The sequence below is a fragment of the Sorex fumeus genome, unplaced genomic scaffold (assembly GCF_029834395.1).
Source record: "Sorex fumeus unplaced genomic scaffold, SorFum_2.1 ptg000130l, whole genome shotgun sequence".
In the NCBI taxonomy this organism is placed as follows: Eukaryota; Metazoa; Chordata; class Mammalia; order Eulipotyphla; family Soricidae; genus Sorex; species Sorex fumeus.
The window spans coordinates 1,411,707-1,481,310 of NW_026606187.1; the positions used below are offsets into that span (position 1 = coordinate 1,411,707).

The 69,604-nt window shown below is 54.0% G+C and overlaps 2 protein-coding genes across 2 annotated transcripts; one reads left to right on the top strand and one right to left on the bottom strand.

Annotated features, from left to right (window-relative positions):
• The first annotated feature begins 12,415 nt into the window (after nucleotides 1–12,415).
• NSMCE1 (NSE1 homolog, SMC5-SMC6 complex component) lies at nucleotides 12,416–37,256 on the top strand. Its single transcript, XM_056138944.1, has 8 exons — nucleotides 12,416–12,551; nucleotides 19,807–19,954; nucleotides 32,235–32,356; nucleotides 33,168–33,245; nucleotides 34,171–34,317; nucleotides 36,549–36,665; nucleotides 36,853–36,973; nucleotides 37,131–37,256. The coding sequence occupies exons 2-8, from the start codon at nucleotides 19,819–19,821 to the stop codon at nucleotides 37,208–37,210; spliced, it is 801 nt and encodes a 266-aa protein (XP_055994919.1). The 5' UTR covers nucleotides 12,416–12,551; nucleotides 19,807–19,818; the 3' UTR covers nucleotides 37,211–37,256.
• A 2,351-nt stretch (nucleotides 37,257–39,607) lies between these two features.
• KDM8 (lysine demethylase 8) lies at nucleotides 39,608–45,444 on the bottom strand. The gene is made up of 7 exons (XM_056138943.1): nucleotides 44,953–45,444; nucleotides 43,919–44,085; nucleotides 43,450–43,582; nucleotides 42,330–42,374; nucleotides 40,755–40,904; nucleotides 40,284–40,376; nucleotides 39,608–40,191 (listed from the first exon to the last, which is right to left on the bottom strand). The coding sequence occupies exons 1-7, from the start codon at nucleotides 45,442–45,444 to the stop codon at nucleotides 40,027–40,029; spliced, it is 1,245 nt and encodes a 414-aa protein (XP_055994918.1). The 3' UTR covers nucleotides 39,608–40,026.
• Between the last annotated feature and the right edge of the window lie 24,160 nt (nucleotides 45,445–69,604).

The following is a 69,604-nucleotide window of genomic DNA, read 5'->3' on the forward strand; positions in this document are numbered from 1 at the left end:
AGGTAACCTCCACATGGGTCCCCAAGGACAATTGGAGTTGCCTCCCCACATCCAGCTAATAGTGACCCCCAAATAAAAAAGTAAATTTTTGGAAAGTTACACATGGTCTGAATAGTTTTATTATCACTTAATCACTTCACTTAACTTCCCGTTAGTCGTCGATTTGCTCGAGCGGGCGCCAGTAACGTCTCCATTTGTCCCTGTCGCGTGCTAGTGTAGCCCAATGGCATCTCTTCGCTCCGGGAACATGGAGGGCCTCAAACCGATCGTTCATGATCTTGACAAAGAAGTCTGACCATCTGGTAGGTGGGCGGCCACGCGGTCTCTTGACATCCCGTGGAATCCAATCAGTAACAGCTCTAGTCCAACGGTCGTCTTTAAATCTCATTACGTGACCAGCCCATCTGATTTTCGACACCTTGGCATATGAGACAGCGTCCCTGATCCTTGATCGTCGACGGATGTCAGAACTCCGGATTCGTTCTCTCATTTGAGTGAAACGTGATATTCCAAGCATAGCTCTTTCTATTCTTCTTTGGGAGACCTGAATGGCGTTCTCATCTTGTTTGCTTAGGGCCCAGGTCTCTGAGGCATATGTTAATGCAGGAAGAACAGTGGAATCAAAGAGATGTGCCCGGAGGTTCTTCTTAGTTAAGAGTTTTATTATATTTATTGATTTATTTATTTTGCGTCACACTGGGCAATGCACAGGGGCTACTTCTGGCTCTGCACTCAGGAATTATTTCTGGCAGTCTTCAGGGACCATACGGGATGCCAGGGATCAAACCCACGTCGGCCGCGTGCAAGGCAAATGCCCTGCCCGCTGTGCTATCGCTCTAGCCCCTAGTTTTATTATTTTAAGATAAGAACATTATAGTTAAACCTAAAGGCATCTTGGCTCTCTATCTCTACCCGCCCATACTTCTTCCTCAAGTTTGAATTTTGCCAGGCTATTTTCAATCCTGACAATATGAAATCACCTACTTTAAAATATAAACAAACAGCACCTCCTGCGGCATCCTTGGACCTGTTCACTGAACAGCTGGCCCTACTGGCCAAGAATCTGGGAATGGCCCCTGTGCCCCCTAAGTACCACTTGGCAGCCCCCTACAAAGGAAACACTTTTAGGGGGGAGTGGATCTGGGATTACTCCTGTCTCTGTGCTCCGGGGCCATACCTGGTGATGTCCCAGGAGGAGAGCCTGGGTCTGTAGCACGCAAGGCAAGCACCTGAACCCTTAATCTCTCTGCCCAAGCAAACGCTCATATACTAGATTGTTCTACCGTTGCCTTTTCCCCCCACCAGTTTTCCATCAGTTATAACTCTGCTACAGCATCTTGGTGTGTTTGCTTGTTCTCTGACTTGGATTCATCCATGCAGACGTTTGTGAATGAGTTAGCTCTTTCGATGGTCTGTGATTATCCTTTGGACTAAAATGTTTTTTATTTCTTCTTTTCCAAGTCACAGATGGACGTTTCCATCTGGGAGGTTTCCACATCTTTTCTATTGCCAGTATTGTTGTAGTAAGCATCCTCAAAGTCACAAAGTTTTTTCTCCAATTCAGTATTTCCTAGAAGTGGAATTGCTTCGCCTTTTCTGTTTTGCTGACACCAAATCGCTCTCCAATGTGGCTATGTTCTAACCCTTTTGTGTGCATCTGTGTTCTCCTATTCCAGCAACACTTTGTCATTTTTTTTTTACAGGGTCCAGGAGGATGGAATGGTTTTGTTGTTTTTATTTCCAATTAGTAATATTGGTGAGCATCTTTCCACATGCTTCTTAGCCATGAGGATTTCTTTCTCTGGAAGTCTTTGAATACATTGAGGGGTTTGATCACTGTATGCATAATAATAAAATAAATAGACCTGACACTTTCTTTAATTCTGCTGCTCGCATTTTGGTGTCAAGATAAGAATAAACTCACAGAATGTTGTTGTGACCCTTTTCTATCTTATTTACATACTCTGTTTGTAAAATATACAGTTTCTTTGCATGCTCAGTGTGTGTGTGTGTGTGTGTGTGTGTGTGTGTGTGTGTGTGTGCGTTTCATCGACTGCAGTAAAATGACCTCAACACAGGCATTTGAGGAGTTGGAACAGATCTATAACCCTTTCAATTTGATTATTGGGCTACTCTCTTTTTAAACCAAATTTAGTAATCTGCAATTTTGTTTGAGCAAATTGATGAACAACGGGAGGACAGTGCTACAGTGCTATGGTGTAATTTTGTCAAAAACTACCTCTTTTATCTAAGTTTGAAAACCCAGGTCTGCTTAATCCTTACAACATTTTCCTTATGTCTCCTCAGCAGTTTAGGATATTGTGTCTTGTTGTTTGTTTTTGTTTGGGGACCACTCCTGGCTGTGCTCAGGGCTTCCTCCTGGCTCTGTTCTCCGAGATCACTTCTAGCAGTGTTTGGGGGACCATAGATAGTGCTGGGGACCGAGCCCTGTTCAATCTGTGTGCAAGACAAGCATCGTATCCTTTGTAGTTGCTATTCAGCCGGTGTCACTTTCTTGATGAGACTTATAAGAAGTTTATTTCTTTTTACAGAACACTCGTTATTTTGGTTTTCACCATTAACTTCTGTTTCTTATGTTTTTCATTTTGCTCATTTCTGCTTTTCACTTTAGTATTATTTCCTTCCTTCTGTTTTTTTTTGACTTGTTTTTACATGAATGTACTTGTTTTTTTAATGAATGCACTTACCACTATAAATTCATTGTTTTTTTTAAATGAATGTGCTTACCTCTATAAATTTATCTCTAGTGTTGTTTTTGTTGAATCCCACAAGTTTTATAATATTGAACTTTTAATGTGCCCTTTAAAAAATGGTTTTATCTTTTTTACTGTAAATCTTTTTTTTTTTTTTTGGTCAAACCAAGCGATGCTTAGATCAGTCATGGCTATGTACTCAAGAATTACTCTTGGCAGGTAAAGGACTTGTACAAGGAAAACAACAAAATGCCACTTCAAGAAATAAAAGAGAACACAAGGAAATGGAAACACATCCTCTGCTCATGGACTGGGAGAATTAACGTTGTCAAAATAGCAATAATCCCCCAAAGCAGTATACAGATTCAATGCAATCCCTATAAGCGTACCCATGACATTCTTCAAAGAAATTGATCAAAGGGGCTGGAGCAATAGCACAGCAGGTAGGGCGTTTGCCTTGCATGCTGCCAACCCAGGTTAGATTCCCAGCATCCCATATGGTCCCTGAGCACTGCCAGGAATAAATCCTGAGTTCATGAGCTAGGAGTAACCCCTGTGCATCACTGAGTGTGACCCAAAAAGAAAAAAAATAAATTGATCAAACACTCCTGAAATTCAGATGGAACAACAAACCCCCACAAATAGCTAAAGCAATTCTTGAGGGAAAAAAGATGGGAGCATCACCTTCCCCAACCTCAAGCTGACCGACAAAGCTGTAATAATTAAAATAGCATGGTATTGGAACAAAGACAGATCCACAGACCAGCGAAATAGAGTTGGACATCCTTACACACACCCTCAAATATATGATCATCTGATCTTTGATAAGGGAGCAAGAAATGTGAAGTGGAACAAGGAAAGCCTCTTTAGCAATGGTGCTGACAAAATTGGACAGCTACATGAAAAAAAAATGGGCTTAAACCTCTCCCTAACACTATGCACAAAAGTCAGATCAAAATGGATTAAAGACCTCAACATTAAACCAGAATCCATAAGTTACATTGAAGAAAAGGTCGTCAAAACCCTCTACAACATTGAAGCTAAAGGTATCTTCAAGGATGAAATACCACTGACCAAGCAAGTGGAAACAGAGATTAGCAAATGGGACTATCTTAAACTAAGAAGCTTCTGCACCTCAAAAGAAACAGTGACCAGAATATAAAGACAGGCTACAGAATGGAAAAGGATATTCACTCAAATACCCTTCTGATAAGGTGTTAATATCAAGGAGATATAAGGCACTGGTTGGACTCTAGAAGAAACATCCAGTCCCATCAGAAAAAGGGGTGATGAATGAACAGAAACTTTCTCTAGGAAGAAATCCAAATGGCCAAAAGGCACATGAAAAATGCTCTTCATCACTAATCATCTGGGAGATGCAGATGCAAAACAACAACGAGATATCATCTCATACCACAGAGACTGACACAGATCCAAAGGAACAAAAGCAACCAGTGTTGGCGTGGATGTGGGGAGAAGGGGACTCTCCTTCACTGCTGGTGGGAATGCCGACTGATTCAGCCTTTTTGGAAAACAACATGGATGTTTCTCAAAAAACTAGAAATCGAACTTCTATTTGATCCAGCAATACCACTTCTGGGAATATATCCCAGAGATGCAAAGAAGTACAGTAGAAATGATGTCTGCACTTGTATGTTTATTGTAGCACTATTTACAATAGCCAGAATCTGGGAAAAACCCAAGTGCCTGAAAACCGATGACTGGTTAAAGAAACTTTCGTACATCTACACAATGGAATACTATGCGGCTGTTAGAAAAAAATGAAATCATGGAATTTGCATATAAGTGGATGGACATGGAGAGTATCATGCTAAGTGAAATGAATCAGAGAGGGAGAGACACAGAATGACTGCACTCATTTGTGGAATATAAAGTAACATAATAGGAGACTAACACCTAGGGTCAGTAGAGATCAGGGTCAGGAGGATCACTCCATGGCTTGGAAGCTGGTCTCACATGCTGGGGGAAAAGGCATCTGGGACAGAGAAGGGACCACTAAGTAAATGATAGTTGGAGGACTCGCTCAGGATGGTAGATGTGTGCTGAAAGTATACTATGGACCAAACATGACGGCCGCTTAGCACCTGTATTGCGAACCATAACACCCAAAAGGAGAGAGAGGGAATGTGCCTGCCACAGAGGCAGGGGGTGGGAAGGGGTGGGGAAAGATACTGGGAACATTGGTGGTAGAGAATGGGCACTGGTGGAGAGATGGGTACTTGAACATTTTATGACTGAAATGAAATCACAAAAGTTTCTAAGTCTGTAACTGTATCTCACGGTGGGATTCATTAAAATAGAATAAAAAAAATTACAAAGAGGATTTGCAAGAGGATGAATTTGATTTGCATAGAGGTGAATTTAGTGTGTAAAAGAGTGAATTTAGAGTGCAAAACCTATAGAACTAGGAACTGAAGAGGTTAAGGGACGGAGCGGGAAGGGTCCATGGGTAGAGAGATTTTAAAACCATAGTGGAATAATTGGGATAGTAACCCTGCAACTATAAAGCATCAGTGACTTCCAAATTACTGTAAACTATAATACTTCAATAAAAATACTCCTGGTGATGCTCAGGGAACCATATGGGATTCCAGGTATCGAACCTGGGTCAGTCGCCTGCAAGACAAATGCTCTACCCACTGTGCTATTCCTCCCACCCCACTGTTTTATCATTTTTATATTGGTTTTCTCCTTCGTCAAGACCCCGAACGATCGGTTTGAGGCTCTTCATGTTCCTAGAACGAACAGATGCCATTGGGCTACGCTAGCATGCAACAGGGATGAATGGAGACATTACTGGCACCCGCTCGAGCAAATTGATGAGTAACGGGACATCAAGTGATCAAGTGATATTGGTTTTACTTTTGCTCTGTACTTTTCAGTTTCCAAATACAAGTTCTTTACAAACAATGCATAAACTATTTCAACACGTTGAAGGACAAGATTCACATAATCCCCCCACTTAAAAAATCTCAGATGTTTGCTAATGCTTTTTCACCTTACTTTTCACAAGTAATAGATGTGAACGATAAGAACCCAGCCTGACTTCCTGGCCACCCTCCTCCGACACAGCCGACTTACTAAGTTAAGGTGTGTCTGTGTTCTATGATTTCATTTGGGCTCTTTTGTTATTGTGGTGGTTCTTGAATGTGGTTTGACGATTCTTTGGAATTGATCCGGGCTTCCTTTGTGGCCAGTACATTATCAATTCGGATGTGTTTCAAGTATGTTCAAGAAGAACAGACAAGTGAAGGATGTTTTTGGAGCTACAAACCGAATTGCATCTCTTCCTCTCTGGAAACCTCAGTGGTCTTCAGGCAAAGGCCAAGACTAGGCCCCAGGCTCCCTCCCCCTCCTCCCCTTGCCCCCCTCCCCCACCCCAGGCCCCATCCTCCTTCATGTGCACAAGTGTGTATGTGTGTTGCTCTTGCGGCTTAAGGGCCCATCTTTGGAGGAAAAGCTGAGCTTGTCCTGGTGCTGGCCCACTGAAGGTGCTAAGGGGTGGTCCCCGAGGCCCCCAGAGAAAGGTGGTCTTCTGAGGCCAGCGTCAGGGTAAGGCAGGACAGTCCTCAGGGGTGGTGGAACCACACCCTGACTCAGTTCCTGCTCCAACTGAACCCCACCCACTGCCGTCTGAGCTGTGACCCCCGTATGATGTCTTGGTGCCTCTCTTTCAACCCGGGCAACGGCGTCACTGCAGGGATCTCATCTTAGTGTGCTCTTTTTAGTCCAGCGTCCATTAAGCTTGACGCCAGTGCCCATCAAGTTCCACCTTAAGGTGGATCTGCACTGAGCCTCTATTCGGAGGCCTCTGGCAGTGTGTGTGTGTGTGTGTGTGTGTGTGTGTGTGTGTGTGTGTGTGGAGAGGGATTGTAGGGGGATGGTAACCGACAGTGTACACAGTCATGCTTTGTAAAAAAAAACAAAAACAAAAACAAAAACAAAACAAAACTATGAGTTTCCAAAAGAAAGGCGTAGGACTCAAGCGTTCAGTGGCCGAGAACCGCCTCTCCAGGCTGGATGACGGTGGCGACAGACAAATGGATGAAGGACCTGGGGAACAGAGAAACAGGGCCTGGGTCCCAGGCTGGTCCATAGGCAGTTTATTTCTCTCCTCCCCAGCGTAGTTCTGATCTCTCCTTACAGTACAGTCATAGTCATAGTTTGGGTCTAGTCCCAGTCATCATAGTTCCATCATCCTAGTCTCCTCGTAGACCTCAAAGTCCTCTACCTCGTTACATATTCTTCCTCGCCTTGTTGTAGTCTCATAATCCTCTATTTCCAATCATTGTTGTCATCTAGTCCTCCTTCTCATCCTCACAGTCCCAAAGTCCCAAAGACCCTTCTTTCCCCTTACAGCATAGTTATATAGCAATCATGAGGGGTGGGCAGTCTCTGCCCCCGCGCCTGGGTGTTCCTTCCCGGAGTCCCTTGGAGGGGAGCGGGTTGAGCTTTCCTCCCCGCCCCGGCCAGGGCTACGGCAGCCGAAGACCTCCAGGACCAGCCACCACCATGCTGAGACCACTCTCCGCACACATGAAGGTACTGGCAGAGGGACAAAACCACGCGGGTTCCGGGGCCGAGACCTCCAAGCCTACTCGAATTGGAGTCGAGCATCTTCCACCCAGATCCTCCAAATTCCAGTAGGCGGGGGTCACACCCACCACCTGGCCCCCTGGCGCCGTGTAATCCCATCAGCGGCCAAGACTCAGAGACTATAAAATCCAGATCCCGGAACCGCGCGGCCGCATTTGCGGCCGCGCGCCATCTTAACAGAACTTTTTTTTTTTATGACATCTTATTATCTCATTCCTACTTTGGACAAACTTGCAGGCTATCGAATGTAGCCTGCCCACAGGGCAGAGTCTGGCAAACTCCCCGTGGCGTACCAAATATGCCAAATACCAGTAACAATGATGGGTCTCATTCTCCTAAAGAGCTGTGAATATAATCTCAGGGCTAGGATGAAAGAGACGTTACTGGGGCCTGCTCGAGGCAATCGACGATTAACAGGATGATGAAATGAAATGAAATGAAATGAGGGGTGGGGTACACCTAGGTGGGGTTGAACATCTTCATAACAACAAACAGGGGTAAAGCCACTCCTTCAGGGGAAGTTCTAGGAGATTAACTCAAGGACAAAATCTCATCTGAGGGTTCAGCACTCTGGATTACTAAGAGATTCACTCAAGGGAGGGAATTCCATCCAGGTTGTATTGCTTCCTCCTTTCCTCAGCTAGTAATCCATTTAACCAATCATAGTAAATTGACTTCTTACAATATTTCTAGTCATTTTGTATGAACACAGTAAGAGCATATTATAAGGTTAAAGGTTGGCTCTTCCTGGGGACATCTTGCTATATATTCCAGACCACAGTCCTCAGGCCAGGATAGTCCTTCCTAACCCCAGGAAAGACTAACAGGGTCCTTATTCTGTTACTTCTTTTTGGGTCCTGACAGAGTTTGTCCATGACCATGCTCTTAACTTATTGTACTTCTTATGGCGCTTAGCTTGTCTCCTTTCAATGCAGGGATGCCTTACAGCTTGCCCTGGGTCCATCCAGTCCCTCTGTCAGGACCCTCCTTTTGGGGGTGCTAGGAAGTAAGGGCAACTGAGGCTTAAGTCAAGTAAATACAGATGCCCAGGAGTAAATGTTATTTTGAAGTCAAAACTCCCAGGTTACAAAGCATAGCATCAACTGTCTTCCTGTGTCTATACAAAAGGGACATTGCTAAATAAGCCATGCAAGTGACACAAAGGAAAGAGAAAAGCAATATAGGATTATTAGTGCTTGATGGAATTGGGTGTGCCTCAGTGTCACTGTTGTGGGGTTAGCTCGATGAACCTTAAACTCCCAGTGGGAGGAGCAAGGATAACCCAATGTTATCCAACATCAAACCCTGCTTTTTCTGCTAGAGGATGGAACCTCACTTTTGCCTTTCTTTTGTCATCTATCCCAAACCTCGATGGCCTGCCAACTCCTTAGCATCTCCCTTTAATCACCAGAATGAATTTGCAACTTTATGGGGTCACACCCCAGTGATGCTCAGGGGTTACTCCTGGCTATGCACTCAGGAATTACTCCTGATGGTGCTTGGGAGACCACATGGGATGCCGGGGATCAAACTCACTTCAGCTGTGTGCAAGACAAGCGTTCTACAAGGTAGACTCTCTCTCTGATCCCTGAATTTGCAACTTTATTAAGAAAAATAAAAATAGAGGGGTCAGTCTTAATCGAGCCATTCCTCCCCAGGCCCCTCCCCCCCCATTTCAAAAATGTCTCTCTTCCACTCCAGGGTAAGAGCCAACCTGTCTTCATATATCCTGGATTCATCCCTCCTGTCTCATTTTTATTCTATGACTTATTCTGTCTGCCCTAAGTCTTTTTTTTTTTTTTAATCCCTTTTTTCAGATGCCTCCTTCGTTTCTTCCTTTCTGGGATTCCCAGGCTTTCTAACCTCTCAAAGACCAGTTCACCTTCCACATCTCCCTACTGGCTCTGACCAGCCATCACATTCGAAGCCCTGTCTCACCTCTCGGGTCCTAACACTCTGGCGATTGTGATCACTTTCAGCTTCTCGGCATCCTCTCCCTCTTGTTTGCTTGGAGGGGACCCAGCCTAAAACCCTTTACTACCTCCTCTTCTTGCCCCATTTGACTGTAAAATATCACAGTTGCCAGAGATTTCTATTTCTGTCCCCTGTTTTTGTTTTTGTGAAAAAACCAAGACTCAGCAGTGATTTGCACAAGATCTGGCAACCACACCAGACCCTGTGCCAGGCTGTTTCATTCTGGGCATTCCCGGAGGTGGGCGGGTGAGGGCCCACGCAACCGGCCCAAGGGACCCAGCCCCCGGAGCTGAAAACCTCCAGAAAAGCGCATGTCTTGCAAAGGCACACTGTCTTCACCAAGCCCTAAATAAGTCCTACCCTGGTGGACTGGTGCAATTATGACTTATTTCTCAAAAGCTGTCAGAGATCAGAATTTATGTAAAATGCCTAAAATGATGTTGAAGTCTGACCATGGGAACTGTGCAGGGCAAAAACAAACAAACAAGCAAGCAAACAAACAAACAAACAAAAAGACATGGGTGGTTCTTCTCAGAGTTTCTACTTATTTAAGCCTCAAGTTACTTTGTTAGCATAGTACGTTGTTAGCAATAGTAGTTAATGCTTATTGACCAATTGTTACATGCCAAACATTTCTTCTTTGTACTCGGGAGGCTAGTAACATTCTTGGCAAAATGTGTGATCTGATTCCAGCTTTATCGATGGATGAAGCTAGTAACTTATTCTTGGCAAAATTTCCAATGTGATCCCAGCTTTATTGATGAGCAAACAGAGAGGGAGTTGTTTCTTCGTCCTGGGTCGCAGACTGTTTAAGAACTAAGATTAACAATGCAGTTCAGATCTGGAGTGCAAACTTTTAACTGCCAGGCGACTGAACCACCAGCATCTTCCCCACCCCATCAGACAAAATCTGTGTCCAGCAGAGGAGGAAGCTGAAGTCCAGAGAGGTTGGAAAACTGTCTAGTTAAGCCTGCCTCATGAGCAAAGGGGAGAAGGCAGCTGGAATAGAGAAGGGATCACCAAGAAAATGATGGCTGGAGCAATCAGTCGGGATGGGAGATGTGTGCAGAAAGTAGAAAAAGGATCAAACATGATAACCTCTCAGTGTCTGTATTGCAAACCATAATGCCCAAAAGTAGAGAGAGATTATGGGGATTATTGTTTGCCATGGAGGCAGGGGGAGGGTAGGAAAGGGGGATTATACTGGGGATATTGGTGGTGGGAAATGTGCACTGGTGGAGGGATGGGTGTTTGACCATTGTGTGACTGTAACCCAGACATGAAAGCTTGTAACTATCTCATGGTAATTCAATAAAATTAAAAAAAAAAAAAGGTAAAGGCCCTCCCGTGGATCGTCGATTTGCTCGAGCGGGCCCAGTAACGTCTCCATTGGAGACTTTGTTGTTACTGTGTCTGGCATATCGAATACTCTCGGTAGCTTGCCGGGCTCTCCGAGGGGGGCGGAGGAATCAAACTCGGGTCGGCCATGTTGGCCGCGTGTAAGGCGAACGCCCTACCCTCTGTGCTATCGCTCCAGAAAAGAAAACTGTCCAGATTGCAGGAGAAGAATCTGGATCTACCATTGCAGAGCGGATAGTACTTTTGCTGCGGTTCCAGGATTGCTACCTGGAGCCCCATGCTAGGGGAACAAACCTGGGTAAAATGAGTGCCCTGGAGACTCAACTCTGCCCCTTCTCTGGTATAATAACACCTAACACCACTCATGAGGTGGCACGGTGGCTCACACTGAACCGTGTTTCCTGGGTGCTTTCTCTTGCAAAACCAAAGAACACACAGTTTTGTAAGGGCTATTATGATGACCATTGGCCGGAAGAAAAAACCAAGACTCAGCAGTGATTTGCACAAGATCTGGCAACCACACCAGACCCTGTGCCAGGCTGTTTCATTCTGGGCATTCCCGGAGGTGGGCGGGTGAGGGCCCACGCAACCGGCCCAAGGGACCCAGCCCCCGGAGCTGAAAACCTCCAGAATTCAACCACTGCCACACTCAGAGCCGCTCTCCACACACTCAGGTCGAACCTCACCCACAAGAAAACTATCCCTGGACATTTCATACCTCACACCATTCATACTCCAAGAGTAACGCACCACATTTGATGGGGTTTAAAGTTGAATGCAACCAATCTTAGAGGGAAATATATTTTTACAGATATATACATATACATATACATATGTATACATATGCACACAAGGCTCAACCCTTAACAACATATTAGTGATCTCTTGTGGGCTTCTTAATGTCCCCTAGGTAAAATACATCAATCTTCACACACTCTCCTCTGAGGAAAGTTTTCTGGATCATTTTCAGAGGTTTATTCATAACAAACAATACAAAATAAGTAATTTCGGTTCTGATTTGGGGCAGGGGTTGGGTTCGGGATGGCAGCATCCAAAGATGGTGGTGGGATTGGTGTTTGAATATCAAATGTAATCAAATATTATGAACTACTTTATAAAAATATAAAAAATATACATATCTGGCGGAAAGCCCGGCAAGTACCGAGAGTATTCGATATGCCAGACACAGTAACAACAAAGTCTCCAATGGAGACGTTACTGGGCCCGCTCGAGCAAATCGACGATCAACGGGAGGGCCTTTACCTTTACCTTTACCTATCTGGCAACCAGTAAGTGGTAGAGCCAAGATTCTTCTTGTTTTGTTTTGTTTGTTTGTTTTGGGGTCCACACCCCGATGTTCAGGGCTCACTCCTAATGCGCTCAAGGGCCCAGACTGGGGTCCTGGGGCTCGGTCCTGGGGCTCGAACCCGGGTCAACCGCGTGCCAAGCCAGTGCCCGGCCTGCTCCAGCCCGGAGCAAGAGCATTCTTGAACTTGAGGCCACGAAGGCCTACACAGGCGGGGGAAACCCAGGTCCACCTCCCCGCTCGCGCGCGGACGCCCACGCGAGAGCCGGGCGGAGGCGCCCACGCTTCCCAGCCTTGAGGGCGGCTGACTCGTGACGTCACGGAGGATGCCGCGGCGCCATGGCAACGGCGCGGCCGCGGGCACAGGAAGTGCGCCACCCCGTGGGCGGGACGAGCGCGCGGGGAGCGCCAATGAGAAGGCCGCGCGCGCGCTGTCCCCGCCCCGGGGGCGGGGCCGCACCCGCCTTTCTGCCCGCGCCGCCGGCCCAAGCGGGGCTGCGCCGGGGGGTCCGCGGTGGGCTAGCGCGGGGCTCCGAGGCCGACGGGGGGAGGACGACCCGCAAGGCGAGGGCGCGCAGCAGGTGGGGCCAGCACGGCGTGAGCCCGTGCCCGGGGCGGAGCGCGGGGCTTCCTGCTGGGGACGCGGAGCGGGCGCGGGGCCCCGAGACCCGCCGGCGGCCCCCGCGGGCCCGTCCGCACGGCCCACCCGCGGCGTGGACGCTGCCCTCGGGCTCGTCGGCGTCCGGCCCCCCCCACGCCGTCCTCGTGAAACTTCAGCCCTTCCGGCCCCGCGGAGGCGCGTGGGTCCCGCCAGCTGCCGCCTCCCGGCCTGGCTCTCGGCGCAGGGCTCCCCGTGGGGGTGTGCAGACCCCGAAACCCACCCCGGCCCAGGCTCCAGGGCGTCCCCCCCGTTTCCAGAGGCAGTGTGGTGCCCCAAGGCGCAGATGTTCTACTGTCCCCGACCCCCCGACCCCCACCCCCACCCCCGGGCAGCTTCCTTGTAACTCAAGTTGTTCCAACTTCCACCACGGTCCACGTGCAAACGGACACCAGTCGGGGCTAAGCGCCCACCTAGGTCAGATCCGGCATTCAAGCTTGAGATTGGGCTGGCAGATTTTAATTTTTCATTTCATTTTATTTTTATTTTTGTCAACAATGATGGGCCTCATTCTCCTGACCCCGAAAGAGCCTCTGATGTGGCACTTTCTAATAAAATCTCAGGGCTAGGACGAAGGAGACCTTACTGGTGCCTGCTCGGGGAAATCGATGAATAACAGGATGAGAGGGATACAATGGTTTATTAAGATTTTAGAATTGCAGGGGCCCCAAGGCATCGTTTCATGGTTGGCTGGCTTCTGGATCGGGAGGGTCACAGTGCCTGAATTCTCTTCTGAAGTTACCCTCCGCCCCCCCACCAGCCCACATGTCCATCTCTACCTGGTTGGCCTGGACCTAGCTCAGCCTTAGTTTCCTCTCTGAAATGGGCACATTTAAAAATAGGTAAAATGCTTTCCCCTTCAGGTTCTGCTGAGGATTAAATGAAACTGCTGGGAAAGCTCCTAGCACCAGCATGGTGGTGGTAGTGGAGGCTGGCCCGTGTCACCAGCGCTTATATTTGAAGGATTTGGGGAATCGGGAGCTGGCCCTCTCCCCTTCCTCTGTACCCCCTTCCCCGGCAAATAGACAACTGACCTCTGCATAAGCAGGTTGGCTCAGCTCCTCCTTCCCCAAATGATACGCCTTCTGCCATTCTTCATCTTACTGTTCACTTGGGTGCTCTGGCTGTTCCTTAACCTGTGCCTCACTTTTTTGTTTTTTTCAAGTTAAGCCACACAGCTTGCCTATAAGAAAGGAAGGCAAAGAGTCCCCGGGGGCCATGTTAGAAGTAGAACAGTAACAGCCCTTCTCGGGGAGCCCCCATGGAAGCCTTTTCTTCCCTCTGGGAAGATGACCAGGAAGATGACCTTTAAGATAACCTTGTTCTGCTTGTAGTACTTGTTTCCTTGTTTCTCCAGAGACTCTATACTCTTAGACCTTTTCCCTGGCGATTACTGCTGGTGATGGTCATGTCTATTTTGGAATTTGGTGCTGTCCGAAGGGAGTCCTGTGACTTTTTTTTTTTTTTTGGGCACATGATGTGTCTCTGAGATCTCCTGTAATGCTTTTGTCTTCATTGTGGTTTGAATCCTCCTGCGCGACTGTAGCTGTTGTTTGAGTTCTTCAGTTGCCCGGCATTTACGCTCTTGCCAGATTTCTGCTTTCCTGTGGTGTGTTCATAACCCCCTTTGCTGGGACACAGGGAAATGTCTCCATGAGGCAGGTGCCTAATTGTGGCCTCCCCGGGATGCCCACGGTTGCTGCAACACCGGCCCATTCTCTGGAGTGTGGATGAGTTTTCATGGTACCCCCGGAGGCTGAGAGAGTGTGCTCAGTCATTCATAGATTTATTATTATTTTTGTCTGTACGGTCACGGTCCTCCCTTTCTTCATCGATTTGCTCGAGCGGGCCCAGTAACATCTCCTTCGTGAGACTTGTTTTGTCTGTAACAGGGGAAATTTGAACCACTGGTTTTTCCGTTTTCCTTTGCTGGTGACATAGATTCCGTGCATTTTTGAATCTTAGTGTTATTTGTTTTTAACCAGGTGTGCATCACTTCGTAGAGTTGCAGATGCTCATTCTCCTCATCCAGTTCTTTCCCTTGTCGGGCTGACCGCCCTTCATGTTCCAGATGGGACCCTCCAGCGGTTTCTGCGTTACAGACCTTCCCCAGATCTCTGCTTTCTCCCTCTCAGCTGTTTCTGGTTTGTTCCTTTGGGTTGCTTGCTCTGTTTTGGGGCCACACCCTGGCGGTGCACCCCCTGGGGGTCATGGGGAGTCCTGCTTCACTGGGATCAAACCGGGGGCTCCTGGTTGTCCCATGGAGTTGTATCCCTGCACCCTTTCTCCATTTTGGGAAATGGAGTTGGTTAATCTAATGCGTTCTTTTATGGTTTTTACTTTTGCGTCTTGCGGGGACTCTGGGGCTTAGGAGACCCCCTGAGGGGCCCAACTGGTGGTTCCGTGCAAGAACCTGGGTATGTGTTGCTGCTATGACTCTGTGGTATCAGGGATTTCCTGGGACACCAAAGCAGTGCCAGCTGGGGGTGTGCCAGGGCCACAGCCCGTGGTTGCTCAGTTCAGGCGGCCACATAGTGCTGGAAACTGAACCCAGGTCGGGTGCCTGCTAGGCTTGTGCCCTCATCACCGTTACCTCCATTTTATCAAGGTTGTCTCCTGCCTTGTGGTCATAAATATATTCTTTTATGTAACAGCCCCAAATGATATCATCTCCTGTTTGTGAAACATTGACGTTCTTAAAGCGCACTTTGTGAATAGCGCTAGCTCCGTCGGCCTCGGTGCCTGCCAGGACAAGTTCTCCTTCCCTTATCTCTGCCAGGGAAGCCTTTGCCATCCTGCCTCTGTGTGTTGCACAGACATCGAAAACATCTTGTCAAATAACAGACACCAAAGCGTTTTGCGATCTGGGATTGGAGATCTTTGAGATGGTGTTGGATCAGTTTGGATTTTTAAGGGGCTCTGCTTTCCACACACCTTTTTTTCCCCACACACCTTTTTTTTTTCCCACACCTTAACATCTTTTTGTTTGCTATAGGTTTCTATAGATGTAAAGGAAGTCTTCCTTCCCACTGGGATGCCAAGTGTTTTAATTTTTTTAAATTAAATCATTTTGGGGGGAGGGGCACAGCTGGTGATACTCTAAGATTATTCCTGGCTCTGTATTCTAGGATCACTCCAGCATTGCTCAGGGATGTTGGGAATTGAACCGGAGTAGACAGCATGCCAGGCAAGCATCTGTCTTATTTAACTGTTATACTGTCTCCGGCCCCATGTTGGAGGTTTTTATATGAGTAAATGTTGAATTTTACCAGCTGTATTTTCTGCAACTATTGAAGTGAATGTAGCTTTTTCTCCTCTTGTTGTGATGAGTCACTTGGGTGAATCCAGATGTTAAACCATTGCCAGGATCACCCAGATGGGTCATGATAGGGCCTCCACTTACCCATGATAAACTTTTGCTTAGAACTTTTGCCTCTGTGTTCAGACTAGATACTGGTCTTTTATTTTAATTGCGTGCGAATTTTATTTTAGGTTTAGTGTCAAATTTGTGCTAGCCTTATCAGATGGTTTGGGTGGATTTGTTCTTTTTTTTTTTTTTGGCCTGGGGGATACTTATGTAACATTTATATCTCTTCTGAGAATGTTTAGTCAGAATGTTTAGTCACGTTTTCAGGGGGACCTGAAGTTTTTGTTAGGAGAAGATGTTTCCCGTAAAATGCTTTTAATGGTTGAAGATTGTTTAGGCTGAACTTTAAAAGAAGTTTTTGGGGGAGAAAAAGAAGTTTTTGGTCCAGTCTTCATGGATTTTCCATGACTCTCTTAGAGTGGGACTGCAGATTGTTGCGTTTATGTTAGCTTAAAAATGCTTATACTGATACTTTTCTTCTTTTTGTTCCAAATGTTGCTTATTTGCTAATCTTCCTCCAAAATCTTATTTGTAAGTTTATTGCTTGATTATCTTTTCAGAGTCTTGATCTCAGGGATGTTTCTTTGTTGGGTTTTTGTTCTTTGGTTATTTTTCTCTTTCCTTTGGATTTACTGTGCTGTTCTTTCTGTAATTTCTTTTTTCGGCAGGGTCTCCCTTGTGCTGGGTGAGGGGCCCCCGTGGTACCTGGCAGTTCAGTGCAGGGCCCCCTGAGGATGAGATCCTCTGGTGCTGCAGTATTGGGGGTCCCCAGGGGTCTCCAAGCACCACTGGCAGTGCTGCGGGGGGTGGGGTGTGGGAGGCACGTGTGGTGGTAGGATCGGACCCGGACCTGGTTGGGTACATGTCCATCCTCCTTCGCTTCATCTATCCCGGCTCCCTGGCACCTTCTTTTGTGTAGGTTCTTTAGATGGATTGATTTTCATGCCCCCCCCCCCCCTTTAAGAAATAGAAGCATTCAAGGCTTTTGATTTCCCTCGACTGCTCTAGTTGCTTCCACCAGTTTTAATGTGTAGATGTTTGTTACTTTTTGATGTAAAATATTTTAGCTAGTTTCCATTAATTCCTCTCTAAGAGTGGTTTAGAAGTATGGTTTATTATTATTATTATTATTATTATTATTATTTTCTAGTTTCTGATTCTCTTGTACTATGTTGAAGTATCTGGTCAGTTCCTTAGTTTTTGCTGACTTGCTTTCTGACCCTGGATATGTAGCAATTTGTTTTTTTTTTTTTTTTTTTGCTTTTGGGTCACACTGAGCAATGCTCAGGGGTTCCTCCTGGCTCTGCACTCAGGAATCACTCCTGGTGGTGCTCAGGGACCCATATGGGATGCTGGGAACCGAACCTGGGTCAGCCGCGTGCAAGGCAGACACCCTACCCACTGTGCTGTCGCTCCAGCCCCAATTTGGGTATGTTTGAGTGTGTGTGTGTGTGTGTGTGTGTGTGTGTATGTGTGTGTGTGTGTGTGTGTGTGTCCAGGCCCAGGACCTTCTCCATTGCTGAGCTATATTAGAACATTTTTTTTTCTGTATTTTGTTTATCATTTTTGCTGTCTTTATTTCCAAGTAATGCTTACCTTGGTAAAGGATATATTAATGTAGCCACTTTATATTGCTCTTTTCATATTTTTATGCTTTCGTATCCATTTTATTTTTTTAATTTTGTTTTGGTTGTGGGGTTACACCTGACAGTGCTTGGGGCTTGCTTCTGGCTCTGCCTTCAGAAGTTGTGTCTGGCAGGGCTCAGAGGATCTTAAGGGATGTCGGGATCCAATTCCGGTCCGCTGTGTGCCAGGCAAGAGCCCTACCCGCCCTGCCCACTGTACTGTCGCTCCAGTCCTTTTTTTTATGCCGCTTTAAAAAAAAATAAGAATTTGTGTATATGTAACTCTTTTGGTTAGTTCACTAATTAGGCCTTTCTGACTATATACTTTGACAAGTTTTGAAAATTCTGGTCTGGCAGCTTGGCTAAAGACCTGATTTGTTTAAGGACACTTTACTTTGGAACATCTTGGTTCCCACAGTTTTTCAGATAAAGGTAAAGGCCCTCCCGTTGATCGTCGATTTGCTCGAGCGGGCCCAGTAACGTCTCCATTGGAGACTTTGTTGTTACTGTGTCTGGCATATCGAATACTCTCGGTAGCTTGCCGGGCTCTCCGAGAGGGGCGGAGGAATCGAACTGATAAAAGCCTATAAATTCCTTAGCCTGGCTCGTGGTGTCCCGTGCCTTGCCCAGTCACGGGCACAGAAGGGACACTGAGGAAATGGAAGGGGGCAGAGGAATGGACACACCTCACCCGGGTGGACAGGAGCGGCAGAGTGGGAGCAGGAGCACAGTGTGGGACCGGGGAGGTTCACTGGACGGGGGGGACTGTTCTCTCAAGCTTCTGGGAGGGGACAAGGGCAGGAAGGATAGAGGATGGCGGAGGGAGATGAGTCTGACCTCGGGGTTGTGGAGGGGCGTGCTGGGGGCTCGTGGCCGTGGTTATCTAGCCAGAGAGAGGGGGCTTCCCAGCTCTCAGGCCCTCCGTGACTGGGGGTGCCTGCAGTTTGCTGCCTGCGTGCGACCTCCTGGTCCTTTGGCTGCCACCTCTCATTGAAACTGTATCGTATGCCTTTGAGGTAATTGTTATTATCACGGTCAGCTGGGGGTTAGGGGGGCTGAGCACATTAGCTTCAAATGCTTCTGTGCTAGACTGGCCTCAGGTAAGTGAATTTCTTCTCAGACCATCGAAAGTGAGTGTTAAAACCTTGGAATGCCAGACTGCTCTGGCATCAGAATTTCCAGGATTCTAGGTGTGTGTGTGTGTGTGTGTGTGTGTGTGTGTGTGTGTGTGTGTGTGGTCATGGGGAGGGAGGGAGGCATAGGTTGGGCTTGGGGGCCACACCTGCTCAGGGGTTACTCCTGTCTCTGCTCTCCGGGCTCACTCCTGGCTGTGCTTGGGAACCGTATAGGGTGCTGGGCACCCAGCCAGGGCCAACCACACGCAAGGCAAGTGCCTTGCCCACTCTCCTGTCATCGTCCTGCCCCAGGATTCTGTATTTTTCATCCACAGGGTGGGCGATGCCTTAGACCAGGCACTGGTCTCCGTGTCCCTGTTCTGGTTGTCCAGGCCACGCGCTGTGGCCTCCTGTTGCGGCCTTGCCAGTCTGTGGCAGCAGCAGGCTTTGCCGCTGGGCTTGTGCAATGCTCGTGCTGCCTCTGGCCCCTGTGGTTGGTTGAAAGAAGGTGCCGTTTTAGTGGACGGCCGACTTTAAGATACCCCACAGCCCTGCCCACGACCGTTATCTGATTGCTGTTTCAGGAAGGAGAAAGCGACTGGAGTTAGTTCGCTCGCTGTTTTTCTAAACCGCTGACCTATTTCAATTTGTTAGTGAGACCCTGGGGCCTCCGCCAAGTCTCATCCAGGCCCTGCGGTGGCTGAGCCAAGTCCAGGGCGTGTCCAGTTGTAGAAGTAGCGGAGGCCTCTCTAGAGCCTAGTTTGCTTCTCGGCCCTGCAGCCTGCATCTCTCGTCACGTCTGTTTCACGGATCCGAGATAGAAGCACCTCAAGGCTGAATTTCCTGATTCCATGCCCCCCTCCCATGAGAATCCAGGCCAGAATTGGCCCCACCGCCCAGGGTTCAATTGCCCGGACCCTGACCTTGTCGTGTTCCTTTGTTTCCTCGTGGACTGATCAAGCGGTCGGGAGTGCAGGGGCTGTGATCTGTTCATTCCTCAGCCCAGGCTGCCGCGTGCCCCTGTGTGGTGGTGGCAGCCCCGAGTGACTGGGCTTCCCTGCTTCCTCCTAGATCTCCGGGGCCATGCAGGGCAGCTCGCGCCGGGCGGGCGCCATGACGGACGTCCACCGGCGCTTCCTGCAGCTGCTGATGACGCACGGGGTGCTGGAGGAGTGGGAGGTGAAGCGTCTGCAGAAGCACTGCTACCGGGTCCACGACAGTGAGTAGCGCGCTCGTGCCTGCCCTGGGTCACGCCGCCGGGTGGTCGGCCCGTCTCACCCTCCACTCTATACCCAAAGGTCGTCGGAGTCGGAGCCCAGAGCGTCTGTCTGGCGTCTGAAGCCCTCTGGTCGTGGCTTTCCCCTGGGCTCGGGCTCCTCGTCCAGCCCAGGTGTTCTTGTTTCTAGACTGGGGATGGTCAGTTGAACCTGACCTGGGGGTTGGGTCGGGGTGGGGGGCTGAGATCAGGAGGCCTCATCTGGACAGAAAGCCTGGCCCGGAACAGTGCTCAGGGGAGAGTTAGGGGCAGCTCTGCATGGGGGGAGGACACAGCCTTGGACTGGCTGACGTGGAGACAGCGCCGCCTTGCAATGCCAGCTCTTGGCATCTGGAGTGTCTCGTTGGTCCTGGGAGTAAGGTGATGGGAAGAGCAGATGGCACACGAGGCCCTGGCAGAGGGCGGGAGCAGGCGGGAAAGCAGGGGACCACTGCAGTGATCCATTGGTGACATCAGGGATTTTGCTTCTCAGGAGGGTCACTATGGAGAGGATTTACTTTTTGCCTCCCTCCCTCCCTCCCTCCCTCCTTCCCTCCCTCCCTCCCTCCCTCCCTCCCTCCCTCCCTCCGTTCTGTTGTTCTTTCATTTTGTTTTTTTTGGGCTAAACCCAGCGATGCTCAGGTTACTCCTGGCTCTGCTCCCAGGGATCATTCCTGGCAGGGCTCAGGGGACCACCTGGGATGCCGAGGATCAAGCTCCGGTCAGCCGCATGTGAGACAGCTCCCTTCCCGCTGTACTATCTCTCCAGGCCCCTGGAGAGGACTTTGGGCAAGATGCTCAATGCATTTCGTTGATGGCGACCTCGTGTTCGGGTTTCTGTGCTGGGCAGAATGCAGAAGCCCCCCGGAAGTCGAGGTTCCCCTGTGAGTGGAGCAGTGCGGCTGATTATCTTCTCGACACCAAAGAGCACCTCGTCTTGATTTGGCTCTGCTGCTTTATTGGGAAAGCATGTGATGGCCGAGGAGACCCGCCACATCGAGGCCTGAGTTTGAAGCCCTGCACTGCATGGTCCCCAGGTCCCCAGGTGCCCATGGTGTGACCCGGCTGACCTGAGCACCACTGCCTGTGACCCCGGGGCTCTTCAAGGGTCACTGAGCGGGGTGGGGTGGGGGAAGCATCTCTCTGGTCTCCTCCAGCACTGTTGGGACAAGCTGTGAACTTCCCAGCTCGTAAGACTGAACTGAGTCTCCCTGGCAGTAGCCCCCGCCCCCCTCCAGCACTGCTTGGGTGCTCCCCACCCCTCCCTCAGTACCTGCCGCGGACTCGACCACTGCACTGTAGTGGTTGCCACGACTCCAATGAACAAAAGTTTAGGTCTTTGAAAAATGCTCCCCCCCCTTCGTTTTTACTTTGCCAAAAAAAATTGGAGAGAAGGTACATGAGAGAGTTGAGCCAGGGTGGGGCGGGCAGGAAGGTTAGGGAGGCACGGAATCCCCCCATGCCCCAGGGGTCCTGGGGAAGGCGCCCCAAGAGAGACCCTTGCCGTGTGGCAGGATGGGCCAGAGGGTTGGGGGGACGGGACAGGGACACAGTGTCTGCTGGAGTGTTCTGTGGTGCCTCAGGGGAAGGAAGAGGATGCTGACAGTGTGCAGGGAGGATGCGGCTGAGGAGCCTGGTCCACTGGATGGGCCCTCCCTCCGAATTCTGGGAGCTGGGTGGTCCCCGTTAAGCCACCGCTTGGGGGAGCCCTACCCGAGGAAGCCCATTTCCTGTCAACTTGGTGGAGCCACGTAATTTTCATTATATGGCCTGAAAATCACCAGTTTTGGGAAACTCTAGAACAAGATTCCATCACCGAGGGGAAGGGAAGGGAAGTTCTTAAGGGGTGTTTAGAGATCAGGGAGAATTCTTGTCTTTATGCCTACCGGGCTTTTCACTGCATTCTGGGACCTCTGGAAGGCTTCGCAGCAGGAAATGACGTCATTGGCACGACTGCTGACTTGTCTTGGTGGAGACATCCCATTTGCAACTGCCTGCTCTGTGGGAGGTGGGGTCTGGGAGGGCCGTTCCCTCACAGAGAGGGAAATTGCTTCGGCAAAAGACCGCAGCAGGCCTGGCGCACCCCTCCCCTCGCCCAGCTTGGTGAGGGCTCAGCCCTCCACTGTTAGTTCTCATGTAAGTCCCGAATTGGACTTTTGTGTGGATGGGGAAGTTTTGCTGCGAGGAACCAGATGATGTTGTTGTGTTAAGAGTGAAAGTGTTTTTGCCTTTCGCTTGACCTTTAAAATTGTGACCTAATTCAGGAAAGTCCTGTAGAATGTGTCTAGGAATTGTCGATTCCTCATGCTTCATGTGTTTATTTCTGTGCATAAGATATGGTTGTGGGGGCTGGAATGATAGTATGCCATGTAGGGTGTTTGCCTTGCACGCGACCTACCCAGGATCCAGTGCCCAGCGTCCCATCCGTTCCCCTGAACCTCCTGGGAGTGATCCCTGAACACAGGGATGGGAGTAAGCCCTGAGCACCACTGGGTGTGACCCAAATGCTGGGTGTGTGTGTGTGTGTGTGTGTGTGTGTGTGTGTGTGTGTATGGTTATGGCTTGAACAAATGTTTCCAGGGATTAGTAAGGTAAATATTTACAAGACTAGCATTAATTACTTAGCTTTTGTTGTGCTTAGAAAAAAACATTTGGGGGGTTCATCGATGTACACACGATTCTAGCTCCATGTTTTGGGTGGGTGGGGGAGGTTGCTGGGGGGTCTCTTCTGGTGGTGCTCAGGGATCCTTGTGTTGCCGGGGCTTGAACCCCAGCCATTGGCATGCTGCAAAGCATGCTCACCAGCCTTCGAACTATTTCCCTACCCCAGTCTAAAGTCTTTTGAAGAGATGGCCAGGAAAGCCCTTTTTCGCCAACCAAAAAAATATTTAGTGTCTCAGAATTATGAAACAAAAGAGTAATTGAAACTGTAAGTTACCCGCATTGCTTTTGGCCCATGGTGCTTGTCCAGTTTAGTCAAAGCATCTCCTGTTCTGAGCTTTCACTGGCGCTGTTCTTAACTGCCCCCGGGAGGACCAGTTCCCCCGTGCTCCTGAGTAGTGCAGCATTCAGATTTGGTTCTGACGGTTCTGACAGTGAATCTGGTCCCCAAGTGGCACTGGGGTTTAGGTTCTCGAGCACCTTTGACGTGGGTGCAGCACTTGCTTTTGTGCGCTCAGCCCTCTGACACGGTTTCCGAACATGTGTGTGTGTGTGTGTGTTGTGTGTGTGTGTGTGTGTGTGTATCAGGCCCCTGCCTGGGGCTGGGGACAGAGGCCAGGAAGGTTCTTTCTGAAGCTCAGACGGGATCTCGACAGGTCCCGGGACAGACGTAGGTACCAGAGACCTGGGCATGGTGCTTAGAAGACGTGGATTCTAGGAGTTCCGCGTTTACTATAGAGTCGTGGGCACCGACTTTCCTGCCTGTCTGAAATGATGACATTGTTGACAGACTGACACAGGCCCTCATAGTCCGCCAGGAGCCCTGGTCCGTTCTTAAGAGACCAGGGGCTAGGACTTCTTCCACCCCACACCAAATAGCTCTGGGCCTTTCTAACTCTGCTGTCCTATTCTCTGCATTTCCATCGGGTCTACTAATGCAACTGGGTTCTATGGAGTCTGGGGTGACATCACACCCCACATGCTCTGGGGGCTCTGTCCTACAAATCTACCCCCGCTTCACAGGCAGCTATCAGTCAGGGTTCCCGTGACTCCCTTCTCACGTGTAATATGTGTTCGAAGGGCTCACAGGACTCAGGAAAATACTTTCCTCCTATTTATTGGCTTATTATAAAGGTGCAGCCCAGGAGCGGGCAGGGTGATGCAGCGGTCAGGGTGGGGCATTCATGCCCTCATGCCCTTCCTCGGTGCTGTCTTCCCAGCAGCCAGCACAGCATCCTCAGAGTTCTCGGAACCCTCTTGCAGGTTTTTTTTTTAAATTTTTTTTTTTAATGGACGTTCCATTACATGGGTGCCAGTGATTCCTCTTCCTCCCCGGAGATTGTGTAATAAGGCCAAAAGTCGGCAGCTTCTAATCATGTCTTTCAGACGACCAGTCACGTCTTGAATTTATTCAGGAATCTGCCAAGAATTGCTTCACTAGAGCAAAAGATGATAGCACATTCTTTTTTTTGTCTTTTATTTTTTTGGGTCACACCCGGCAGTGCACAGGAATTACTCCTGGCTCTGCACTCAGGAATTGCTCCCGGTGGTGCTCAGGGACCATATGAGATGCTGGGAATCGAACCCGGGTCAGCCGCATGCAAGGCAAACGCCCTACCCGCTGTGCTATCACTCCAGCCCCATAGCATGTTCTTGCCACTCAGGAAATTCCTAGGGTTCTAGGAGTTTTCTAGAACCAGGAACTCGGTACAAAGACTTGGTGTCTTTCTTACGTGACAGGCAGGGATGGGATGAACACCACACCATTCTCGGTTCATTGCCATGAGAGGGGTTTTAGGCCAGGGCAGGGGAAACCCAGCAGGACAGAGTAGAGGAGGAGGAGGAGGGCTTGGGGAGAGATACAGAGAGGAAACTGCAGAGAAGGGTAGATGTGATCACCCACCACCACCAAGGATTCGACGGGGGGGGGAGACTCAGGTGCCGTGGAAAGGACCAGAGAGAAACAGTGCTGGCTCTTCACTACTGATGGGCGAGGATGCCTGCTCAAGACCCAAATGGCGTCAGTGGTGAATTCTACCAAACATTCAAGGAACAAGGAGTACTGATTCTACCCAAGACTTTCCCAGAAAATTGAAGAGTTGAAACACTTCGAAACTCACTTTGTGGGACTTCCATTATTCCGATATCAAAATCAGACAGAGCCATTGCCGGGTGTGATCCAAAAAGAACAAAAAATAGAAAAAGAAAACACATAACTGAAGTGGAAAATGGACAACATAAACAGCCCTCTTCACGGGAGATGTTGAATGCTGGATGGTAAGTGTGAAAGGTCCCTGACATCCCCCGGCATCAGGGGGACGCCAGTGAAAAGTGGTATTCGAGGTGCCATGCACAGCTGGCGTGGCTGCGATTCCAGTGCCAGTGGAGAGGGCAGAGCAGCAGCCAGGGGACGGGGCTCAGGGCCTTCTCCCACGGTGGGCGCTGTCCAAGGGCACGGCCGATCCGAAAAGCACGGTGGCCGTTTCAAGACAGCGATTTCTCTCCTGTGTCTTTAGTCTCGGGGGGGAAGGGAGAGGGAATGAAGATGGGTGTCCACGCAGAAGTTCGTACTTAAGTATTCAGCATTGGTGTGATTGCAGTGGCCCCAGAGCGGAAGCGTTCTTGTCCTCCGGCAGGGGAGCCGATAGATCGGCGGTGGTCACATCCGCATGAGGTAACGCTTTGAAAATGTCAACGAGAATCCTTGTGGCAGGCTCAGCAGGAGTGAAGCTCGGCCCAGTCAGGGAGTGAGAGAAGCCAGACCGAGTGAAGTCCTCACCGTGTGCATTTATTCAGACAGTGTTATAGATGGTGTGTACCACCTAGACAGCACCCCAGTGGTTGCTAGGACATGGTGGAGGGGAAGGGGTGTGCGGCGTGGGGAGATGGGTCATGGAGAGGCCTGAGGAAGGTTTGGGGGGTCGTGATAGGTCATCTTGACCGTGGCCGTGGTTTCTAGGTGGTATTCCTGTGGCAGCACGGAATAAATTGTACACCTGAAATGTGCGCAGTTTAGTGGGTGTCGGTTACGCTTCAGCAAAGCTGTTTCAGCTTCCTGATGGAAATCGGCTTGGATATTTGGTAGTTGTGTCACCTGGGTCGAGTCAGAAAGCCTCAGAGGTCGCTGCCGCTCGGCGTTTCCGGAACCTTCTGCTCGAACCCTGCAGGTGCTCAGTCAGTTGGTGAGGTGTAGGTGGGTGCTCTTCCTCTGCGTGTGTGAGCCCCCTGCCCTCTCTGGGACCCTCAGGCTCAAGTTGTCGCGTCTGGGATTGACGCCTTGCCAGCTTGCACCCTGTGCATCCTGGTAGGACAGATGCTCCTTCCCCGAGTCCGACTCACAGCGTTAGTTTAGTGTTACAGAAAGTTCCTTCAGTTTCCCCAAAACAGAGGCCAGGATTTTGCAGTTTCCCCAAAACAGAGGCCAGGATTTTGCAAGTGTCTGGGGTGTAGGGTCCTTAAGCCTGATGTTTTTTTTTCCTGGCACAGGGAGTGGCCTGAGGCACGGGGTGTGGGGGGGTAGGGGCGGGGAGGGGGGGTGGAGAGGTGGGGGCAGACCTGGGTCTCTTGGTAGGAGCCGTGTTGCAACAGCCTGCCTCAGAGTCATCTGCCCTGGTAGATGTTGGAGACGGATATCTCTGGCTGGCTTTTGTTGTTGAGCAAGTGGGCTTTTGAGAAAACCCTGGGATTGGGCCAGCTTATCTGACAGACCAGCTATCAGAAGCCCCTAGGAGTTTGAGGTGCTTTCCTGTCCCCTGCTGCTGACTGCTGCCTTCCAAATGGGTGCCAGGTTCATTTTGGGGTGGGGTGGGAGTTGGGGGGAGTTGGGGAGTTGGGACCTTCCTTGCCAGATGCTAGTAGAGATTTTTTTTCCAGTTTTTGGGTCACACCTAGTGATGGTGCTCAGGGGTTATTCCTGGCTCTGTACTCAAGACTTACTCCTGGCGGTGCTTGGGAGACTATATGGGATGCCGGGGATTGAACCCAGTTTGGCCACAACTCCCTCCCCGTTGTACTGTTGCTCTGGCCCCTAGAGATGCTTTTTAAAAAGATTTAAAATTTTTTTGGGGGGGCTAAGGAGATAGCTCAGAGTACTGGAACTGTGTGCAGGAGGCCTGTGTTGGTCCCTCGGCCTTTCCTGGTCGCTCGGGCATGGCCTTCCTGGGAATCATATGACGATGGCAGATGCAGCCCCAAGCAGATGTTGGCGCTGGGAGGTATGGGCACGGGTTTGTGAAGGAAGTCACGTAAAGTATTACAGGAAGAAAACATTTGCTGGGAGAGATTTAAAAAAAAAAATAGAGCAGTTTTTAGGAAACGGACAGGTCAGAGAGAATTTGCAGCTTCTCCCTGGGAGGTAGAATTCAGACAGGTGCTGTTAGGACCTTCTCCAGTGTGTCTGCTGACATCCCATATGGATGGTCCAAGCACCACCAGCTGGTCCAAGCACCGCCAGGAGTAACTCCTGAGTGCAGAGCCAGGAATAACCTTCTCCAGTGTCCTCTGTGGCATGGCTGTGGGCTGGCGCCTAGCCTGGCCTCAGCTCCCGGGCGGATCCTTGTCTGCCCTCTCTGTCCAGGACGGAGATTGTGTTGGGGCGCCGTTTGCACCCCGAGCTTGTGTCTGGAAGCAGACGTCTCTCATTGGGGGCTGCCCTGGCTGGCTTCCTGCGTTTGGTTTTGTGATCATTTTTGGGTTCTCTCTAGAAGTGTTCCTTTGTGGTTGTACTAGTCCCTTTCTATTTTGCCCCCCTTTGCCTCAAAAAGGAGATTCTGCTCTGCAGTACTCATCAACAAAAAGTGCTTTTCATTTTGAGGGAAAGTGTGGGAATCGTACAAGGAGCTTCTCCTGCATGCTTTGACTCTTTGGCGAAGGAGTTTCCATTTGAGCCTGGTTCTCCCCAGCACGACTGAATTCCTTAGGGAGTATTTCCTCGTGGTCTGGAGGTTCTCCTAAGGAGCCCCGCTCACAGGGACCTGGGCAGGACTGTCACTGCCTTTCCGTCCACAGCCGCTGAGGGCTCTGGCTGGTCCCAGGTTGTTCTTTCTGAAACTAAGGGCCTGCCCAGGGCTGGGAGTGGTGGTGCACTGTTCTGCACATCTCTTTAGGGACTTCTGTTTGGAACAACTCTTCGTTCTTTCCTTAACTTTTAACACCTGGGCATCCTTGGAGATTATGAAACTAGTCATTATCTATTATGATCTTTGTGATCCTGGGGGACAAACCCAGGCCCTCACGCGTGTGAGCGTACGCTCTTCCCTGGCCTCTCTGGCTAATGTTGTAGAATAGCTGTCTGCCACTCCCTTTCTGCCGGCTGTGAGGGACACACGCGGAGCGGCTCCCTCTCTCTGCTCTGGGGCCTGCTTAGGGCGTTCTCCCGCTCTCGGGGGGTGGGGGGGTGGGGGGCACTCGGGACTACTGGGCTGTTGGCTTGGTGCCAAACCCGGGGACCTGTGGGTGGCCTGTGTGAGTCTGGACGGATTCTGCAGCAGACAGCCACAGACGCCACTGCAGCACCAGGGGAGCCTGTGGAAGACACAGGCTCACACCAGGGACTTGGGACGCACTTTCCCTTTCTGCTTCTCAGCCCTTCCTTCTGAGGGGACTCCCTCTCTTCCCTGGATTAAGCGAGGGCGGCTGTGTGATGTGCCTGGCCCGGAGGCTTGGGCACTCGTGTGTGCTGCTTGTGGCAGCTTCGTCCCTTCGTGTCACCCAGCCCTGGAGGAGAGCGAGTGCCCGGATAGAGCCCCGAGTGTGGCCGGGAGCGGGGAGCAGTGACCCTGGAGGCACAGCAAGGAAACGCACAGAGTGGACAAAAATGTGTGCATGTATGTGCACGTGTATTTGATGTGTGTATAGTATGTGGTTTGTACATGAGTGCGTACGGTGTGGGTGTATATAGTACATGTGGTATATGTGTGCACGCGTGTGTGTGTTTGGTGTGTTGTGTGTTTGGTGTGAGTGCATAGTACGTGTGGCGAGCGTGTGTAAGCATGTGTTTGGTGTGTGCGTGTGTGTGCATACGTGTGTTTGGTGTGTGTGTGTCGTGTGCATGCATTGTGTATGTGTTTGGTGTGAGTGTATAGTAAGTGTTTCATGTGTATGGTGTGTTTGGTGTGTGTGCATGCATGTGTTTGGTATGTGATGTGTGTGCATGTGTGTGTGTCATGTGCGCGCATGCGTGTGTTTGGTGTGTATAGTGTCTGCACGTGTAGTGTGCATGCATGTGTGTGCGCATGTGTGTTGAGTATTGTGTGGTGTATGTGTGTGGTGCGATTATGTAATGTGTGGCGTGCGCATGCATGATTTGGGCCCTGTCAGTTGTAGGAGCAATAGTGGATGCCCGGAGATGCCAGGCGGCTGTGGGGCGCCCACGGTCTGCATACTGACCGCTGCCTTCCCGCCCTGCCGTGTCCACCCGCAGTCTGCACACTGACCCCCAGCGTCCTGTGGAGGGTGAAGGGACAGGGTGAAGCTGTGTTCCAAGCCTGCCCGGGCAGGGGGTCAGCTGGCCTTCCTTGCGGCGGGCAGAGGAGGGGGCTCTGTGTGGTGGGGGGGGGGGGGGGCGCAGGCTTAGTCCTGGGCGTGTGCTGTGGGGGGCGGTGCGGCTTTCTCTGCGGGGCCCGAAGCCAGCAATAGGAGAAGCGGCGGGAGCCCACTGAGCGCTGTGGCCTATCTGGTGTCCTCACATCGCTGGAAGCTGCCGAGAGGACCTGGCGCCCCTCCCCACTCACTGCTGCCAAGTGGCACCAGGGTCTAGTCCAGGCGGGGCCACCCCACCCCCTGCATTGTCCTCAGGAGACAGGTGGTCACGGGACGCGCCGCCCACACACGGGTGGTCACTTCGTATCCTACTTTCTACTGCTGTTTCCTCTGCCCAGAGCTTCCGTTTCCTCTTCGAGGGGAGGACAGTGGACTTCCTGTTTGTCCGCTGCCGGCGGGGGGCTGAGCCCTGGGCCTGAGGAGGAGCTCAGAGAAGCCCTCTGCTCTGTGGAGCGGAGTGTCCCCTTGGAGGAAGGCGCCTGTGTCCAGTCTGGCCACTGCCCTGTGTTGTGCATTTTCATTGCCCCGAGGGACCGACCTTTCCTGCTCACGGCAGCTGTCTCAGCATCTCCTCGGCTTCGGGTCTGGCCAAGCAGGGCCCAGGCCTCATGTGTAGGACCCCCCGTGCTTCCCATCTTCCCCCTTGGGCTGGGACCCTCCTGCGGTCCAGATCCCCGTGCCGGGGTCCCGAGGGATGCAGATGGTGTGTGGCGGGTGTGGGGGAGGTGCCCAGGAACGTGCGATCTGGAGTCTGCCGGGCCCGGGCCCGGTTCCATGCTTGGGGAACTCAGGGCAAGTGGTCTGACCTTGTGGGGCCTCTGGGGGATAGTGACGCTATTAATAACTTGCGGTGAAGTAGCTTGTGGTGCAGTGCACCCAGCCCTGCCGAGGCAGTCACAGCCCCACTGCAGGCCCATGGGCTTTAGTCTGACCAGAGTGGGGGTGCCCTGCTCCCGAGGATGGGGGTACTGCTGACCCCGGTACCCCAGGACCCCCGCTGGGCCTGGTTTGCGGGTGCTCTCTGCCCTCCGAGAGGCCGGCCTGGCCCTGGGCTTGCTCCTCAGGCGCCTGACTGGACTGTGCTCTGCCCTGCGGGAGCTCAGGTTTGGACCCTCCCTGTACCCTGTGTGGTCACGGGGTCTTGGTGGGGCAGGTATTTCCTCAAGGGGCAGAGCCCAGGCGGAGAGAGTTGCCCCGGGACTGTGTGCTCGTGCCTTCCACTCCCACATCTGTCGGGGCTGCCCCTGCTGAGACACCGTCCAGCAGGGCTCCTTCACCCCAGGGGTGGGTGGCAGCGTGGGTGGAGCAGGACCCCGACAGGCTGGTCCAGGACCCGAGGCCGGAGGTGCCCTTCTGGGGTGCCCTTGGCACCGAGCAGGCGGAGCCAACAACCCCCTATGCCACCAGCCGCTAAAAACGAGTTGGGGGCGTTTGGAATGGGCCACTCCTGGTGCTGCCCCCCGCCCCCTCCCCCCGTCCCCTGCTCCCTTGGAGAAGGTCTGACGGGCTCCGGGGGCCCCCTTGCCTCTGGCAGAGGATCCCTGGAACTCTGGGGAAGGGGCATGTGGAAGGACGCAGTGCGGCTTTGACGTGGCCAGGCCGTCCTTGGCCAGTGCAAGGCCCAGTTCCACCAGGCTGCCCTGGTGTAGGTCGTTCCCGGGGCCACGGCCACTTGGCCCAGCGCATTTCCTTCTGCACTGAGAATGCAGCAAAGATGCTGGTGACTGGCCTCAGGGCAGGGGCCGTCCTCACCCGAACCTGAGCCAGAGGCTTCCGGAAAGTCCGGCTTGCTCGACGGCTTTCTGCCCACTGGCGAGTTTCTGAATGATTCCAGGCCCTTGGGTGGAACATGTGGGTGAGTGACCCGCTTGCACAGCCGAGGGGCTGCCCGCTGCCAGGAGTCCTGGAGGCGGTCAGCCAAAGGAGGCTTATGTCAGCCCAGCAGGGGGGAAGGGCGGACGTCTGTCGGAGCCGCTGGGGACTGGGATGGTTCACGAGGCTGTGGGCAGTGGGGTGCCCCTGCGCGGTGCCCCCATGGGCCAGGCACTGATCCTTGCTGCTGCTTTAACCTGCAGCTCTTTGGGTTTGTTTTGGCCCTGACCAGCCCTCGGGGCTCACTCCTAGCGGGGCTCGGGAACCATGGGGGTTGCAGGGCGGGACCTGGGTCAGCCGCGTGCGTGTGCGGCCTGTCGCTGACCGCCTTCCCTCCACCCCCGTGCGCACCCTGGCCGTGCTCTGTCCTTCACCTAAGGGGCACACACTGCCCTTCTCTGCGGACTCTTGTCTTTTCTCTAGCATGACCAAGGCACACGTCACGTGGAGTCCTTTGAGTGAGTGGAAACAGCCGTGCGTCTCCGGGGCTTAAAAAGTTTCAAACGGAAGGGAAACCCCAGGCTGGCAGCAGAAGGCCCCTCGGCCCCCGGCACTGTGCCTGAGCGTCCCCTTACCCCACGGGGAACGGGCGTGCTGTGTGGCCCCGGCTCTCGGTCACAGGCGGTGTAGCCGGGGCTGGTGTCTAGTTGAGCGCCAGGAGCCCCAGCCCTTCTTGGGGGCTGTGGCCTGCCAGGGCACTGTGGGTGGGATCTGCTGATGATTCAGACGGAAAGTGCTTCCAGGGGCTTCCCTGCAGCAGGTGCCAGGGCCGGGCGTTGGTGACACCACCAGGCCCTGCCCAGGGTTGACACGAAGGGAGAGACTGTGTGTGTGGGGGGTGGTGGTGGTGGTGGTGCTGGGAGCAGGGGGAGGGGGTATTGTTGCAGGCTGAGGTGCTGGGCAGTGGCTGCAGAGCCGGCAGGGGCCGGCCATTCCAACTGCTCTGATCCTGCCTCCCGGGCCTCTGCACGCCACGCTACTGCTGTCTGCTGTCTGCGTGTCTGGAACACACCAGGGAGAACGAAGCCACATCGCCTGGGCACCGGCTCCAGGCGATGGCAGGGGCTGGGGCAGGAGCGGGGGCTGGCCTTGGCCCGGCCTTGGCCCGCCCGGCGTTGCTGGCCACTGTGGCCAGACTGTGGAGTGACTCTCTCGTGTCTGTCGTTTCCAGGCAGTGCTGCCGTGGAGAGGTTGGAGGACTTCATCAACACCATCAACGGTGCTCTGGGGTCCCTGTACATCGAGATCAAGAAGGGGCTCACCGAGGATGACGGGAGGCCAGTCTATGCGCTGGTGAGCGGCGGGCAGAGCCCTCTAGTGGCCACAGGGGCGAGTGGCAGTGAGGCCACCTGAGCTGAGATGGGAAAGGGGGTGGGAGTGGGGACACTGAGCCAGGATGGGAGAGAGGGGGCGGGGCGGGGGGCAGGGCTCTGAACCGGGAACAGGAGTGAGGGGGAGGGAGGCTCTGAGTTGGGACAAGAGGGGGGGGGGCGCTGAGCCCGGACAGGAGTGGGAGGGCGGGGTCTCTGAGCCGGGACAGGCGAGGGGCAGGAGGGGGTCTCTGAGCCGGGACAGGCGAGGGGCAGGAGGGGGTCTCTGAGCCGGGACAGCTCTCAGCCCAGCCTTCTTCCCACTTGCCACTGCCTCCAGCCTCTGGTCCCGTGGTGACAGCTCGGTGCTTGGTGCTCCAGCTCAGTGCTCAGCCCTGTCACCAAGGCAGCAGCCTTCCTGTGGCTCTGGGTGCTTGGTGAGGGTCCTGGCAGGGTGGGATCAGGGGCCAAGGCCGCCCCCTTGGAGTCGGGCACAGACCCTGGTTGGCTTGGGCCCCTATTGCTCCCGGGTCCCCTGCGAGCTGGGAAGAGGTGCAGTCGAGCGGGCGGGGTCCCTGGCTCGGCACCTGGCTTTAGCTGATGGAGGGGCCCCAGCGGGGGTCTCCCAGCCTTGACCCAACAAAGTGTGAGCGAGCCATGAGGTCAGTGGTGTTGGCGGTGCTGTGAGTCTGGGCATAGTCGGGTCCCAGTCCACGTGCACCAGAGGCTGGTGGGGTGGGCAGGGGGCTCCCCCCGCAGAGGGCACCAACCGCCTCCCTCTGCCTCGCCTGTAGGTCAACCTCGCCACGACCCCCATCTCCAAAATGGCGTCAGACTTTGCGGAGAATGAGCTGGATCTGTTCCGGAAGGCTGTGAGCACCATCTCTCTCCCAGGGGACCCTCCGTCCTCTCCCTTGGAAGTGGAAGCCACCGGGGCCAGGGCGCTGGCACGCAGCTGACCCTGGGTGCTTCACTCACTGCAGCCCTCGAGGTCCCAGACACAGTCGGGGGCGGCCCCGGGGCCCCAAGCACTACTGGACTGGGCTCGGCATCTCTGACACCGTAGGGCACTGCAGCCGCTTCCTCGGGGCCTTCCCTTGATCCATTGGGCCCCGGGACTCCTGAGCACCATTGGGGAGCCCGCCACTCCCTCCCCTAGGGGAAGCCACAGTCCCTATGGTCCCCCGGACTCATGAACCCAAGGCTGCAGTGTAATGGGCTCATGGCGCGGCTGTGCCTGTTGGCTCTGCGCTCCGCCCTCGACCCCTCTCCCGGCTGGTTCCTGCCGAGCCTGTGCTCCCTAGACTGGGGAAACGGCAGTCCCCCGCCTCCTGGCCCCAGGTTCCCTGCAGGGCTCGAGGGTTGGGATGGCATCAGGGTTTTCTACGCCTCTTGTGGGGTACGGCCCTGGTAGAGCACGGAGACCGCCTGGCCGTGGCATGAGTCCCCGGGGGTGCCCGCCGGCGTCTCCTGCTGCTGTGTCCCGCCTCCCCTTGGCCCCTGTGTGCTTCCTTCTGCCCCTCTCTTCCCCTCAGCCCTGCCTGACCCCCGCCTGCCCTGGGACTGCCGTGCTGCCTCCCCTCACGCCCCTGCCCCTCGGCCTTGGGGCATGGGGGGCAGCCGGGGCCATGGATTCTTGGGCAGGGTCTTTCCCGTGGGGTGGTGGTGTGGTTGGACGTGGTGTCAACTCTGCCTGGGGTCCAGCCCCCGTGGTTCGAGCGGATTCACTTTAGAGCGTTTTTTTTTTTTTTTTTTTGCTGGGTGACTTCTGAATGCGGGTCCTGCCCTCTCTTCCAGCTGGAGCTGATCCTCGAGTCGGACACCGGCTTTGCATCCTCCACGAATATTCTGAACCTGGTCGATAAACTGAAGGGCAAGAAGATGCGGAAGAAGGAGGCCGAGCAGGTGCTCCAGAAGTTCGTTCAGAACAAGTGGCTGGTCGAGGTATGTGGCTGGGCCGTCCCCTTGCTCTCCCGAGGGGAGTTCCCTGCCGGGACCTTCGGAGAGTTTGACCCCTCTAGTCCCTTCTCCGCCCAGTGTCCTGCCCACCCCCGTAGGGCCTTCCTGGGAGCCCCAGCTGGACCCAGGGCCAGGCCTGGGCCTGAGTCCCACGTGTGTGGGGGTGTCGTGGTCCCCAGCACGGGGCTGGCATGTGAGCAGGGGCGAGGGGGTCCTGCAAGGCTCACGTCCCATCCTCCCTGTCGCTTAGGCACAGGCAGAGGAGAAAGAGGAAGTGGTGTCAGGCTGTGGAGAGGCACCCAGGAAATCCGACAGCAGGTGGTGTCTGGGTGTCCCCTTGGGCAGCGCCGAGTTTCTGTTCTTCTTTCCTCAAGTGATGACCTTTGGTTCCGAGAACCTGAGGCCAGGGCTCAGCCCGCCGTGCTCGGGAAAGGGCCCCCCATTTCCTCCTTGGCGGGCCAGACCCGGGGCTGGAAGTGGCTGTCCTGGGCCGCCGTGGTGTCCCTTTCCTGCTGGGGGTCCCAGCCTGGGTTTGCGGCACCTGTGTCCCTGCAGGGGCGGGCTGGGAACGCTCGGTTCCTGTGGAAGGCAGGAGGGCCTGAGCTCAGAGCGTTCTTGGGGAGGGGGGCTCCGGGCCTTGCGTATTCCCCCGCCCGCCCGTGTTCTCAGCCAACTCAGTGCCGTGTCCTGGCTAATGCCGGCCGCTTGGGTGACGCCCCTCCCGGGCAGGGCCTGGCTGCAGCTCCCCTTCCCCCCCGGTGTGCCTTGCATCGGGAACATTCCGGGCAGCCCGTGATGGTCCCGGCTATCCCTGCGCTTCCCTCTGCTTGAATCCTGGCTCCCAGCACGGCTCTGTCCCGGGGAGGGGCCAGGCCCGACGAGGCCCAGTTCCTGCCGTCCTCGGGAGACCAGACACGCATGGCCTTCGAGTGACCCCGGGCCAGGTGCTGCCACACCCAGTCCGGGTCCTGCTGGCAGGGGCCCGGCCTCTCATCCCGGAGCCCGTGTGGTCCCCAGCAGGCCTGGCCTCTCAGAGCCCTCGTGCTGCTCCCTGGGCACGAGGGCGGGGTGGTGGGTGGTGCTGGCCCTCCAGGGAACAGCGCCTGGCCGGAGGGACATGTCTGAGGCTCAGACAGGGAACTCTCCAGACACGAAGTGTGGCCCTCGCCCGAGGCCTGTGCTTGGGTGCCCGGGGGGAGGTGCCCCGCGGGCCTCATCCCCGTGGGTCTCCAGGGGCCGATGCAGTGCCCACAGAGAGCCCTGCGCCCTAGAGGACAGCCTGCCGCAGTCCGGGTTCAGGATTGTTGCCAGGGGGCGCCGAGGTCTGGCCTTGCTTGGAGGGTCCTTGCTGGGGTCAGTGCTCCCGGCGCTGGAGTGAGCCAGTGGGCACTGCAGCACTGAGGGCCGAGGGAGGTGGCAGGACGGGGGTCTTGGGCTGTGTGGGGGCTGGGGTGCTCCGAGCACCCGCACTGTGGGCCACAGGGCTGGGAGCTCTAGGGTGGCTCGCTGGAGTGGGCCAGTTGTGTGAGGGCCATGAACCCAGGAGGGTGCTGCCCCTACCATCAGCCCTGTGCCCGGTGTCCATTGCATGGCCTCCAGCCCTAGGGGGAGGGCGGGCACTGCTGGGAGACCAGCCCTTGCGGTGGGCGAGAGTCAGACCGAAGAGCAGGAAAGTGGGGGGTCACGGGCCGCTCAGCCGCCTTGGCCGCCTGGGGGAGGGGCACCGGGGCAGCAGCTGACGTTGGCCTCCAGGCTTCCGTGGTCTTGTGACTTCTGGCGCACATCTGTCCCTCGGCCTCCCCAGCTGTGTGTGGGGCCTCACCGCTGTCCGTGAGCTTTGTGGCGGGGCCAGGGTCGTGGGCACTGTGGCAGGTGAAGCCCCGGCAGTGGGAGGGGCTGGGCTCTGCTCTGGACTGGGGGCGCTGGTCTCCAGGGGGAGGTGCCCGGCACGGCTCTCTGGGCACTTCAGTGTGGGGGCCCGCGGGGCCTGTTGTGCTTCTAGTCTCCCATCCTGCTGAGGGGCTGAGGGGCTGTGGCAGGCCCCGGAGGATACCAGGAAGGTGCCAAGGACGTGGGGGCTGTGGGGCCTCCCTTCCCCCGTGGCCGCTGCAGGGGCCAGTGTGGCCGGTGTCCACACGGGCTGGGCGGGGCGGCAGAGGGGCGGGCAGGTGAGTTCTGGGGTGCAGAGGCTGAGCACAGCCCCGTGTCCCCTGCAGAAGGAAGGGGAGTTCACCCTGCACAGCCGGGCCATCCTGGAGATGGAGCAGTACATCCGGGAGACCTTCGCCGACGCTGTGAAGGTGTGCAACATCTGCCACAGCCTCCTCATCCAGGTGTGTGTCTGTGTGTGGGGGGGGCATCCCCTCACCATGGGGATGTGGGCTGGGGGCACGGCCAGCCTCTGTGAGCTGCTGCACCGGGCCTCTGGGGGCAGTGCTGGCCGGGCACCCCGTGCTCCCTGCCCCGCGGGATGCGGTGCTCCTTTCCCCGGCTGAGACTGCGGGGTCTTGCCCGTGGCAGGGCCAGACCTGCGGGACCTGTGGCATCCGGATGCACCTGCCGTGCGTGGCCAAGTACTTCCAGGCCAACCCCGAGCCGAGGTGCCCCAACTGTGACGACCGCTGGCGCCACGAGGTCCCAGGTGGGTGTGCGGACGCGGCCACAGGCCTGAGGGTCCGGGACGGTGCCTCGAGCCCTGGGCCCACTGAATGGGACCACCTGGTGGGTGGCTGGGTGGGGGGGGGGTGCCTGTGGGCAGCCCCACCGACCCGCATCTCCCCGGCCCTATCTGTGCACAGAGGTCTTCGACCCCGAGCGGGAGAGGGAGGCCAGCGCCCCCAGGCCCACCCGGAAGTCCCTGCGGTCCAGGCAGCATTAGCAGCGTTGCATGAGGCCTTGCCGGGGAGACATCGGCGTCCCCCTGCCCACCCGTAGGCCCCAATAAAGGACCTGCTGCACACAGCCCGCGTGGCCGCGTCTCGCCCAGGCTCCGGGGCCCCTCCCCATGGCCGGGCTCAGTGGAGCCCCTCCGGTCCCGCCTGCAGCCCCCGGCCTTAGGCCTGCCCCCAACACTGCTCGCCCGTCCCCATGGCTGCACACAGTGCCCATTCGCCTGTCCTGGCACACCGTGGGCCTGTGACCTCAGGTGAACAGCAGCCTGCCTGCCAGTGACCCTCCCCCTATCCCCCCTCCCCCCCACCCCACCTGGGGAACCTGCCTGGACTCCACCTGCTCCCTGGCCTCTGGCATTAACCTCTCCGGGCTGGTCTGCCCCTGGGACCCCAGCAGCTGTCTAGCTCAGCCCAGTGCACACCACAGCAGCCCCTTAGTGACCCCCCCACCCGCCTGCCGCCCCCCCACACCCTCCCCTGACCCACCTTCCACCCCACCCAATGGTCCCCTACACCTCCCCCCATCTGCCTGCCGGGCCCCCCGCTTCGCCACACCTCCTCTATCCGCCTGCACCCCAGCTGGCTCCCCGGGGCCTCAGTGCCCACTGGTGGCACTGGGTCTGGGTGGCCTAAGACCCCTCCCCACTTTCCTGTCCCTGCCTTTGGGCCCCGGACCTCAGCCTCCCTCCCCAGCCCATCCCCTGCTTCTGGCTTGGGCAGCATCACCACCTGCAGCTCCCGGGCCCCCTCCCGCCCTTGTCCACATGCCTGTGTCCCCCCTCCCTGGTCTGTCAGCACCCTCCTACTCGTGACAGGACACCTAACCTGCTCAGTGTTCCTGAGGGGCGTGTCCAGGCCAGGCTGCGCAGCTGCTCCAGCCCAGCCCCGATTTCTCTATTTCTGTGCCTGGTGTCTTGACGAGTCCTGGGTTCCAGCCTGCACGATGGTCGCCCCCCTGAATCCTGCACCCATGGGCAGGTGGCAGGGGGAAGGGCGGGTCTCACAGAGCGGCCCTGCCCCAGCCCTAGCACCGAGCTGCCCAAGGCCCCGACTATGACTTCAGCCGACGACCTGAAGTGAGGCCTCCTGGTGGCAGATGCCGTGTGCAGGCCGGAGCCAGAGCATGACGGAGCCCACGGGGGATGGAGCGAGGCACCGAGCCCTGGATAAAGCCCCCGCCTCAGTGATTGCCAGAGGGGTCTTTCTGGAGAGGGGGAGACACAACATTGTAAGAGGGACGCCTCCCATGGCGGGAAATGCTGCCAGACCCGTGTCCTCATCCTCTCTCCCTCAGGGCGCAGCTTGGTCCCCCCCCCCCCACACACACACACTCCCTTCGGGGTCTGCCCTGTTTCTTGAGGCCAAAGTCAAGCCAGCAGGAGCTGGTGTGGCCCTGTGGCTTCCGCCCCCTCACAGGGGGCTCCTGGGGTCCCTGCCTGCCTGCGGTCAGTCCCCAGAACTCTGGCCTTGACGCCTGCACTGCCACCAGCGAGGGCAGGGTTCCAGCCTCGCCCCTGCGTGGCCCAAGGCTGTGCAGATTCAGCCCTTGCCGGGCCCCATCTTCCCGCTCTGCTTCCGGGGCCCTCGGCGTCCTGGCCCGCGGCTCGGGTCCTTCCGCTGGGCTCCCTGCTGCCCTTCACCAGACCCTGTGACCAGCCCCAGCTCCGCCAGCTGAGCACCACACTTAACCCTGCCCTGCCTTGCCTCACTGTCCATCTGCTCCCCATACACTGGGTCAGCCGGCCATCAGAGAGACCCCAGGAGAGGGACACCCTAGCCTGCCCTAAGAGCCAGGCTGTTCATCCGTACCCCACGATAGAACTCAGTGCAGTGATTTGTGGGCGGGGAACAGCCTGGCCAAACCAGCAGAGGGGCTCGGTACAAGCCGGTCTACCCACTGGGCTTCCTGTGGGTCCTGGGCTGCCTCCCACCAGCACCTCCACACCGTCCCCTGCCGTAGAGCTGACCTGCGATCCAGGTCACAGCCCAGTGGGTGCACGCCCACGTGGTTGGCCCGCAGTCTAGGCAGACTGTTACCCTCTCTGCCAGCCACTGCCCGTCTGTTCCTGCTCCATCTCGGGGCAGTTCCCAGACCAGAAGCGGCCCAGGCTCCGCACCCCACAAGGCCCCTGGGCCCCAGTGGTGTCCACCCAGCACTGCCTGTGCATCACCCCTGGTGCCGGGCCGAGTTGCAGGGCACCCGCCCCTAGGGCTCTGTACACCCCCACCCCCAATGCGCCCCCTGCAGTCATGTGCCCAGAAGAGTGCTGTCTTCAGCTTTATTCCCTTTTGAAGTTTGCAGCTGTCGAAGCTGGTTACACCTGACTCGGCATAAATAACAAATACCGTCAGACTCAGGCACTAGGGCCACCCTGCTCCCTGGGGCTTCTCCCCACCCGGGGCCTGGCTCCCTGGGTCCGGTGGATGCACCATGGGTGGGAGACCACAGGGCCGAATCACACCGAACAGTTCATGTCTGAGTGGGCCCTGGGTGGGGGCTGTGGGGCCCCGGGGTGGCCTGGCGTGGGAGTCATGGGTGTGCACGGGAGTCTCCCCCGGGGGCAGCAGGACAGGCGGGCCCAGACCAACCAGCCAACCGGCTCGAGTTGGCAGGCCCTGACGACAGAGCACGCCAAGTGGTGGGCTCGGGTCACAGGCAGCTTGTGGGCACCCCAGCGCCCGACCCACCAGCACCAGCCACAGGCGGCCAGGCACACTGCGTGACAAGCTCAGAGCCTAGGAGCCCTCGGGTGGGGGTGACCAGAATGTTCCAGATGCACAGTCTCCTGGCGGGCGCCTCCCGCTAGGACCACCAGAAGCTGACGGAGAAGCTGAGGTCGAGGGCGCGCACATAGTGCCAGTAGCTCACAGGGATGAAGAGCAGGTCGCCGGGGCCCAGCACGCAGGATAGGAACGGGGCCGCAGCGAACCGGGGGAACCGCTCCAGGTCGGGGTTCTCCACATCCACCTGAAGGAAGCAGACACAGTCCAACTCAGTCTACAGCCCGGGGACAGGCAGGGCAGGGGACAGGGCCACCCGGACCGCCCAGCAGCACCCACCTGGCTCGTGTTGTGCAGAAGGTGCGTTTCGTGGGGGTACAAAGCTTCCGACTCCCGTGGGGAGTACAGCCGGATGTACTTCCTGCCCATCACCTGGAAGGTAGCCGCAGGGTCAGCCCCCCTGGACCCCAGGCCCAGCCCACCCCCACAAAGGCATGAATGCATGCACACACACGCTCTCTTCTTGAGGACATTGGAAATCGCTAACTTCCTTCTGCCCATTTTACAGCTGAGGGCACTGCGGCCCAGGGAGGGGAAATGAAAGGCCAGCACCAGGCCTGTGCCCACGCCAGGCAGTGTGGCTCCCCTACAGGGAGCAGAGCCAGGAGCGACATGCGGGTACAAGCCCCCCCCCCCCCCCCCCCCCCCCAGGCCTCAGAGGTTCATCTCTGGTTCTGACCCTGAGGGTCCATGGCCAGTCCCTGTGCTGGCCGGGCGGAGAAGGTGGCCCGTGTTGGTGGTGGCCCCGACCTGGGCCAGGAAGTTCTGCTGGGGGTCCTGGTGGAGCGGGGAGACAGTGCCAGGGGGCCCGAACCAGGCGTTGATGGTGATCTCCTCATCCTCCCCGCTGCCCAGGCAGCAGTAGTCGGGGATGTCGATGTCCTGCCTCAGCTCCGGGATCTGCGGGGGTCACGGCCGACATGGGTGACCGAGGCCAGGCCCGTGGTTCACATCCCCACACACAGCTGTCCCTGGACACAACTCAGAGGGGCTGGGGGCAGCGTGGAAGGCAGAGCGCATTCATTCCTGGGGGCCCCAGGGACCCTGAGCACAGTGGGCGTGGCCCCTGGAAACTGCAGCAGTGGCCGCACAGAGCCTGGCACACTGCTCTGGACTCAGCTTGTGATTTTGTCAAGATTGAGATATTTTAAAAATCAAGTAAAAGAAACTCAGAAACGGGATGGGGCATTGACCAATTCCTTGGAGCAGTCCAGTTTACGGATGGTAAAAAAAACCTCAACTGATGTCATCATTTAACTTACTGACAGCTGGAGAGTGAGGACTGGGCCGCATGGGGCCAGCCCTAGGTCTATCGGTGGCACCACACATGGTCCCCGAGCACTGCCAGGCGCTCACCCCGAGCGCATCTCAGTGTGGCCCAGCCTCCCTCCCAATAATAAAGACATTGTTAAAAGATGCTTCCTTGACCTGTGAGAAACTAGGGCTATTACAGAGTTGGTTCAACATATAAGGAAGATTCTAGACCCTTAAATGATATAGAAAACCAAAGGACAAGGACCAGACCATGCTCGAAAGAAATTAGATACTAAGGGATGGATTCAGTCCCACTCACAGAGAAATCCAAACATAAACCTCCTTTCTAATCAAATTAGCCAAGAGAGAAAAACCGGGCATGTGGGGGAGGGTATGTACAGGTTGAATCCCCCCCCCCCCCCGCCCATGGCTAATTTGGCACTCATGGCACTGATCCAGCTGGGGCTCAGCTGTGGGGGCACCCCCACCCTCGACAATACTGCCATCGTGGGAGGCATCCTGCCCTCACAACAGCTGCCTGTGACGGAGCGTCTGTCCCGTGGAGGGGGGGGCATCCCCCCAGTATCTCCGTCTCAGGCTCTGCCCTGCCGCAGCTCACAGTGGGGCACTTCTGCAGCTGGACAGAGGTGATCTTTGGGGGACTCTGTCAGGAGCCACGGGAAGGCGGTTCCCTTGGGGCCAGCTCTTCCTACTGGGCACTCTGAAGGCCGCAGTGGACAGTGCCCGGGGCAACGGGTGTGTGGCCTGGGCGGTAAGGCCCCTCTGCAGCCTCTCGGCCCTGTCCCAGTCCCTCCAGTGGGAGCTGCTGTGTTCCTGTTGGAAAGGCTGGAATATTCTGGAATGTTCAGTTGGGAGCCCTGCCCTGACGCTCTGGCTCTGCACTCAGACAAGGGAGGCAGGCAGAAGTGTTCCTGGCCTCCCCCCCAAATCCTCTGGTATCCTCAGGCTATGCACAGCACTCCAGCAGGCTTGGGGATCCTGGCCCACCCCCGCTGACGGGGCAGTCTGCACCCTCGGAATGCTGGATGCTGATTGGTGGCTTGGGCTTACCTGGTCGAAGAGCTGGTGCTGGGCCAGGTAGCCGATGTCCCTAGACTGGTGGCAGGAGAGGGGCAGGTCAGTCATGGGGTCTCCCAGGGAGCAAGGTGGCCACACCCCAGGGCCCTCCACTTCCTACTCTGTCCTGCAGGCCCCTGCTCCCAGCTCAGTGGCCAACGTGACACTCCCTCACGTGGGGCAAGGGCCAGGCTGGACCCGGCCACACAGGTCACGCGTGGTTTAATAAAAGCTGGATGAGACTCGAGTCCTGGCCTGCCTTTGCTTTTTCTCTTTCCTCAGCTGACATGTCCTGACTGGCCTGCAGGTCTGGCCACACACGCTATTGGTGGACTCCCCACTGTGGGCGCTGGGGTGGCCAGTGGCTTTCCGGGAGTGTCCCTACACAGCTTTACATCCATGTCTGAGAGCAGAACGTGGGGATCGTGGGGTTCCTGCATTCTAAGTTAGTGCGGCCCCGCCCGCAGCTGGCCCAAGTGGAGTCGTGAGTGGCCTCCGCTGGGGGTGGCCACTGTGCAGCTGCCCGCAGCATCGGTGGGCAGGTGTCCAGAAGATACCCTGGATGCCGGGAGGGACAGCTGGGACAGGACCCTGAGTGCCCCCTCGCCATCTGTCAGCCTTTCTGGCTCTGCGGCCCAAATGCCCAGAGGAAGCCAGTGTTTCGGGGAGGGGCAGCCTGGGTCATGGGAGATTCTGGAGCACCAGGGGTGGGGGTGGGGAGTCCCTGTGCTCACTAGAGCTCCACGGGGCTGTTCAATTCTTTATCTTAGGATGGGGCCGCTGGGACGGTGAATTAGGAGGCGGCCCCTCACCAGCCTTGAGAAGTGCTCCCTGTGACCCCCCCTCACCCGCCCCTCTGTCGGGCGGACACTGAACTCGCCTAGTGCCAGGCCCCAAGCACGCTGGTCAGGAATGGACAGGTTTCTCTCCGACAGCAGCTGCCCGCACACCTCTCGCTCACCTACCAACCCACTGCCCTATCCCTGCCGCCTCCCATCCGCCCCAGGCCACAAATGGCAGAGCGAAGGCTCAGAGTAATCGCCCCACGGCCACGCTACCCGCAGCAGGCTACCCGCAGCGGGCACCTACGCCCGTGCTCGCGCCCTGTCCGTACCTCCCCCTCGATGTGCGTGCTGATGAACTCGTTGACTGTCATGAGCCGCTGGGCCCAGTCCTCATCAGTGTACCTGGACCCCACTTCCACGGGCACGGTCCGACAGCCGGCGGTCGCCTGGATGTACTCCAGACTGGGAGAAAGAAAAGGAAGTTCGGTCCCTGGTCTGTGGGTGCGGCCGAACGGGCCCAGCGGAGTCTATGTCAATGCACCCCAGGGCCATGAAGCTCTGCAACGAAAGCCCCCGCCTCACCCCACAGTTCCTGCTCTGTGCCCCCACCCCAAGTCTGCAGTGGGGCCGGAAGGAGCTGTGGGGAGGGAGCAAAGCCAGACACCGGGAGGGGCACGCGGCCATCCGGGTTTGTCCCTGACCCCCGGGAGTCCACAGGCTCCCTAGGATCCCGCCAGGGTGGAGCGGGCGACCACGAGACAGTGGACAAGGTGTGGACGGGGAGACGGAGTCACCCACCTCCACTTTCTCATGCACGGCCAATGGTCGGTCACACCTTCCAGGATCACGGGCCTCCCAGGAAGCAGGAAGTGCTCCCCGAAATACTGCAGGGACGGGCAGCGGACGCGGGGCACGATGCTTCCTGGCTCCAGGTCTGGGAGGGGGACCGGGGCACTCCTGGCCTTCTGGTTTGGATGAGAGGAAACCAGGTGGCACCCAGAGCGGCCCAGGGCGGCCCTGCTGGGCCCGGGGCCATTCCCCCGCCTCTGGGGCAGACTTGGGGGTCCAAGGGGTCAGCACTTCTGTCATGGTACCTGCCTGTCCTTTCCCCCCACAGGCCCGGAGGGGGGACATACGGCTGCTCCTCCCAGACCAGGGGTGCTCCCGGTGTCTGTCTGGGCTGTTCCCTAGCGCCTGTCTCAGACCCGCATCCTGCTGGTTTCTCCCCAGCCTGTTTACTGGGGGTGCAGTTAAAGCCATCGCAAGTCACGCCAGCACCCCTTACTCTGCACTCCATCCCTTCTGGATTGGACCCTTCACTGCCATGTAACAGAGGGGGAAACTGAGGCCAGGAGCAGCCGGTGAGTGATCTGCTGCTGGGTGCTGGCTGATGCTTCTGTGTAGGCCTCTCAGGTCCTGCTCTCGGCGTTTCACATCCCCGTGGGAACACCAACTAGGTTGGAGGAGCAGACAGGGCCAGCAAGCAAACACTCACCCCGTCTCAGCAGCTTGGAGAGAACCGGAAAGAGACAACCTCCAGCCGGGGGCACGTGCTAGGCTGCGGCCCTGCCTGCACTATCTTGGAGCAGGGCCCCCTACCATTCCTGAGCGGCCTGTGCCATTCCCGAGTGGGCCCCCTCGATCTGGGGCACCCCCTTTCCACTTGCCCAGCTCTCACCCCCCTACTCTGGCAGAAGCAGGAGGCCACCCCCGGAGCGGCCTCAGTCCCGGGCCCAGGGACACCCAGCTCAGCCTCTTGCCGCAGAGCCGGGGCAGGGCTGGCCGGGCACCCTGAATGTCGCCAGGGAGGTCGGAGCAGCTCACCCCAATACCTTGGTACGGGGCTGCTGGGGGCTGGGGCCCGGCGGGGGCCGTTTCCCCGCGGGAAGATGCGCCTGGAGGACAGCGGCCACCCGGAGGAGGATGTCCCCCAGGATGGCCGCCCCCATCAGCAGGCCCATGTCGCAGACCCTCAGGGCCTCGGCCACGGCCAGGGGCCCGGCGGGTGCCCGGCACAGACACACGGCCTTCAGCAGGCAGCCGAGCGCGTACACCCGGCGCCAGCCCTTGTCCACGTCCCGCCAGGGCCCTGTGTTGAGCTGCTCCCAGGAGTAGTCAAGGATGGCCTCGGCCGCCTGCAGGCACATGCTGCCCTGGCCCCCGTAGAAGAGCTCGGCCGCCCGCCGCAGCAGCTGCACCACGCTGCCTGTCACGCTCGCGCCCAGGTCCAGCATCAGTCCTTCCTGAGAGTCGGGCATGAGTGCCCTGAGGGCCCTCCAGAGAGGGCCTTCTGCCGGGGCCTCCGGGGTGCTCTCTCCCGCCATCAGGCCCTGCAGCGGGGAGAGAACAAGTCAAGGCCAACCAACCCCCGACTCCACGTTCCCATGCAGGCAACTGGGACCCGCGGTGGGGGGGAGCAGCAGCAGAGAGCATCTGTCTCCAGGGCGCATGGTCATGAGTCCAACCCCCCGGCACCCCACATGTGTCGAGTGTGCCCTGGGCAGCCCACTGCACCGCATGTGATTCCCAGCCGCACTGCAGCCAGGTGGGCATGACCAATGCAGAAAGGGGTGTGGTCCCCGGGAAGCACCGTGCAGCCATGAAGACGCGCCAGAGGTTGAGCCCTGGTGAGCAGGAGCACGTGCCCTGCAGAGCCCGGCCGTGAGCCCGCAGACGCCAGGCCTGATGAGCCAGTGTGAAAACAACACCACTGAAGACCCCGGCTGCCACAAACACACAGCCGCGAGGGGAGGGAGGAACAGAAAAGAGTTGTTGATTTTTCAAAAATAAATAAGGCAATTCCCTTTTCTTTCTTTTTTGTTTTCTGGAATAAAACAATACGGGGCTGGGGGCCCCACTCAACCTTGGAGGATGTCCAGTGGCTGGAAAAACAGGATCTCCCCGAAGAGACGCCTGCACACACCGGCACTCCCCCCCCCCCCCCCCCCCCTCCGCCCCAAGCTTGCACAGCTTCCTGGGCTGGTCCCCGGGAGAGGAGCGAGGGGGTGAGGCCAGGCCGCCTGTCTGCATCCTCGGGGCCTGGTGGGCTGCCAGGCATGCCTCGAACATTCAAGGAGGAACACGCCCTGTTCAGAACTCCCCTCTTCTCCCCATCTTCCCTGGCCAAGATGAGGTTGGGATGGGGAAGCCCTGTAATCTTCCTTTCCAGCTCCTGCACTGTGTACTAGCCTGTCCCAGGTGCTAGCCAGGAGCCCCCCCTGCAGGGCAACAACACACACTCAGTTCTGCATTCTCTAGAGCCTCCAAGGAGGAAGACAGCAGCAGATGCTCAATTAAACCTTCGCAAAAAGAACACGGAGAGCTCCATGCCGCCACCGCAGAGAATCCTGTGGTGCCTTTGTAGGCCTCAGCCTGGCACTATACCCACAGCAGGCCCGTCTAGTCCTTCAGAGTGAGCACCTGTGGGGGATTTCTGCTGCTCACAGTCACTGACTGGCTTGTGCTACCATGTTCCAGGCATCATGTCAAAACTTACTCTCTCCCCTGCTCCGAAGAGACTGTGTCACGCCAGGAGGGGTAACAAACTTTTCGTGAAGGAGCAGATGGGGCTAATTCCAGCTTGTAGGCCATGGTCACGGATGCCAGGTCAGTCACCGGAGAGCAAAAGCCAACACACACAACATGGAAACCAATGGCGGGGGCTCTGCTGTAGTAAACCCCTTACAGAAACAAGCCCTGCCTTAAGCTCAGCCAGCTCAACTTCCTGGGCACACAGTGTCAAGACTTATTTATCAATCTTATTTTGGTCTGGGCGGGAGGTAGTATGGGGGTTAGACCATGTGCCACGATGTGGCCCCAAGCATTGCCAGGGTGACTGGGGTCCTTGGCACTGCAGAGCCCTTGCATCACCATGTCCTTGAGCCTCACAGTGAACTAATGGCTCGAGTTCAATGTGGCAGAGAATCACCAGCAGATTGTCTGGGTGCCCAGAGCATCCAAAAAAAGAATAAAAAATATTCTATTCTTCCAGTGCCAGGAACTGAATCCAGTGCTGGTTCAATTCAGAGAGAGAGAGAGGGTTCTAGAAATGGACAGAAAGATGCAGCTGTGCTGGTCCTGAAGATGGATGAAGGTCACTGAGTCAGGACCAGCGGAAAGGCTGACCGAACAGGCAAGAGCGTGGATTGACACCCCCACCCCCCACCCCAACACTCAGAAGGGAACACAGCCCCCTTGATTTGGGCAGTGCTGTAACTCCTCACAGCTACCAAGTTTTGGTAGTAAGTTTCAGCAGTAGGGAGCTAATGACTTGTTTCACACCAACAGAATCTCAGTTGGCAGAGGTGATGAGATGCCGCTTATGTAACTGCTACCTAAGATGCAACTTCCACCTAAAAGACAGACCCTGTTCTTGGTTTGACACAGTGAAGCAAGTCACCCTTGGAGAGAGCCCCACGAAGCAAAGAACTGAGGGCAGCTTAGGGCACACAGAAAGCTGGGAACAGTCCCACAGCCCTTCCCCAACAGAGAACTTTCTGCCAACAGCTGCACGAGCCTGATCCCCATGCGGCTGAGCTCATAAAGTCCCCTGGGCCCAGGAGACCCCTGAGTGCAAAGCCAGGTGTGTACGCCTTGAGCACCGCTGGGTGTGGCTCAAAGGGGTAAAAAAAAAAAACCAACCACTTTTAAGAGGAATACACTTCTATTTATTTAACTTTTGGGTCACACCTGGCAATGCTCAGGGGCTACTCCTTGCTCTGCACTCGGGAATCACTCCTGGCAGTGCTTGAGGGACTTTACGGGATGCTGGGGATCAAATCCGGGTTGGCCACATGCAAGGCAAACTTGTTTTGTTTCGGGACTACACCTGGTAGTGCTCAGGGCATGCTCCTGGCTGTGTCCAGGGATCACTCATGGTGGGGCCTAGGGGACCACATGGGGAACCAGAATCGCACCCAGGTGCAAGGCAAACTGTACTTTCTCTCCACCCACTGTAAAGATCTCTCGACCCACTGTACTATCTAAAAAAAGAAAGAAAAGAATAAACTTTTAGAACTCTCATTGCACCGTTTTCTCCAATGTTCATCTTTTTTCATTATTTGGGCTTCCAATTTTGCGAGTGGTGATTGTCCTATGGCACAAGCCTAATCCTGGGCTACCTGCAGTTTTCCAGCACACACACACACAAACACACACCCGACAACTAACCCAGGCAAAAACCCGAGTTATTCCAGGCAAACCGAGCCCTTTCGTCCTTATCATCAAGGACACCTAAAATAATGTAAAATAGCCAGAGAGTATCCCGGAGGCAAAGCCAGCCGCTGGGTCGCGCAGGAGGTGGCTTCTGGGAGTGGCCCAAGGGCCTTTTCCAAGAGACACGGAAAGGGGCTGGAGGCCGGGTTCTACCAGCGATTTCAGTCCGCACCAGGTGACCTTGCAGAGCGCCGCGTGCGGGGCAGCAAGCAAGGCGAGGTCAGCTTTAAGCAAACAGGCGTTTTCTTTGTTGCTGCTTGTTTGCTGGGCGGAGGCGCCTCATTGCTCCGGGGCCCCGTGGTGCCGACGCGTACCGCAGCCCAGACCACCCCACCTGCCCACCCAGGAAGCAGCGCCTCCCCGCACCAGCGCCAACCCGGAGCATTGATTCAAAATGCACACAACCCGGACTGACGCTGCCGGAAAGCGAGGCAGGCAGGCATTGTCGCGCACTGTCGCGCGGACCGGAAGTCGCGCCGCCGCGCACGCGCACAGCCTCCTCCCGCGTCTCGCGGGGTCTGGGGAGGCGCAGCAGCAGCGTCCGGGTTGGACCCCGCGCGGTGTGCGCTCGCCTCGCACGCCGGCCCCGCCGCCCGAGCTCCCGAGCGGCTCGCTGTCTTGCGTGCTCCCCCGCGCCTGTCTCCGCCCGGCCCGCGCCCGGCCGAGTCGCCCGGACCTACCGGAGCGTCTAGGCCGCGTCCCGCAGCCCCCGCGCGCGCCGCCGCCGCCGGAAGTCCCGCCCCCCGGCGCCCGTCCAGTCCCCGGCCTGCGCGAGGCCTGTCAATCACTCCCGCCCAGCCGAGCGCCGAGTCCTGGACACCCCGCGCGGGCGGGAGCGCGCCGCATCCTTCCTACTTCCGTGCGGACGAGGCCCACAGCCTTCTCTGCATTGCAGGCGGGTGTTTTTTTTTTTTTTTTTTTTTGCAAAGCACCCTCGCGTGCACTATTTTATCTATTTCATTCTTTTTTTTAAAATTTTTATTTGCTGAGCAGCTCCCGTGCAATATAAAGTGGCCAAATACTTGGACTGTAGGAGAGTCACAGATCCGGAGTTTGAACTCCAAATGCCTCGTACGTGGCCTGTGGGTGCCACAAAGGGCACCACGCACCAAAAAATACCCAGAAGAGTGTGGCTATCAGTGTGGCACCTCTGCAGGCAAACACGGCCGGCAGCTCTCCTGCCACTGCTGTTGGGATGCTGCACGGTGTGGGCCCCGCTGGTGGTGGTGGTGGGGTGTGTGTGTGTGTGGGGGGGGGTTAAACACTTCCCCTGTGACCCCCCCTAGGGAGGCGAGCCTTAATAGAGCAAGGCAATATAAAATGGAGCACAACAGCGAGGTGCTGTTTTGCCAGCTTGTTAGTTTTTTTTTTTTTCCTCAAAACTGGCTTATTGAGATAAATTCTAGGCACAGATGAAATGCTTTAATAAAAGTAACACTGTCTTTGGGGCTGGAGCGATAGCACAGCGGGTAGGGAGTTTGCTTTGCATGCGGCTGACCTGGGTTGGACTCCCAGCATCCCATATGGTCCCCTGAGGACCACCAGGAGTAATTCCTGAGTGAAGAGCCAGGAGTAACCCCTGTGCATTGCTGGTTGTGACCCAAAAAGAAAAAAAAAAGTAACACTGTCTTTGACTCTGGGTGTCACCTGCTGTGGCCTCATGGCCAGCCTTTATATCCCGGGCCTTTGCTCTTTCCTGGCACCTGTGGAATTGGTCACTACCTGGACAGTGGTGGAAGAGGCACTGAATAAACAAAAGTACCGTCACCCGGTTACAGCCATGTCTCTGATGTTCCATTTGATCAGGAGCCTGTGACTGAAATACACCCAAGTGTGCTGGGGAACATTGTGGCTGAATTACCAAATTTATTTAAAATGCACACAAAACAACACTCTGGAATGGAAACATTTAATTTGGCCACGGAAGAGCTGTTTCAGTTACACCAGCTGTGGGTAGATGTGAAGAGTCCCACTCTTGCATTACCCCTGGTCGCCTAGGGCTGGTGCTCTCTGCCTTTGTGTCTCTACAGCACATGAGAGTGAACCTGACATGACTCCAAAGGAGTGGAAAGGAAAATCCAGGGGTTTTGTTGCGTGGATTTCACTGGAGGAGAGGCAAGAAGACCCTAATGTAGAGCCGGACGCTCACTGGCCCTCCAAGGCTAGAGTTCTTGGTGAAGTGGGTTTGAAGGGAGTGAAGAGCAGTATATTTCAGGCTTTCCCTCTCTCCAGTGTTCCAGAATCCACATGTTCAAGCCTCCAATTCACCTGTCACGTTCACCTCATTAGTCTATGTCCCAGGGTCCCCAAGAAGAAAATAGATGTTTGGACACTAGGCCTGGAAGTTTGACTTCAATAGTCGTGGGTGGACCAGCAGTCTGCATTTGTACCTGCTCCATTTTAATGGATCTGCTCTGGGGCTTACTAAGATGTCTGGGGAGGTTAATGGGGGCAGACAGTAGAAGGTTCTGGAAGCCACCTAAAGCTGACCTGAGGTGAGTCCACAGTCTCCTGGCCAAGCTGTCTCCTTCTGCAGTTACATGGAGCCTTCACCAGCCATCTTTCTTTGATTTCTCACCCAGGTCCACTCGGCCTACAGATCGTGATCAAGACAGATGCAAGCATTGTACCCCTGTGGAATGAACAGTGCTACCTTCTGTCCTGCAGTGTTCTTTGGAGGGTTTTCTTTTACTCCCTGGGAACCCCGAGGGTCTTCTTCAATTTCTTTGCCCTGATAACAGAACCTCTCACCCTTCCCTCATTCATTCAACAATATAAGGCGTGTCCTGTACTTGGTGTTGGAGAAATGATGGTCCGTGAGAGAAACACTTCCCCTTGTTCATTGTCTGATCCAGGATGGGGACAACTTGGGCAGCTGGGGCAGGAATGTATGGGTTCCTGAGGGCATTTATGTATATTATCTTCAGGGTCATACCCAGCTGTGTGCCAGGGATGACTCCTGGCAGGACTCAAGGGATGGACCATATGCAGTGCTGGCGATCACACCTGGGTTAGCTGCATGCAGGGCAAGTGTCCTACCAGCTGTGCTATCTCTCAGGCCTCCATCCTGGGTCAATTCTATCTCTGTGTGGTCCCAGTGATATAGGCAGGTAGACAGAGAAGGCCCCCTCCCAAGGCAATGACAAAAGCCAACCCTGCAGAAAATAGGAAAACAGGAACTAAGTCTTAATAAGACCCTAGCCTGGCTCCAGCAACAGACCCAAAGAAGCTCCTGCAGGAACAAAAGGCCAGGAAAGGAATTTCAAAGGAGACCTTCACCTTTTCCAAGCCCCCTGGTAACCTCCTTAGCAATGGGCCCACCTGAGGGCAGGTTGGAGAAACCCTATAAAGGCCACCTTGAACAAAGGAAGGGCGTGCATATGCTGCCTGAGCCCATGTGCTGCTTGCGTCCACGTGGTGGAGCACACTTGGTGCCCGAGCACATGTGGTGCCCGCATCTCCCCTCTTGAGATGTGGACTTTCATGCTTTTGTGTCTAATGCTAGGATGTATGTAGGGGCTCTCCATTTTTTTTGAGGAGCCCGTGTTCTCTCTTGAGTGCGCTACACTCTTCCATTGTCTCCACTCACTCCCACTACTTTGCTCTTCTCCCCTTCAATAAACTCCAAATAAAATCTGTTCTACTTCACTGCTTGTCTACTCCTGAAATTCCTTTCTGCGAGCGAGACAAGAACCCAGTAACCCTGGGTCCCGGGTGGCAGAGGCGGTTGGGGAGAAAGTGACCGTCTTTCTCCTCCCCGCTTCACAAGTCATCCGTGGGGCCCACCGACGTCACCAGGATGGGGTCTGGGAAAAGGACTGTGACACTGTTAGGACTCGCTTAGCCAGAGAACTGCCATGACAGGCTCTGAGTGACTTAGGCCTCTTCCAACAAGAAAAACAGAAAAAACAGATGCTTTTGTCAAAGATTACATCCCCGGAATAAGATTAGATCTCCGGAATGTAACTATCAGGGAGGTGGGCTGGATGTTGCAGGCCAAAACAACAACAACAAAAATATATGTGTACTCTGTAGGTAATAGAAAATTGCCGCGTAATGCTTTCTTGCCAAAATGAAAGTATAAGAACTTGCTGAACCTAGTGCTCAGGGTCCTTGTTGAAACCTGCTGCACAGGTGGATACTTGGACCCCTGCTAGCTGGAACAATAAACCTCGCTGTGTGATTTGCACTTTCGATTTTGTTCTCTGTCCTTGAGTGAGGGATGGTTGACTCCAGACTCTAACAATACTTTGTTATTCCCCCAAGTAAAAACCTTAGACTAAGTTATTATTATTTTTGCAGTGTCAGAATTCAGACCGGGCATCAGCCCACAGGGCATGTGTTCTACCACTGAGCCGACCTGCTTGACTATAGATTTAGAGAAACATTCCCAGGATAACACAGGGCATTGCTCGTCCCACTTTCCCTTTTATTTAATGTAGGCCTTTTGTTGCAATTAATGTGCCAATATTGCCATCTATTAGAGAAATACTTTATTTGTCCTTTTTCTGTCCCAGGATTCCATCTTGGATGCCTCGTGGCATTTGATCTTCATGTCTCCTTTACCCCCTTGTCCACAACAGTTTCTCATTCTTTTCTTGGTTTCGATGACCTGGGCCGCTCTGAAGAGTACTGGAGTGAGATTTTGTGCCTGTCCCTTCCCTTGAGAATTTTCTTACCTTTTAGTTCTGAACACCTTTCTGTGCTCAGGGCTTACTCCTGGCTCTAAATTCAGGGATCACTCCTGGCAGGCTCAGGGAACTGTATGGAGTGTTGGGGACCAAATGTGGGTCAGTTGCATGCAGGACAAGTGCCCTACCCACAGTATTATCTCTCTATCTCCCCCCTCCCCCCCACCGACTCCCAGGGAATTTTCTGATTTTTCTCACAGACAGGAAGGGCAAGGGGCTTGGGGCAGAGACTGCACAGATGACGTGATGTGCTTGTCTCATCACAATCCTATAATGATTAGAGCTGGTCACGGTGGAGTTCACCTTCATGGCATGGTTGTAGGGGGTGTGATAGGGGTCTTTCCCCACCTTCAGGCTGTGGTCTGGGAGGGTGTCACTGATTACACACAGGCCCACTGTGGAGGGGAGAGGGAAGCTCGTCTTCCTTGAGGGAGATTAACTGCATGTGGTGTTGGGAATTCTGCGTGGAGAGGGGTCTCTTCTTCCCCATGATTATGTATGTAATCCCTGATTTATATCAACAAAGACTCATAGATTTTTAGGATAAACTTTGGGTTCAAATCCAGTAATATAAGAGGTCCCAGCCTTTGAACTGTCACCGTTTTCTCATAACTGTGGACGTGTGTGTGTGTGTGTGTGTGTGTGTGTGTGTGTGTGTGTGGTGCTCATGTGAAATCTTTCTAAACTTTTGAAACAATAAGTTGCTCCAGGGCCATGGTGTGTATTTCCTGCCCTATCCAGGAATCAGGCACTTTTGCAAGGAGCCGAGGTTCCATTTATTGGAGAAAGGGCTAAGAATCCAAGATCTGAGGGCTGGGTGTGCTCTTTGGGGCTGGGTTGATGGCCATGGTGAGGTTTCCCTCTGAGCCATGGCTCACTTCTGCCATCATTCCAAGCCTGCTCAAATGAAGGGTGTGTGTGTGGGGGGGGGGCGGGGGGGACAGTTCTCCATGTGTTGTCATTGTCCCACCATGATGGCTCATGGAATGGACTGTAATGGTATCATTAAGGGACTCTTCAAGGTTTGTTTTTTCTTAAGGATGATTTTACTTGATACTGTTTTTTTTCTTAAGGATGAACTTACTTGATACTAAGTTAGTGCCGTAAATAATTATTGAGTCACATTGTGTGAGTCATCATTTCATTCTTAGATCTTTCCCTGACCTTTTGTTGAAGTCGAGAAGAAAGTCTTGGTTTGCTACCAAATGTCTTCAACACATTATAACCCTTGGATTTATCTATTTAAATATTATTCATTTATTTATTATTATGCCTCTAGGGATTGAACCCAGGACCTTAATGTGAGACACTGAGTCATATTCCTGGCCCTTTTCTGTTTTTGGAAGGCTGAGGGTTTGGGATATGACTCTGTGCTTAGGATTCACTCCTGGCAATGCTTGGGGGACCACATGTGGCGCTGAGATCTGCTATATTAATGGCAAATGCCTTAATTCCGGTACCATCTCTTTAGCTCCCAGAAGCAATCTGGCTTGAAGCATCTTTCTGCAAAGGCTTCTGGGTAAAGTTTCATCAGATTGTGTTATTTGTTTGGCAATTGCTGTCAGCAGCAGAAACACTTCATGCTCCCCAGTAGGCGTGTGCACCCCACGTATCTCAGTCCTTGGAAATGAGACAGGACCATGTTGAGTCTTTGTCCACTGGACTCTGTGTGGAAGGTTTAAAAACCACTGACCCAAAAACACACTGATGAAAAAACATCTGCCTTTCTATGTTCATTGCAGCACTGTTTGCAATAGCCAGAATCTGGAAACAACCTGAATGCCCGAGAACAGATGCACTGTAGTACTGCACTGTTTTCCCATTGTTCATCAATTTGCTCGAGCTGGCACCAGTAACGTCTCCATTGTGAGACTTGTTGTTACTGTTTCTGGCATTTCAAATATGCCACGGAAGGTTGCCAGCCTCTGCTGTGTGGGCAGGATACTCTCAGTAGCTTGCCAGGCTCTCCGAGAGGGATGGAGGAATCCAACCCGGGTTGGCTGCATGCAAGGCAAACACCCTACCCACTGTGCTATCGCTCCAGCACTGTGGATGACTGGATTAAAAAAAAAAAGAACACGATGGCACATCTGTCATGTCACTGTCCTCCCATTTTTCATCGATTTGCTAGAGTGGGCCCAGTAACGTCTCCATTGTGAAACTTTGTTGTTACTGTGTTTGGCATATCGAATACGCCACGGGTAGCTTGCTTTGCCATGCGGGCAAGATACTCTCAGGAGCTTGCCGGGCTCTCTGAGAGGGGCGGAGGAATCGAACTTGGGTCGGCCATGTTGGCTGCGTGCAAGGCAAACGCCTTACCCGCTGTGCTATCACTCCAGCCCCATGGCACATCTACACAATGGAATACAATGCAGCCAAAAGGAAAAATTAAGTCATGAAAATTGGTTATTGGGGCTGGAGCTATATAGTACAATGGGTGAGGTGTTTGCCTTGCACATGGCTGACCCGGGTTCAATCCCCAGCATCCCATATGGTCTCCCGAGTATCGCCAGGAGTAATTCCTGAGTGCAGAGCCAGGAGTAACCCCTGTGCATCACTGTGTGTGACCCAAAAGCAAAAAAAACTTGCTTATAAATGGATGGATATGGAGGGTATCATGCTTAGTGAAATGAGTCATTCACTGACTGGAGCTGTAGCACAGCAGGAGAGAGACAGACATAGAATGACTGCACTCATTGTATTTATCTGTGGGATATAAAAAAACGTAGTATGAGACTAATACCTAAAGGCAGTAGAAACAAGAGTCAGGAGGACTGGTCCCTTGTTGGAAGCCTTTTAGTACTTATATTGCAAACCAATATAAGGCTGGAGTGGTAGGGTGTTTGCCTTGCACGGAGCCAGCCCGGCTTAGCCGGGTTCGATTCCTCCGCCCCTCTCGGAGAGCCTGGCAAGCTACCGAGAATATTCAATACACCAAACACAGTAACAAGAAGTCTCTCAATGGAGACGTTACTGGGCCCACTCGAGCAAATTGATGAGCAACAGGAGGACAGACAGACAGACTATTGCAAACCATAATGCCCAGGGGAGGGAGGGAAGGGGGGAGAGAAAGAGAAAGAGAGAAAAAGAGAGACAGAGAGAGAGAGAGAACTAAGATACCTCCCTGTGCCCCAGACACCTAGAGGGTAGCAGCCCTTTGCCTCTTTGACAGGCAAGACATTTTGATTTGAAACCTTCCACCTCTTGGACTCAACTGTGACCAGCTCCTCCTCAACCCTTTACTGTCTGTTGCATCTCACTGCATGATGCTTGCAGATGTCAATTTTTTCAGTTTTGGGGCCACGTCAGGTGGTGCTCAGGGCTTTCTCCTGGTTCTTCAGGGAATTCCTCATGGCAGGCCCCAGAGGGTCATCTGGGGCTTGGGAATCAGACATGAGCCTGCTGTATGGCGGGTGCCCAAACCTCTAGACTATCTCTGCGGCATTCAATGCAGATTTTAGGCCAAATTTATTTGCCAGAAAGCGGGACGTGGCCATTATATAAAACATTTACTTATTTATATAATTCATTTTTGGTGGTTGCTGCTGTTTTTCGGGATCACACCTGGCCTGGCTCTGTGGGAATACTCCTGTAGTACCGGAAGGCCCATATGTGGCACCAGAGACCAGGGTTGGCTGCGTCCAAGGCAAGCGTCTTCTCCCTGCACAATCCCTCTGGCCTCATACAAAATTTCAAATTATTTTTGATTAATTCTTTTCTGGAAAGCTTAAAAGAAGGCTTCCTGCTGCTATATCTTAAAAACAAGTGTGATGATTATGTGTGGCGATGAGCATGTGGTGAAATATGGTAAAGGTAAAGGTAAAGGCCCTCCCGTTGATCGTCGATTTGCTCGAGCGGGTCCAGTAACGTCTCCATTGGAGACTTTGTTGTTACTGTGTCTGGCATATCGAATACTCTCGGTAGCTTGCCGGGCTCTCCGAGAGGGGCGGAGGAATCGAACTCGGGTCGGCCATGTTGGCCGCTTGTAAGGCAAATGCCCTACCCGCTGTGCTATTTGCAGCTAAATGGGCAGGTGATACTGGATACTGGAGAACAGTACCAGGAAAACAAGGTTGTTTTCCTTTTAGGGTAAGAAAGTTAAAGGTAAAAGGGATGAAGGATTTCTAGGTGATACTCAGACATGGCCAGAATCTCCAGAACCAGGCCTCAGACCTCTAGCTGTCGGGAAAACACTGCCGTATTATCCTCATCTCTTCAGGGGAACTTTGCTAGCCTTCATTAGACTTGGCTAGAAAATGAGAGTTATTTCCCATTCGTTCCTGGATGTCCTGGAGCTTAAATAACAATTACGAGAGTCTCTTCATTAAAGCTGATTAGCCAGAGATTACCTGAAAAGATGTGAATTTTCAATTTGATTGGAGCGCTAAATAGCTGGACTTCGCCCATACCATTCTCCAGACACGGACTGAGGATAATAGACCCTGGGATAGAGAACATTTCAAGTCTTTCTGTTCATGGGGGGCTATTTATAGGCGGTGCAAATGATGACCGAGTGGAAAAGAGCCGTAGCTAAGAGGAGAAGGAGGGAGCATTGTTCCAGCCGGGAGCAATGCATGCCAGGCATGTGCTGGCTACCAAGGAATTGGGTCTTGGCATGCTGATTTGCATGTTGGATGCTGCTAAAATATTCATGCGTTTGACTGTGTCTTTTCCAATTAGAGATAATAAATGCAGATTTGGGCGGCCATATGTTTTGTTTTGATGTAATGGTTTTAACCTTTATTGTGTCTTGGGGGGGCTTGTGTATGTGACTCTCTGGTTCTCTAGGGCTTGTCTGATTTGAGGATTTGAGGCAAGCTGGTATTTTAGAAGGCAGTGTGATTATCTTATTAGAGATTAGTTCTTGGATGCGAAAAAATAGGCGATCTTCTTTCAGTACAAACTTGCTTTCTCATTAGAATCCTATTGCTTTAACTTACTCCCCTTCAGACCTCCCCCCCCCCCCCACACACACATTTCACCCCCTTCCTTTCTCTTGAGGGGTATAAATCACCCTAAACTTCCGTTTTTCCATATCTGTAAAATAGTAATACCTGTGAGAATTTTGTGAGGAATAAAGATACTGCAGTGGAGACATTTAGCAGAGTTTGGCCCATAGTAGGCATCCAATAAGTGATACATTTTATTAGTATCAGGCAGGTTACCTAAACTCCCCGAGCCTCAGTTTCTCCATCTGCACAGTGGAATGATGCTCTTCCTTACACCAGATTGTTGTCCAAAGGAGATACTTAGACATTACTTGTGAAGTGCGTTCAGTGAGAGAATGTATGAATGAACTCTGGACTCCAGGTCACAAGGCAGGTTGGTAACAAGCGTCTCACAGAAAGCTTTGTGTGCAACAGTAATTTTGTTTCTCTTCTCTTTGTGCCCATTGCAGGATGGATGGGAAGCTCTGCTCCAGGTAATCCTTGGGGGATCCACTTCCTCCTAGAGATGTCTGTGCTTTGCTGGCACTTCTTTCAGCCCAGGACGGGGACTATAGAGGTGATTTCCCCTGGGGGATTATTGTGGACTAGTCCTGGCCGGGTCACTTCTGTCCTGCTTCTCTGGGCAACTCAGTTACAAACCTGGCTGCAAGAGATTTCGGGAGATGGTCCACCGTGTGCCCAGGAAAGTCCTTGCAGCAGATGGAGGTCAGAGGAACCAAAAAGTGAGGGTTGCCAGGGACCGGAGCGATAGTACAGTGGGTAGGGCACTTGCTCTGCACGTGGCTGACTCGCGTTCGATCCCTGGCATCCCCTGTGGTCCCCTGAGCACCTCCAGGAATAATTCCTGAGCTTGGAGCCAGGAGTAAACCCTGCTGGTGTGGCTCAAAAAAAAAAAAACACAAAAAACCCCGAACACACAAAAAAGTGAGGGTGGCCAACAGCTTCTGACTCACAAAACAAACAAACACAACTAAGTGGGAGCGGATGCTGTGACCACCACCCGCGTTCTCCTCCCTTCCTCCCTCCGTCCTTGTCCCTTCCCTTCGGTGCCTCGTCGATTAGGGAGTCTCGCCATTGTTTATCTGATTGCATTAAAAATGCCACCCGGCACACGCGCTGCAGTCTGCCACTCCAGTCCTAAGTGGGGCATTCTTTTACGAGATGGATCGATTTTTTAAATGACAGCATCTGTTTGCTTGTACACATTTACTTATAATGCTTCCCTTGGCGAGGAGAGCAGGGGTATCGGTGAGTGATAGCCAGCTGTTGGAACTGGTCGGGGAGAGGCAGTGATCTGATCTGTGAAGGAGCGTCCAAGTGGGGGCCAGAAGCAATCAAACCCCAGCAGCCACCGCACCGCCCCCCACCCCAGTCCCCAATCCCAAGGAGGGACTCGCAGATCACTCCCCATGCCTCCCAGCCCCTGAAGGAGATGCAGCCTGTTTAGATAAACTAAGAGAGATGCAGTGAGCAGAGGCAGGTGGCTGTGAGGGGCCTTCTTGGGACTGAGGGGGTTGGCGGGTGCAGAGGAAGGAAGTGCTGAGGGGCGGGGGTCCCCCAGTGTCCTGGTGCCGCTGACGAATCTCCAGGTGACTTAGCTGAAATACAGTGCCCTTTCCATGCTCCACCTGTCCCTTGGATGCAGCTAGTTACTGCTCATCTTCACTTTTGGTCCCTTTCCTGGCTCTTGTACCGCCTCCCCCCCACCAATAATAAAAATTAGTTGCTAATGTATAAGAGTAGGATATTTTCATTTTTGCTGCAAAATTCTTGCGCAAGAGACCTGACAGCCCCGGAGAAGACCCCCCATGAGGCGGTACAGTACAGGTACAGTTGCCTGCAGTAAGGGAATGGTGAACTTACATCTTGTCCAAACCCCACTTCTCTTTTGGGGGGAGGCAGTACCCAGCATTGCTTAGGGCTGGCTTGCTTCTGACTCTGTGCTCAGGGACTCAGGCCTGATGGGGTTTGAGAGAGTCCATGTGTGGTGCCAGGGATCAAACCTGAGTCAGCAAGGTAAAGGCCGTCCCCCGCTGTCCGGTGGCTCTGGCCCCCAGGTCCTGCTCTTGGTGCCGCAGCATCACCTGTACCCCAGGCTTCTTTCTCTTCTACCTGATCCCATGATCAGGTATCTGAGCGCTCAGGTGCTGGGTGCCATCAATCACATCAACACGGGTGCTTCTTGGAGCAGGGATGGGGATGGAGGTGTGTGTGTGTGTGTGTGTGTGTGTGTGTGTGTGCGCGTGTGGTGGTGGTGGTCCTAGGAGCTGGTTATGAAGGCAACAGAAGGCTTCTGCTTCTGATGGGATCATGTGACCAAAGGTGGGTCATCTTGGTGGCCAGCCAACTCTCCCAGCTGTGAGGGACTAAAACATCTGGATGCTGCTCGAGACCTGAGAGGCACCTTTCTCTGAAAATGGGGCAGCCCGGAGGACTGCAGTCCTCCAATCATCATTAGGAGGCCTCTAAGATAGTAGAACCAACTGTTGGGGTGCAGGGAAATCCCCCCACTCCTGGGAGTCTTCTCAGAGAGCACAATCATGTCAACCCTGGGAAGACTGGCAGGAGAATCTGTGCAGAGAATGTAGATGCTGTAAATTCCAAAGAAATCAGGATGAACGGGGGGCCTGTACCCTGCTAAGGAACAACACAGGAGCTGGGATGTCCGGGAGAGAGAGGAGGGGTCGGAGTGAAAATGAAGAGCAGGATCTCTGAGCGACCGCTTCTAGATGCTGAACACATGTGAGTAGGCTATAAATCACAAGTTATGACAACAACAAAACCACTGAACAAGTCTGGATAGGTAGGTTATGTGGACCGGAAGTGGGTCGCAGAAACAGTCAGCCAATGTGTGGAACTAGGGGCTGGAGCAATAGCACAGCAGGTAGGGGGTTTGCCTTGCACGAGGCCCACCCGGGTTCAATTCCCAACATCCCATATGGTCTCCCGAGCACCGCCAGGAGTAATTCCTGAGTGCATGAGCCAGGAGTAACCCCTGTGCATCGCTGAGTGTGACCCAAAAAGAAAAAATAGTGTGGAACTAGAAACCAAGGGTATTAACCATGAATCGTACCAACCATTGTATATGTTAATGAAAAATGCACCTCACCCTGCAAGAAGCAGTATAGCGTGTATGAAAACCCTGTGAGCTGTTCCTCAGGATTCTTTGTCCCTCTCGGAGAGCTGGCAAGCTACCCAGAGTATCCCGCTTGCACGGCAGAGCCTGGTAAGCTCCCTGTGGCGTATTTGATATGCCAAAAACAGTAACAACAAATCTCACAATGGAGATGTTACTGGTGCCCACTTGAGCAAATCAATGAACAACAGGAGGATAGTGCTACAGTGCTTAAAAACTATTAATTTTTTTAATTGAATCACCGTGAGATACACAGTTACAAAGTTGTTCAGGATTGGGTTTCAGTCGTGTAATGTCCCAATAGCCATCCCTTCACCAGTGTACATTTCCCACCACCAATGTCCCCCATTTCCCACCCTCCCCCACCCGCTGCCTGCCTCGATGGTGGGCACTTTTCTTCACTCTTGGGGAGACAATTATTTATTTATTTTTTACAAGAAATTCTCCCTCTAGTTGTTTGACCAGGCTTAATGTCAATTTCTCTGATAAGAGGGTTATTTCTAGAGGTGTCTCAAATTCCAGGTCTAGGGGCTGGAGCGATAGCACAGCGGGTAGGGCGATCGCCTTACAAGCGGCCAACATGGCCGACCCGAGTTCGATTCCTCCGCCCCTCTCGGAGAGCCCGGCAAGCTACCCAGAGTATTCGATATGCCAGACACAGTAACAACAAAGTCTCCAATGGAGACGTTACTGGGCCCGCTCGAGCAAATCGACGATCAACGGGAGGGCCTTTACCTTTACCTTTACCTGCATTCCTTAAGGGGTGGCGACAGTTCCTCCTGTCTCCCCCAGCCTCAGTTGGACCCTAGTCCCTTACACCCAGTGGAGTGGTCTTGGGAAAGCAAACCTGCTCTGGACATCTTGGAGAAGGAGGCCGCTGGAGCATTCCGAGGCTGCCTTGCTCTGCAGAGGTGAGGCGTTGCGAGCCTGAGCCAGAGACATTGTTTGATTGCACTCATTTATGGAATATAAAATAACATAATATGAGACTGACGCGCAAGGACAGTAGACACAAAGGCCAGGAATATTGCCCCATAGTTGGAAGCCTGTCTCATGAGCTGGAGGGAAAGGCAGTTGGAATAGAGAAGGGATCACTAAGTCAATGATGGTTGGAGGGATCGGTCGGGATTGGAGATGTGTGATGACAGTAGATAAAGGACCAAATGTAATAATCTCTCAGTATCTATGTTGCAAACCATAATGCCCCAAAGCAGAGAGAGAGAGTGTGGGGGAAACTCTCTGCCATGGAGGCAGGGGGAGAGCTGGAAAGGGGTGGGTAATACTGGGGACATTGGTGGTGGAGAATGTGCACTGGTGGAGGGATGGGTGTTCGATCATTGTAAGGTAAAGGTAAAGGCCCTCCCGTTGATCATCGATTTGCTCGAGCGGGCCCAGTAACGTCTCCATTGGAGACTTTGTTGTTACTGTGTCTGGCATATCGAATACGTCATGGGGAGCTTGCCAGGCACTGCCATGCGGGCGAGATACTCTCGGCAGCTTGCCGGGCTCTCCAAGAGGGGCAGAGGAATTGAACTCGGGTCAGCCATGTTGGCTGTGTGCAAGGCAAACGCCCTACCACTGTGCTATTGCTTGATCATTGTATGATTGAATTTATTTTTTATTTTTATTTATTTATTTATTTTTGCTTTTTGGGTCACACCCAGCGATGCACAGGGGTTACTCCTGGCTCTGCACTCAGGAGTTACTCCTGGTGGTGCTCAGGGGACCATATGGGATGCTGGGAATCGAACCTGGCTGGCCGCGTGCAAGGCAAATGCCCTACCCGCTGTGCCATCTCTCCAGCCCCGTATGATTGAATTTAAACATGAAAGCTTTGTAACTGTATCTCATGGTAATTCAATAATAATAATAATAATAATAATAATAAATAATTTCATTTTTTTTCATTTCATCATCCTGTTAATCGTCGATTGCCTCGAGCAGGCCCCAGTAACGTCTCTTTCATCCTAGCCCTGAGATTATATTCACGGCTCTTTAGGAGAATGAGACCCAACATTGTTACTGGTATTTGGCATATTTGGTAGGCCACGGGGAGTTTGCCAGACTCTGCCCTGTGGGCAGGCTACATTCGGATAGCCTGCAAGTTCGGATAATTTGGATTATTATCCGAATAATAAAGAAATTCTTAAAAAATAAAATAAAATCATGGCTATGGCCAAAGAGGTGGGGGGAGAAGTTTAAAAGCTTTTTGTCTCATTTTGAGAGACACTCAATTAAAATTTTTTTAAATTTTTTTATTTTTTGGGGCCACACTCAGCAGTGTTCAGGGCTTATACCTGGCTCTGTGATCACTTCCGGAAGATTTTGGGGGAGACTCCGTGTGGTGCCGGGGATCAAAAGGCAGGGCTGCCACATGCAAGGCAAGTGACTTACCCGTTGTCCATTGCTCCATCCTGCTTCTGTTTCTTGTAGCAGTTCGTATTGTTCACCCTGTTTCTTGCAGCATGAATAGCCAGGGTGTGTAAACAACCCACATTTCCAATGACAGACGAATGAATAAAGAACTTGTGGTATGTGTTTATGTATAAATACAGCATCACTAGAAAAGCTTCTAGGCCTCAACGTGTGTGTGTGTGTGTGTGTGTGTGTGTGTGTGTGTGTATGCATGTGCATATGCGCTTACAAATGTAATTTCAAACTTGTAAAGTGATTTTCTCCTTTTGTTTTTGTTTTTTTTCCTTTATGGGTCATACCCGGTGATGCTCAGGTGTTACTCCTGGCCCTGCACTCAGGAATTACTCGTGGTGGTGCTTGGGGGGACCATATGGGATGCCGGGGATTGAACCTGGGTCAGCCGCATGCAAGGCAGATGTCCTTCCCACTGTACTATCTCTGTGGCCCATGAAATAATTTTCACATCCTTTAACTAAATGCCCAGGAGCGGCATCACTCATCCCTGTTTGAGGCTCTGGGAGAGGTCCCACTACCTCAGAACAGGACTGCTTTAACTCCCTTTTTCAGTTTTGTTGGTGCTCAGGGCTCACTCCTAGCAGTGCTCAGGGGACCATATGGAGTACCAAGGATCAAACCTGGGTTGCTTGTGTGCAAGACTAGTGCCCTCCTCACGGTGCTATCGATCCTTTTTCAGGGCTGCAGCTTATCCACCACGATCCCTTTGCCCTGGAGGCATGTTTCCACAACCCTGGGAACATAGATATATAACACAGGTTTACAAATCAAACACTTATTGGTAATACGCCACAATTTTATTTTAAATCATATATATTTGTATATATATACATATACATATATATATATGATAATGCCTGGGGCTGGAGCAATAGCACAGCGGTAGGGCGTTTGCCTTGCACGCAGCCAACATGGCCGCCCCGAGTTCAATTCCTCCACCCCTCTTGGAGAGCCCGGCAAGCTACCGAGAGTATCTCACCCGCACGGCAGAGCCTGGCAAGCTCCCCGTGACGTATTCAATATGCCAGACACAGTAACAGCAAAGTCTCCAATGGAGATGTTACTGGGCCCTCTCGAGAAAATCGATGAACAATGGGAGGACAGTGACAGTGACAGTGATGATAATGCCTGATGAAAGGCGGGAATTCCTCCAATACCAAAACATACCTAAGAACTCAGCTCCTGTGTTTCCCTCCGTAACTTCCAGTCCAGTCCCATCCACAGATTTTTGCTGACGTTTCTGGACATCACCAGAGACATGCTCATGTTCCTCCCCCAAGCCCCCCATCTCTTGTCCTCTGTTGGCCTCTTTATACCTGCCTGGCCAGCTCGATCCCAGATTGAACACTTCTCAGTCCCGACATGGCAATGGCATGATCAGATGCTGGGTGGGTTTTCCAAGCTCTAATTAAATGTCACTGGGCTGAAAGCAGATGACGGGAGAAACCTGCTTCCCTTCTCGGGGTTGTGTGAGGTCTCTGGAAGGCTATTGTTTTGGGGGACCTGCGGGGAAATAATCTCTCCTCCAAAAGAGCCCACAGAGCAGAGAGGGGGCACCCCAAGTGCCCCAGCAGCTGGAGGCCAGCGTCAGTTCATTTTCAGAGCCTGTGCTCGGTGTATGTGGGGGTGGGTGGGTGGGCTTGGCAGGGAAACTTGGACACTGGACCCTCAGCCTGCCCCTACATCCCCACCATCACTAGTGCTGAGTGCCCCCGAGCTTTGACATGGGGGAAACTTGGTTGACTTTTGGTGCCTTGGTTTCCCCACTGGTAAAGATGACTCGTTTGGGGATTCTGAGCATTGCTTGAGAGCAGCCACCAGAAGCCGGAGCCGACAGCACCAGCTCCCCCGGCATGTAGAGTCACATCCTACAGCAGCGCTGGGTGCTGCATCAGGGATGGGCAGAGTCAGGGCTGGCAGAGTCAGGGGTCCTGCTGTCCTGCCACGTGTGGAATGAGCTCATCTCCACAGCCAGGCAGCTGCTCTTCGTGGAGGAATTTGAGCAACAACCCGATGTTTTGTTGGTCCAGAGTCTGCTGCTGCCTCCTGGCTGCACGACTGTGGACAAGTGCCTTACTGCTCTGTGCGTGCTTGTGTGTGTGTGTGTGTGTGTGTGTGTGTGTGCGCGTATGCATGTATGTGTGTATGTGTGCATGCAGGTGTGCATGTGTGCATGTATGTGTGTCCGTGTGTGCATGTTTGTGTCTGCACATATGTGTGTGTATCCCATAAGAGGTAGCAAACTACACACTCAGCCCAATGCCTCACTTCCTCTCACCAGCCTGCTCTGGAGAGCGTGCCCCATCATTCCTAGAGAGCTTCTTCCCTAGCTATACACTAATTATATTATCGCTATTTTGGTTTGGGGGACCATTACCGCATGGTGCTCCAGCCCTTTGAACTCCCTCCCAGAGCGCTTGTTTTATTTTATTTTATTTTATTTTTTGCATTTTTTATGGGAAGAGCAGCAGGGGGTGCTGGAATTAGCTCCTGCGCATTCTGAAGAAGCAGGAAGCTGGAAGCCTGCCACAAGATGCTGGGAGCCTGAGCTGGTGCGGAAGCGGGGGTGCCAGGCTTGTGACCGAGGCTGCCGCCACCCTGTGCCGTGCTGAGCTCTCCCCTAGGAGCGACGTGCTGCTTCACATGTTCTCACTGGTCTGGATGTAACTTGTAAACAAGCACATGGCTTTGGTCCCACCAAGCCCTGAAGGAAACCAATGCCAAAGATTCTGCTTTGGAGAGTTTAAGATTTTGTTTGTTCATGAAGTTTTATGACTTGGTGTTTGTCTGTCGTGAGTGGAAGAGAAGGTGCCGGGACATCGGCCAGCGCGGGAGCCGGGCACCTGCCTGCACAGCCCCTCGGATTCCCACCTCCCCACTCCGTGTGGCCTCAGACCCTGTGCCTGCAAGTCCAGGACTGGTTTGAGGAAGGCACCACGTGGGCCCCCCAAAAACCTGGGCAGAGCCTGCCCTTTAGCAAGACGTTAGTCCCGAGAAGATGGCACAGGGGCTCAGGTGCTTCCTCGCGTGCAACCAACTGCCGCCCAGCACTGCCAGGAGTGACCCCTGACACAGGGACAGGAGCGACCCCTGACACAGGGACAGCAGTGACCCCTGACACAGGGACAGGAATGTCCCCTGACAGAGACAGGAATGACCCTTGACACAGGGACAGCAATGATCCCTGACACAGGGACAAGAGTGACCCCTGACACAGGGACAGGAGTGTCCCCTGATACAGGAACAGGAGTGGCCCCTGAAACAGGGACAGGAGCGACCCCTGACACAGGGACAGCAGTGACTCCTGACAGAGACAGGAGTGACCCTTGACAGAGGGACAGCAATGACCCCTGACACAGGGACAAGAGTGGCCCCTGACACAGGGACAAGAGTGTCCCCTGATACAGGAACAGGAGTGACCCCTGACACAGGGACAGCAGTGACCTCTGACACAGGGACAGCAGTGACCTCTGACACAGAGATAGCAGTGAACCCTGAACACTGCCAGTGGTGGACCCTTCCAAGAGAAAAAGACCAAAACCCTTTCGTCGGTTGCAGCCCAGGCAGAGCTGAGCGTGGGGGAGAGTCACCCCCACCCAGGGGCCCATCTTCCCACAGGCAGCTCTCGGTCCACCTTGTGGGACGCCCTGGGGTGCAGCATTAGCCTTTGTGTTTTCCCTATGTAGGGTGGGTCTCTCTGGGGACTGGAGTACTTTCTTGCATGAGGTTGACCCTGGTTCAGTCCCAGTCACCGTACAGGGTTCTCCAATCCCTGCCGGGAGGGATCCCTAAGCAAAGAGGCACAAGCAAGCCCTGAGCACAGCCGGATATGGTTCCAAAACCCGCCTACCTCCCCCCCGAAAAAAAAAAGAAAGGAAGAAAGAAATAAAGAAGGTGGAATTTGTTCTGTGTGACTCACTGGTCATTGAAACAGGAGTAGAACCTAGGTGGCCACTCTCCTGAGCTTCCTGGGGGCAGGTGGATGATGGTAGCATTGCCAGTTTGGAATCTGCTTGGAGGTCAAGAGCAGGTGAGCAGAGAGGGTTTCTAGTAACTGGTTTAATACTTTTAGCTCGAAAAATAATTTTTTTTTGAGGGGGAGCTATACCCAGTGGTGCTTAAGGCTAACTCTGGCTCTGTGCTCAGGGATCACTCTTGGCAGGGCTTGGGGGGACCATATGTGGTGCCAGGGATAGAGCCCGGGCCAGCCGCGTGCAAGGCAAGTGCCCTCCCTGCTGTGGAACCCTCTAGCCCCCACAGCTGGAGATAGTGTAATGACAAATAAGAGGCTGTATGTCAGGAGAATTACGAAACTGTAATGAAAATTAAGAAAATGTAATGGGGCCTGGGAAACTAAAATTGACCCCCTAAATTAAACAAGAGAAGGGAGGAGAAGCGTTCCTTTTATGACCCCAGTCAACAGTGTTAAGTACCCACCGGCCCACCAGATTGATGGGAGCGCACTGGGCCCGCCAGATGGATGGGAGTGCCCGGGAGATGGTACCTGAAGGCCGCACCAATGTGGGTGAGATGAACACTGACTGTTTTCCTTTGAGCACCTGAAGGCCTCGCCATGTGGAAACGATGCATGGATTTTTTTTCACTTATTCCCTCTGTATCCCCTGTTTCACTGACGAGAATGTACGTCGATTGTAGCCCACCTTTAGAGGATAAAAGAGAGACTCTCTCAGTGAACGGGGCTCCAACTCTTTCTCTTCTGACTTGGGGTCCTCAGCACTAAGCCTGTAATAAACCCACTATCCTACGCAGGGCTGTCTCTCTCCCTGCTCACTCGTGGCCTGTCCTGGTGGTCCCAGCCTGGGCACGTGTCCTGCTGCTCTTCAGAGGCAAAGGCTTTCAGAGGCTGGATTTGGTGAGGGGGACACAGCAGCTCAGGGTGTGCGGCAGAGGGAGCTTATTCAGGGCCTGGGAGACTGTTCTGTCCCGGAAGGGAGTTTTGCTCGCAGGTTGACCAGACTAGACACGAGGCTGCAAATGCAAGGCACCCTTCATGGCTAGCTCGAGCTAGGGTCCGAGTCTCATCCAACTCAGTGAAGTCTTGACAAGGACCTCGACTCCGAATTCTACGGTTTGGATCCGTAACAATGTTTTTCTAGGAACTGGTGATATGATTCCAGTTCTGGTCCCAGTCTGCCCGTGACTCCAGGGACCAACACTATGTTTCCAATTCTTGGTCCCAGTCCTGTCCTGTGACTCCACTCCCTCAGCCCTCTCTGCTTGGCTGGGCACCATTGCCCAGGCCCTCTATTCCGATAGGCTGTTCCCGAGGGTCGGTTTATCTACCCAGGGTGATACTGTTTTCTGAGAAGTCGGGACTTTCTGATGGGGGAAACCAAAGCTTAGGCCTGCTGAGTTTGTCTTAAAGTGTCTTTAGCTTCACAAGATGTGCCGGGCATAGGCCAAGCTTCTGTGCATGGCTGTAGGCTCTTCGTTTAAGGGACAGAGCCCTTTCCAGAGTTTGGACCGGGGAGGGAGGAGGCTGGGAGGGACACCAGCATATATCCGCTCCATTCTCATGGACCCCCAGGGGCTGTCTTGGCGGGGACTTGTCCAGACCAGGGCACTTCTGTGGCTAATGGGACCCATGTGCCCATTAGCTGCCATAGTCAGGGACTGAATTAGCTTTTGCTTCTCTAGCTGTATTTTAAAGACATTATATTAAAACAAAAACCAAAAAACAAAAGCTTGTTCTTTTTCTTATTTTTTTTTGAGCCTAGGCACTCCGCAGAAATTAAATTTAGACTGTGATTTTATTACCCTTTTTATTTAATTTATCCTAACGGTTGCATTCAAGCTGTGAACCAGCTGTTGACTTTGAAAAAACATTGTTCAATTTGAAGGGAGCATTTTAAAACTTAATGTAATGGCTGTAAGTAATCACTCCAGCAATTATGTTCCCTGGCGCCGCGTCACCAGGGGCGCTGGGCTGGGTGGGAGGAAGACTCAGGTTGGCCGAGGGAGGGTCTGGGAAAGAGGGGGACTTGGGCAGGGCAGGGCCCCCGCTAGGCTCCTGCGAATCTGTCTCTCACCCTGGGCTCCTGGG

Excerpts from the sequence above, each read along its gene's own strand:
- NSMCE1 (XM_056138944.1), top strand. The coding sequence starts at position 19,819 with ATGCAGGGCAGCTCGCGCCGGGCGGGCGCCATGACGGACGTCCACCGG. Across the intron at positions 19,955-32,234 it reads CTGCTACCGGGTCCACGACA|GCAGTGCTGCCGTGGAGAGG; the intron begins GTGAGTAGCGCG and ends TGTCGTTTCCAG. Across the intron at positions 32,357-33,167 it reads GGAGGCCAGTCTATGCGCTG|GTCAACCTCGCCACGACCCC; the intron begins GTGAGCGGCGGG and ends CCTCGCCTGTAG.
- KDM8 (XM_056138943.1), bottom strand. The coding sequence starts at position 45,444 with ATGGCGGGAGAGAGCACCCCGGAGGCCCCGGCAGAAGGCCCTCTCTGG. Across the intron at positions 44,086-44,952 it reads CCCAGCAGCCCCGTACCAAG|AAGGCCAGGAGTGCCCCGGT; the intron begins GTATTGGGGTGA and ends CATCCAAACCAG. Across the intron at positions 40,905-42,329 it reads AGCACCAGCTCTTCGACCAG|ATCCCGGAGCTGAGGCAGGA; the intron begins GTAAGCCCAAGC and ends TGACCCCCGCAG.